This window comes from Colossoma macropomum, unplaced genomic scaffold (genome assembly GCF_904425465.1).
Source record: "Colossoma macropomum unplaced genomic scaffold, Colossoma_macropomum, whole genome shotgun sequence".
NCBI lineage: Eukaryota > Metazoa > Chordata > Actinopteri > Characiformes > Serrasalmidae > Colossoma > Colossoma macropomum.
The window spans coordinates 18,099,623-18,162,732 of record NW_023494796.1 but is presented as its reverse complement, the minus strand read 5'-3'; the positions used below and the strand labels follow the sequence as shown (position 1 = coordinate 18,162,732).

General features: G+C 37.5%; 2 protein-coding genes across 3 annotated transcripts; both read left to right on the top strand.

Moving 5' to 3' along the window:
- Positions 1-17,455: 17,455 nt before the first annotated feature.
- Positions 17,456-29,828, top strand: LOC118816576 (annexin A5-like). 2 transcript variants are annotated; one of them, XM_036583026.1, is made up of 13 exons: positions 17,456-17,519; positions 17,769-17,810; positions 22,421-22,505; positions 23,373-23,467; positions 24,251-24,364; positions 24,672-24,762; positions 24,887-24,966; positions 25,535-25,585; positions 25,823-25,916; positions 27,542-27,637; positions 27,748-27,806; positions 29,143-29,265; positions 29,424-29,828. In XM_036583026.1, exons 2-13 carry the CDS (start codon positions 17,808-17,810, stop codon positions 29,484-29,486), a joined length of 954 nt encoding a protein of 317 aa, XP_036438919.1. In that variant the 5' UTR covers positions 17,456-17,519; positions 17,769-17,807; the 3' UTR covers positions 29,487-29,828. The 2 variants fall into 2 exon arrangements, with proteins under 2 accessions (XP_036438919.1, XP_036438917.1); XM_036583024.1 differs by having other exon boundaries at positions 29,140-29,265.
- Positions 29,829-32,452: 2,624 nt separating this feature from the next.
- Positions 32,453-49,591, top strand: LOC118816577 (annexin A5-like). The gene is made up of 13 exons (XM_036583027.1): positions 32,453-32,576; positions 32,804-32,845; positions 39,871-39,955; positions 40,904-40,998; positions 42,741-42,854; positions 43,973-44,063; positions 44,194-44,273; positions 44,852-44,902; positions 45,663-45,756; positions 46,371-46,466; positions 46,591-46,649; positions 48,779-48,901; positions 49,106-49,591. The coding sequence occupies exons 2-13, from the start codon at positions 32,843-32,845 to the stop codon at positions 49,166-49,168; spliced, it is 954 nt and encodes a 317-aa protein (XP_036438920.1). The 5' UTR covers positions 32,453-32,576; positions 32,804-32,842; the 3' UTR covers positions 49,169-49,591.
- The last annotated feature ends 13,519 nt before the right edge of the window (positions 49,592-63,110 follow it).

The following is a 63,110-nucleotide window of genomic DNA, read 5'->3' as shown; positions in this document are numbered from 1 at the left end:
TCTCTCAGTGTTTGAGTTTTTAGTGTTTGACAGTTTCTCGTTGCAGATTAAACGTACAAGGAAACCAGCTGGAGTGATTATAAATGCAAATGAGTCTGTCCACTCGTCTCTAAATTCTTCGTTAGCTGCCTTTTTGTTAGCTGCTAGCTAGGTGAGACCGTTGTCTGCGTTGCTATGTGACCAGCAGTCTGCACGCTGATCTCCAGGGTTAATTAGTAGTTATACATTAACTCTGGCTTTTAAGACCATTTATTGTTAAAACATTCTTGGCATTACTAAAATAAAAAAATATTATTTTACTGCAAAGGAGGGTCATTTTCTATTTTTATTCTGCTGTAGAGCCACAAGAGGGCAGTAAAAGAACAGCATGTGGCTGAGCCCTGCATGTAGGGCACTGTAAGGCAAAATAGCCCTTAGAAGACATGAAATAATTACATTTTGCACCTTGATCCCTGGTTTCAGAGTCTGAGGACCATTTTACAATAAACTACTTTACATTTTCACATCCCACATTTAAGTTATAAGGAATGTTTCTGCCTGTTTTTTAAATGCATGGTGAAATGGTTAGTCTAAGGCTCATTTTCTGTTATAAAAAAGTATTTGGGTGACACTTTGTGTATTTGTGTCTCAATAAACATCTACAAAAAAGTCAATAAATCTTTGTCCTTATCATCGCTATGATAATTGTCATTACCACCACCACTGCCAACATCATCACCCATTTCTTCATTAATATCAATGGGTCTCATTCACCAAAGCATTCTTAAAAAGAAATCTCTTTTTAAAACCCATTTATGCAGTTATCACTAGGATTCTGACATTCACCACTGTTTTCTTATTTGTGATTTGTTCTTAGGTAAGAATAGAATGTACTCACTCTCAAGAGCACAAAAGTGCAAACAATTCTTCTAAGAACACGTCATGAATCTGACATAGACTTTTTCTTAGAATCTTTCTCAAGAACACATTTAAGAAAAAAAAACTAGGAAGATACTGGTGAAGGAGCCCTGCGATGGACTGGCGACCTGTCCAGGGTGTATCCTGCCTTCCGCCCAATGACAGCTGGGATAGGCTCCAGCACCCCACCGCGACCCAGAAGGATAAGCGGTTTAGATGATGGATGGATGGATATTGGTGAAGGAGGCCAAGTCTACCCAGTCTACTACTTCTAATAGTTCTTCTCTGTTTACGTGCAGCAGAACGTCTAACTCCATCTAAGATAACTCTGCAGTTATAATCTAAGGTACTCATTAAATCCATCTTTTTTAGAATTTTTTTTAACAGGCCAGTCTGTGAATGACATCAGAAAGATTGTCATTTTGTAGTTATCTGATTTGATTTGAGTAAGAGTTTGAAGTACCCCTAAAGTCATTAAAACACAACAAATTTATATTTATGGCATTTAGCAGACACTCTAATTCAGAGTTTCTTAGTTTGATCATTTTACACAGGTAGGCAAAAGTAGTGTTAGGAGTCTTGCCCAAGGACTCTTATTGGTATAGTGTAGGGTGCTTAAGGGTCATTCTACAGAAACATCCATTTTTGTGTCCATAGCGTTTACAGATATATTACACTTGAAAAACTTGTTAGGGTTACATTTTTTTTACATTTTCAAATAAAACAATAAGTTATTTTAACAATTACATCTTATTGATCTATCAATTTAGCAATATTGTTTTTTTAAATCAATTATCTAAAATTCCAAGCACCACAGAAGTGCTTGTTCCCACAGTCATGTGTGAAGGGTGAGTGCCATATTTTAAAGAAAAAAACACACTTTTTGCAGTTTAAACTACAATAATCTATACATGACTATGGGATATATAAATCAAATGACATAAAGAAAACAAATGCCAAATAAATATTACAAAATATATAATGAAAGTTAGTTGTGTCACTGGTGTTACTGCATAACAAAAAATCTCTTATTTTGAAATAAAAATCACACTGATGACATCACTTCACTTCCTTTTACCTATTTTCTGAGGATCTGTAAAAAAAAAAGCACATGGTAAGTCCACTGTGTCTTATCAGTTATCAGAAATTTTCTCATTTAGCTCATAATTTCATATGAAGCTGACATCACTGGTATGACCTACTTTGTAATTGTGACAAAATAGAATACAAATGGATTAAATTACATATTTTAATGGATATTCCATGATTGACAACATGTGGTTTGATGCTCTGTAGCAGCCATTTTGTAAAATGCATTTTTCATCACAAATGTCACTGGTGTTACTGTCCTTATGTGTAACAGCAATGAGGATGGTAACACCAGTGACACCTATGGATAGATAGAAAAGTGAACGTTTCTGTAGAATGACCCTTAACCAGGCAGGGGATTGAACCCTAGTCTACAAGGCAGAGGTGTTACCCACTACACTATACCAATCTTCTGTGTCAAGTACAATGAATAAATTGTTATATTTTATGCATTACTGTGATGCCCACATTAAAAAAAAGACTAAAAATGGCATAGCAGAGTCCCGAAAGCTCAACACTCATTAATGCAAAGATCTATGAACATGCAGAACTATGCAAATTGTAAACACCCCCTTGCTGCAATATGGTTGAACTGCAGCCAGGGCCATTCCTGTAAATATTTGCTTACATAAGAACACCCCCTCTTTATCACTAGCTAAAACATAAACACCTCCTTTTTCTAATTGGGTAAAACAAGAATGCACCTATTTCTCATTGGCAAAAACAAAAACACCTCAGTTATTCTATTGGCTAAAACAAGAGCACCTCTCTTTATTATTGACTAAAACAAGAACATCTCCTTGTTATCATTGGCTGGAACAAGAACACCCCCTCTTTCTCATTGGCTTAAACAAGAATGCTCCTTGTACTTATTGGGTAAAACAAGAATGCCTCCTCTTTCTCATTGGCTAAAACAAGAATGTCAACTTGTTCTTATTGGCTAAAACAAAAACGCCTCCTTGTTGTCATTGGTTCTGGTTTCTAGTGGTTTATTTTCTGTCCCAGTATGCAATTTTGTGTTGTAAAGGTCACAATAAAGGCTTTTCCTCTATAATTGAGTTTAAAGTTAGTTAACCAGTATCATGCAATACATTTGTCCCTAATATTCATTTATCCCATGTCCATATTTACACAGTATTGTGTGTAGTGGGCTGTTTTTACCAAAGCACAATTGTACCAGACTTTAGAGTAATTCTGTAAACTCGGACATCATTTTATTCTGCTCAAAGCTGTACATCTGCTAATATTCTGCACTGTCTGTATCTTGTACATAGAAATTGTCTCACAGTTATTCTCAAGTTTATCTATGTTTTGTGTAGTTATTTATATTTTCTATATTTATGGGATGACTATTGCACACTTTTATTCCCCTACTCTGTTTACCCCTGAGTCTATTCATGAGTGAGTGAACAAACCCTAAATACAATGAAATAGTGTGTGTGTGTTACACCATGTAGGGGAAGTAAGGGAAAGTAGGGAAAAGCTTGAGCCCCCCTTAAAATATTATTGAGCCCCCCTAATTAATGTACATTATTAGTTCAAATTGTCAGCAGTACTTCTTTGCCATTCAACTGTGCTTCAAATTACTGTGCTCCACAATATACTGTAATAGCAGGGTGCAAACTGAGGGAAGCACTGCTGCTGCTCTAATCCATATATTTAGGAACCACTGCTTATCTAAGAGAAAGGAGTGTTGCTTGACTTTAGTACTTTTATTTGTGTATTATCTGTGATGTGTGTAGTGGACAGATATAGTATTGAAGTTGTTAAAAACTGTTAATAATAAACAGATATTTTGGGCAATTAAAAACATTAATTAAAAACATAAATTGACCTGAGCATCCCTTCAAGTCATAATTACAAGTGTTAGCTTGAGTTTCCAATCTACTGCTGATCTTTAACACATTAGTATGGTAGAGGAAGCTATGTTCTCAGAGGTAGATAGTAGATGGGACAATGTTAGAAAGATATAAAATAAGCATGTGAAGGCAGCATAAGGCCCAAAACAGGGAAATACAGATGCCAGGTTTCAATACAGTGCATTATGAATACACACACTGTATGGACAAAAGTATTGGTACACCTACACATTACACCTACCAGAGCTTTTATGACATCCCATTTTAAATCCATGGGCATTAATATGGAGTTGGTCCCCTTTTGAAGCTGTAACAGCTTCCACTCCTCTGGGAAGCTTTCTTCAAGATTTTGGAGTGTGTCTGTGAGAATTTTCACCCATTCATCCAGAAGAGCATTTGTGAGGTCAGACACTGATGTTGGACGAGAGGGCCTGACTTGCAGTCTCCGTTCTAGTTCATTCCAGAGGTGTTTGTTGGGGTTGAGGTCAGTGCTCTGTGCGGGTCAGTCAAGTTCATCCACACCAAACTCACCCATCTATGCCTTTATGGACCTTGTTTTGTGCACTGGGGCTCAGTCATGATGGAACAGAAGAGGGTGTTCCCCAAACTGTTCCCACAAAGTTGGAAGTATACAGTTGTCCAAAATGTCTTGGTCTGCTGAAGCATTAAGATTTTCCTTCACTGGAACTAAGGGGCCTGAAAAACAGCCCCATAGCATTATCCCTCCTCCACCAAACTTTACAGTTGGCACAATGCAGTCAGGCAAGAAACGTTCTCCTGGCATTCGCCCAACCCAGAAACACACAAACTCAATGATTAAGAGGTGTGTCCCAATTCTTTTGTCTACATATATATATATATATGGACTATAAATTTCACAACGTGGCCATACATTGCACTCATGGTTGTGAAACGTATTGCCTAAAATAATAATAATATTAATAATAGTTTTTATAGTACATGTCTACTCAGAACTGCATATGTACAGATATTCAGAAATCTCTTTAGCCCCCCCGCCATGGCTCTTCATTGTTCCTTATTCTCCTGATCCTTATTCTTTATTTTGCCCTTAGTTAAACATTCTTTAATGGTACGTTAAGTCTTCAGTGTTTTACATGTCACACACATGTGCACTCAACAAGACACATGTATGTGTAACATTCCTGGCCAAAATAAAATGATTCTGAGTCTAAGTGTACGTTCTTCAACCTGGACAGAACAATTGAATAGCCATTTTTAAATTGTCGGTATCTGTAATGTTATGCACTCAATAACTCACCTGCCCAAAATGAAACAGTCGTGACGAGGCAAATCACAGTGCATACTGTGATAAAATTACACACAAAAATCAGAATGCCATATTTCAAATGTCAGTGTTACAGTGTGTTCGGTAACATGATAATATTAGTATACTATCAACATAAACACTCAACAGTCATTAACAGATCCATTTAGGGCCAGCGTTTAGGCCCAGTTCGACAAGTAGCCCTGAAGCATCACGGGACCGTGTGACCGACGATAATCCAGCTTCACGCGGGAAATATCCGAGTGCAAATGACAAGACGGTTTCACATGGAAAGCACCTTAGGTTTGATGATGACCACAAATCTGTAGGTAAGAAAAATAAGTGGTGTCTATTCACAGGTATTAAACCAGTATTAGCAGTTGTGTGTAATGGTCTTCTTAAACTTTTGTAGATTTGCACGCCAGCGACCGACCGGTGTATGGTGAAGGTGTACAGAGGGCTGTTGATCCTGATCTGGACATCGCTGGATGGTCTGGTGAGTTGTTGGACATTTGGAACGAGAACAGCTTTTCAGAAAACGTGGACGAAACAGTGGTTACCGGACCAAATAACACTGGACTAAGCACAATATTGGAAGTACTGAGAGATATTGATGGGGAGGGCTTAAGGCCAAATCAGGAACACGAACGCGGGGTAAGCAGTTCTTACCTTTCTAATGAAATCTTAGAGCTTAGAAATTTGGTGGTACAACAGTCTCAGGAGAACACAAAATACATTATAGAACAACTGACTGTGTAGAACTACTCATCAAAGAGTTTAGACGAAACGTACAAACAGCATTACATAGACTCATACTCATTCATCCCAATGCGTTTAGCCAAAACGGTGTCAGCATTAAATCTGTCATGTTCAGAGAAAGGGTATTTTCCATCACAAATTTACTCTGAAACAAAATGAAAACTATGTGGTCCCATACCCAGACAAGAGTTTTTACGGCTATGACACAATGAATGACAAAGACAGGTTGTTCGATGAGTGGTACAGCACAGTCTCTGGGGGGCGTGTTTGACCTCAAAAAGGAGTTGTATGTTTCCAGTAGAAACGATGTTGTTTTACTACGAGAAGCTGGACCCGTTTAATTACACAACATTAGCCTCGTGTTGCATGGCAGTGTACAAAACACATTTTCTTCCTAGAGATACACTAGCACTGACACATAACAACGCGTACATTAACCAACACAAGACATTCTCAAATGTTTCCATTGAATGGCTTGAGTTTGTTAAGAGTACAAGAGGCGCCGACGTTCATCATGCCCTAACTCATGGGGAAATGAAGTTTGGTGCGTATATGTGGATGGGTATTATGAAAAGGGCAGTGTACGAGAAGCCTTAGAATTGCATGCATCATGGTCATGAATGTCGTTACAACCCAAACCAGGCCCATCCTATGTCAAAGGTGTTGTATGGCAAATTGCGAAAACAGTTTGACGCCAAGGTAGAGACACTTGTTCATGCATACGGTCTGGAGGTTATAGTAATGTGGGAATGCCAGTGGGCCGATGCTAAGAGAAATGATTTGGATGTTGTGGCATTTATGTCTACGTACACAGCGCCTGAAAGGTTAAAACCTTTAGACGCGCTCTTTGGGGGTAGAACTAATGCTTACAAACTGTACTACGAAGCAAAAGACTGTGAGGACCGTAGGACACCCTCAAATAATTTTCAAAAATTTCAGACCCATTGAGGAATACTATGGACTTGTCAAGGCTACCGTGCATTCACCTAGAAAACGTCTACACCCTGTTTTACCATATCGTTGTAATGGTAAATTAATGTTCCCACTCTGCCGTACATGTGCAGAGCTAGAAAATCAACAATCAGAGTGTGGGCATTGTTCTGGGAGTATGTCAAGACATTTTTACAGTACAAACAGAAAGCAAGCGGTTATGCAGTCACAGAAGAAGAGAAGGCAGAATACATCAGGGATTATTTTGAAAAGGAAAAGATTCAGCTGAATCCTGACAAGATGTGTCTTAACTCAGCACGCAGGTCTATTAACAAATTGTTGTTAAACAGTTTGTGGAGTCGTTTTTCAATGAGGGAAAACTTGCCAGTGTCTGAGTTGTTGACAGACCCCGAACAGTTTTCACAATCTTTGGGGATGGATATGATGTTAAATACTTTTCATTTGTGTCGGACACTACGGCGCTGATCCAGTGGTGTTATTCTGATGGTGACTAAGGTCTAACTCATGACATTAATGTGTTTCTCGGTGCTTTTACAACAGCTCACACGCGTTTAGAACTGTACAATCTGATGGATAGATTAGGCGACAGACTGTTGTATAGCGACACTGACAGTGTTATTTTTGTTTCCCGTGAAGGTGACTGGGAACCTCCTCTTGGCCCCTACTTGATTTGGTGATTTGAAAGATGAGATTGGTGGTGGCGATTACATTGCAGAGTTCTGCTCGGGTGGGCCTAAAACATCTGGTTATCATGCAGCAACCGGTAAAACGTGCATGAAAGCAAAAGGCATCACCCTGAATTCTGACAACTCAAAACTTATCAGACTCGACACACTGATTGATCTTGTAGATCATTACGTGGTAAATCGCGATAGTAGTTGACACATACTGGCTCGTGCAGACGGGATCGTGAGAAATAAAAAGAACCTCACACTGAAAAACAAGTCAGTGGTGAAACGCTTTAAAGTTGTATACAACAAGCGGGTCTTGTTGTCTGACTTTTCAACACTTCCTTATGGGTACTAAAGATGTCCATGACTATCGCCGGGTGCTAGAGGTTGACAGGTTTGATTTTAGATTACAACATCCCTTTTCATGTGTAATAAGTGGTCCATCAAATTCTGGAAAAACATATTTTGTAAAACAGTTGATTGAACGCACTGATGAGTTGATTTCAAAGAAAATTGAAAAAATAATGTACGTTTATGATGGCTGGCAGCCGCTTTATGATGAAATGCTAAAATTAAGAAACATTCATTTTGTTTAAGGGATACCAACAACACTAAATGATGACACACTTCTACCGCTTAACAGAAATAATTTGTTGATTATTGATTTATGAAAGATACTAGCAATAATGCTGAGGTAGAAAAGGTATTTACACAGTACGTACACCGTCGAAACTTAAGTGCCATTTACCTAATACAAAATTTGTTTTTTCAAGGAAAATCTAGTAGGACCATTAGTTTGAACACAAATGACCTCATATTATTTAAAAATCCTAGAGACAACAATCAGGTCGGTGTGTTAGGTAGACAGATGTGCTCCGGTAATACAAAGTTTTTCATGGAGTGTTTTCAAAATGCTGTAAGAGATCCATTTGGGTACCTCATGATTGATTATAACGCAAAGACTCCTGAAGAATTTCGTCTCAGAACGGATCTGCTTTCAAACAGACCTGTTGTTTACATGCAGAAAAAACACAGATAGGTCAATATGTCAGACCGACTATATAGAAACCTGTCACTTCTTAAACTTCTATTTAAAGCTAAGCCTGCGCAGAAACGTGTTATTTTACAAACGGCGTCTAATGATCTCATCTTAACTCTGTGTGAAATAGCTTTCAATGTGCTTAATGGGACTATACCTCTCACAATGACGCAATATCGCATGTTAAAGAAGAAGAAGTCTGAAATAATTTTTTTTTGCTGATAAAAAGGTTGGTGCATCACAAAACAAGAAAGCTATTAATCAGAAAGGAGGGGATTTTCTTCTTCCATTGTTGAGTGTTGCGCTACCATTTATAACAAGTTTGATAACTGCCAAATAAATTGAAAGATATGGAGTATACTGAAAAAATGTTTTTGGTACCACAACACCAGTTGGATAAGTTAAAGAGTGATAATCCGCGGGAGTCTATCAGACAAGTTGTAAAAAATGACTTGGACGTGACTATATGAAATATTTTGAGCAGGAATGATCTTGATGCCCATGAGAAGGCCAAGCTGTACGCCATTGTTTTGCAAAGATATTTAACCATTGCTAAACAGGGTGATATGGAGACCAACGCTTTAACACTGTCATTACCACCGACAGATAATGTTAATGATGAGGAAACATATCAGACCGACGACAAAAATGATTTAATCAATGATGTTCTCAGAAATGTACCCTCTCAAAGCAAGAAGAATGTTGAGTATGTTTTAGATAAAATGTCTAAGTCAAAAGACGTCACATATTCTGGACTTGACATATTCTGGTGAAAAGTATAACAGCACCGCACAGGGTTAGCGACAATTGTAGACCTCTGGGGTGGGCTGAGTTTCTAGAGGCCTTTGCTGTTTTAAATATACCATTTTCTACCATACCAAACAAGCATGTCAGACAAAAAATTATTTTGTTAAAAAAATAAAAAGTCTGATGATTATGCTACTCCTGTGAAAGACGTTTCACAAACACCCGCTGGCAGTACTGAAACCTCCATGTTTATCTCACCCACTATAGACAGAAGTAAATGGTTAGACTCCTAATGTTGGCTTTGTTTATTTTGTTATATATATTTATGTACATACATGTATATTGTTGTTGTTATTGTTATCGTTTTTTCCAAAACTGTCAAAAAACTTATGCAGATGGCAAGCCAGTGTTCTCCGGGAAGATCGGATGTATGTGTATTAATAATGACCATTGTTGGTAATTTCCTTAGGACATTTGTTGGTAATTGGTCACATGCTAACACACCAAGAAAATGTGTGTTAACAGCCACTTTGACCATGACGGCAGTGAGCTCTAAAGTGTTCATTAGTAGAAATCCACTGAAGCTTGTCGGTTAGACTCTTCAATAGTACTGTCAAAAACAGCGTACACAATCACATTTATGGTGTATGGAAGGGGTTGTCTGAAACATGCCTCCAGTCTTATATTACCCAATTTTACCAAAGACACATGTTGACTGCATTCTTCATCAGGCGTAAGATTAAATGCATACAGTGTATACCCCTGTAGGAAATCCGACCTGTCAATAGGTAATGCCTGGTTTTTCAGATGCCTTCCAGATGCAAGAGCTAACTGATAAAATTCACGTACGGCAGAACCAGAATGGAAATCGGGTTGATGCGGTTTATCTGGATATTGTTGTCCCTCCACATACACTGTTAGAAACTCCAAGTCATAATGTTTGAATGCAAAAGGACTTTTTATTGTATGCACCTGTGAATGCATCATTGTCAACCATCGCTATTATCATAGACTTCGGTAACGTTCCCAAGAACAAATTTTCTTGGTTAGAAACGTGTTCCAGCAGGTATTGAAAAATTTTTTAGACACACTCTATCAATTGGGTATTTAGCTGTTGTTGACAGTAATGCCTGGGCATGGCCTAGCCTTACAGCTGGTGATACTGATACTTTTTTGACAAATAAAGATGCTGAGAGGATGTTTATTTTGTAAGCTAACGCGTCATTCCGCATTAGGCAGAATTTGTCCTTACTACGTGTCATCCGAATTTTTATATCAACACCATTAAGCATCAATTTCTCCTGAAAAAATATGTCACTATGAATTGGACTCAACAGTTCAACCACATTACTAGCATTTGTAAATGTAGCCGTCTTTGCCAAGCCGCTGTTGTTCCTAACGGGGTTTGTTTCATCCATATGCCCTGCAGTGTCCAGATAAAAGAGTCCTGAGGAGAAAACACGAGACACTCTATGATACAGCAGTACGGATAGGTACTCGAACTCTGTGATGTCAACCTGTCGCCTAGGGACACGTCGACCTGCGAAAACATTGTGGCTCCTGGGTAGTTTATCAAACCCACAGCAGCGCCGTCATCTATATCGCTTCCATCAGGTTTCGTGACTTTAAGACGAAGGTCCAAGAGTGTGTTATTCAGATCAGTATAATCTTCACCATTTCCGGCTATGAAAAACTCCAGAGGAGCCGTGTCGGATATCGCTGAAAGTGGTGGAATTTCAACATGAGTGTTTTTCTCGATAGCCATTTGTGTTAAGGGTACTGTAAACAAGTCCGATTCTGATTTAATACATTCTTCAGACATGCGATGAAGTAGTGCCATGATTAGAAAATTGTATTTATAGTCTTTCTGTAGAATGGTCAGGTAGTCTGTTTCCCCTTTCTCTTCCTTTTTGAGACTGTGTTTTTTCACCTGGCGTTTGGTTTTCTTAGCAGGTCGACCACGCCTCTTACCAGGGGGTCGTTTCACAGATTTTCGAGCCTTCACCAACATGCCTGATCCATCCTGGTTTTTTCTCATTGCGTGTGTCAGACCGTTGCTGACGATATAATGTACAATGTTTTTAGCAGCTGTTTTTAGATGGGGTTTGGTTATACTAATCCCCCTCTTGAAAAATGGTATTGCCATTCTGAATAAATTTCTAAAAATCCCACCAAAACCAGCTCCATACATTGCAGGGTATAGCCAGGCATGATGCCGCCTGCTTGCTTTTGATAATAAGCTACATAGCATTCAGGATCCGTGGTGTGCATGTTGAAAAAATCCATTTAAAACCTGATTGGATGTTTTACAGGTCTAAAATGTAGTTCTGCAACCACTTTGCCGTAGGAAAAATTAACATGCTGGTTCTGATCAGTTTTCACTTTTATAGCAATGTCGGTGATGTGTGTCTTGATGTGTGACGGTTTTTACCGCCTAAAGAACCAGAGTTAGATGGCGTATAATACACATTCTTCATAAGATCTGACATGTTGATAGATGGCATTACTGGAAATAATGACACCAAATTTGTTTGATTCACAGTTTTTATTCATATTTCACAAAGCATCAATGAAATCTAGAATTTTCACACACATCTACATTTCTCTCAACCAAATATTCAACAAATGTTTCAATCACTTTACAAACATTAATTGGTTTCTATGTTGAAAGTTTTATCACACAAACGTCTAATATGTACATACACAGGCAAAGTACGTGACTGATTTTTGCTGTATCATTACTCTTAGGCATAATTGAGACACGATCTTACCGATAGTCACATAGGTTGACTTGTTAGAATCTATACATAACTGTGTCAAGTCACGCCATTCATCTGACACTGATTTAACAATATCCATTTGATTCTTGAAATTTTGTAAACGTTTAGCATCAACATCATGCACACTGTAAAAGAGTTTGAAATCAACCGCACAATCATCAATACAACAAATTGTTCGATTCGTAGTTCACACATGTGTTTCAACACATGGTCTGCCAGACCCTGGACTCCACAAACGTTCCCCATTTGTCTTAAACAGCACTGCAGGCGTTTGAACCAGCTTTCCAACAATCAACAGTATCGAGAAGGGGAATGCTGCAGACCGGAGCTATACTAGACCGGAGCCCTAAAGGGGAGGTAACTGGGGGCGGGAGTCTGTCAATCATTTTTAGCATCAACCAATTAAATAACTACTCTTGGCCGTCAATCACATTTTGCCTTGGCCAACCGCAGATTAGAACGAGCTGTCCGTCATTTTTTGCATTAGCCAATCTAACGGTCTGTCTGCAGACCTGCACTCTCAGCCCGACCAGCACCGCCAGCCTGCTAACGGCATCAGTGCTGCTCTGACACCACAGAGTTTCTGTTGGTTTTATGAGAGAAAAACAGCGAACTGCTGGGCAACAAGAGCTACACTGAATGTATATGAACGTTCTCATAGTGATAATAAGGTAATTAAATATGGAAACTTTCAAAATAAAACCGCGACGATAAAACATAATGTCGGGTTCATTCGCAGAAAAACAAACACACTACTGAAACTGATGAAAGCCAGGCTGAAGACGATCAGAACCGTTAGGAGTAAAACCTGATGGTTGTGCTTCCTAATGGGAATTGGCTTGATGGTTGCCGTTAGAGAACTTTAGGAAACGAACAACTGTATATGGAATCAGTCCCAGAACAGCTGATTAAATTATTTGAATCCCTTACACTGTGATATCAACCCAGAACACCATTAGCGACTACTGAAAACCACCAGGAACCGACAGACACGTTTAATGGGTTCTATGACTTTTTTCAACTGGTAGGTAAATTAAATGAAGTTCTCTGGCCGTGTTCTGGACGATAAATGGATTAAGTGATGAAATCGCTAAGCAGAAGCAGCCAAACGTGTAATCTGGATGTTGTGAGAAGGGGAATGCTGCAGACCCGAGACCTAAAATCATCATAAGCACAAAACACTGAAGGCAAACAGTTCCATTAGGAACCAAGTGGCTATGAAATCACTTTTTGTGAACAAGCAAAGTTTAGGTGGAATCAGTGTTTGGATAAACTCAGAAAAAGACACGCCAGTCAGAACTGCATATGAGCACATATTTCTATATTGTGCTCATGTATTTACCCATAAAGTCAGGAGGAACATGTTCTATCAGTTCACTGATGCTTTTATGTGCGATGGTCAGTCAGTGTTTGCATGAACTCCGTCCTGCTTTACCTGCCAAAGAGACCTAAGCATGTACATATAGCATATAAGTGAAACAATACTTATAATAACGTATTGATCTGAAATAAGAAATTAGGTGATATTTAAGGCAACTTCAAAGCTTTAAACTATCTTCCCACTTCCGCGTGCCTGAACAGTATGGAACGCCTTTTTGCACTTTCCTTCAAACCATTGGCTGATGCATAAAATGAGAGACAGGTAATTCCCACTTGTGATTGGCCAATGCAAGTTTTGATTGACAGTCCATCTCTGTTATATGATTGGCCGATGCAAGAAATGATTGCCAGTGTCTCCGCCCATTCGTTACGCCCACTCGTTCTCCGGGCTGCGGAGGCAACGAGAGGCATGAGGCCAAGGAGCGAGCGGTAACGAGGTGGCGGAGCAGCGACCTCTCATTCCCTCTCGGCTCGGGTGCTTTTAAAAAGAGCTGAGGGAACAGAGCGACAGTGAGGGACGAGCAGCCGCAACAGAGACTGACTGGAGAGCTGGAAAGCTGGAGTAAGAAAGACTGAGCTAGGTGAAAGTCACTGAAAAGTGGCCAACGTAGCATAGCTTTTGTTGTTTGGTTTTTCTTTATTTGGTGTGTGAATAAATGTGGCTGCTGCAAACCTGAACCCTGCCTCCAGCGTACTCCTTGAGCCCGGGGTAGCACATGCCGTGCTACACCCCTCTATGAAGGTATATGATTCCCTAAATGTAACTGAAGCCCAGCAGTGAGGTTGCTGAACTTTACCCTCCTCTGCTATCACTGCAGACTGGCAGGGTCGCCAACAGAGCAGTGCTAGTAGCCTGTTAATGAAGTAATGCTCTTTTTTTTATTTGAGGGTTGTCCCATTTCATAGGGAAAGATTTCAACCACATAAGCTGACACTCGAAAACAAGCGGTAGGGGTAAAAATAAGAAATGGGATTGGGCCTAAATTGCCAGACGTTTGAGGACATCTGACTATCCCATCTTTATGGGCTTGTTATGTGCATTAATATAGAGTTGGTCTCCCTTTGCTGCTGTCTTTCCTCTAAATTGTGAAACACGGCTGAAGAGCTTCAATTCCATTCAGCCGCAAGCCAGGCAATGTCAACGAAGTTGGGGAGTTTCCAAAGGTGTTCCACGGAAAGCTCGGCAAAACATTTCTTTATTGCAGACCCCTGTTTAAATAATGCACAGTAAATAATATGCAGAAACAACTTCAAGCAGCAGTGACACAAGCGTCCACAAACCTGTCTGTTATGTCAAGACAAATGCAGAGGTTTCCAGAAAAAATGCATTATCAACACACTCTTTTGTGTAGAAGCTGACGGAAGCTCAGGCATTCCAACACCCTTATCTTGACATGGCACATCATCAGGTTCTCTTCACATTTTTTCACAAAAAACTCTTGATTGTCAATGTTTAATGTCAGTTTAAATTCAGGGCCAGTTCACTAGCATTGTGTTGTGTCATAAGCAGCATAACTGATGCTTTCCAGCCCTTCCAGTGTGGGCTAACATGTTTCTGACATCAAATATATTCTGCTAAGAGATTCCATGTTAACTTTGGTTGTAGAATTATTGAATTAGAAGAACAAAGTAACTGCACAGCCTCCAATTTGATTTATATGTAAAAAAAATAACTCACCGACATATTTTTCAGTGTTTAATTCTCCCAGATTATTCTTTCTCAACACCGCAAAGTCATCCTGTTGGGAGGGGTTCCTGCACAAACCAGAAAATGCCCCTGGCTGCACTCTTTCTAAACCCCACAACCCCTCCACCGCCCTGCATGCCATCACTATATATGTAACAGACTGAACAGATAAAATACGAAGACAGAGCAGAAACATAAATAAACTCCCACTGTAACTTTAACCATCAGAAAAGATCCTCTCTTTCTATCACTTCAGCACTGGTCACTTTTCTCACATTTGAGTCTTTAATCTCTAAACTTGCCTCAGTGCAGCATCAGTGAGAGAGAATTGCTGGTGGTTTAGCCTTTTCGCTAAGCTAATGTTGGCCTCTGGTGCTATAAGGAGATAGATTAAAAATACCTTAGGCTAACAGCTCCAAACACAAATACACAGGTTTATTCACTGAGATTTGATTCTTTATGGTCAACTTGCATCAGTGAGACAGACTCATATTGAGTCAGTGAGATTAACCTGTGCTGTGGTGAAACTATTGCATGATGAGCTTCTGCAGTACCATGCTATCTGTATCTAGAACAGTGTCAGGCATCAGTGAGAGGCAACGTGAGGCCATCAACCAGACCCCAAGCGTCAACAAGAGCCACGCTATCAACTCCCTGGCACGGTCTCGCCTTATGTCTTTTGGCATGACCACTGGACCACTCCTCATTACCGACACCGGTGGCATTGCCATGGGACATGAGGGCTGAGGCAAAGGGGAGATATGTTATATATAACGATGATAAAAGTATGGTATATGGTACAACACCCTGCATGTAACACTTTTCACCATGAACAGACTTACCAAAAAAATCAGTTTCATGCCAAACTGACATTGTACTTTTACCAATGTCATGTAATCGTTTTTGTGAGGTAGCTTTTAGAGGCATTTAACTCTTCAGACGTCTGGTTCCTATAACCACCACTGTGAGTAATTCTGCAAATTTTTGGTGTATTTCAACCAAACCTCTCTGAATGACTTTGATTGCATTTTAAAGATATAATTATGCAGAAATTTGAAAAGAATGTTGGAACTACTCTCTAAGTAAAGACTGTAATGACTTAATTATTTATTTCAACTGATTTATATTATTAAACATAGTAAGGCTACATGCTTATACATATTTAACTGATGTGGCTGCATTTGCACAGGATTCAGAAATTTGGGGAATGCCTCTCTCTACAAATAATTCTGTTTCCGAATTAAGAAACTTCTGCTCACACAGTCCTCCTTACTCTTTCTTCATCTCAAAAAGCTGGCTCATTTGTATCTGAACACAGACATAATGACTCTAAACCTGCCATGCAATCCAACATATGTGCTCCACATTGCAGTGATTTGTACTTTCATAAAAGCTGTCCATGCACAGAGCACCCCACCTGGAATGCTTGTTATCTGCTGAGTTTTCAGTCATAATCTAACCGAAACAGGTGTGACTCTCCTGTAAGGCTTCCAAAGACTAGCTTGACAAGTTGGATCACCTTGGGTAGATTGGCGTTAGAACTGTGTCGATTGGTATCTCAATGAATAGAACTGGGCAGACCTGACCATCTACACATGCTCAAGCACATTTGTGGATTGTGTTAAAAAACTGGTGCTTCCAGTTACTAATCATTTGGACCAATGGTAAAAAAATGCAGTTGTCTAACTATTACAATGAACCTCTGACACCACAACTCGATGCAATTATACTAAATATAGTCCTTAATGAGGAGATGAAATGATTCATATGCAAATCAAATCAACTTCAAAACAAATTATGAAAGTTTGAGCACTTTTGGTTCAAATTCAAGTTGTGTAGCTAGTTTAGATTGACTTAAATCAAGACTTCTGTTATTGACAAATATGCATATTCCCCAAAAAAGTTCAAATTTGTTGTATGTATATATAATAAATTAGAAATTTTCACATAAATTCTAACTGCTGAAGTTTGTACTTTAGCTAAGAATACAGGCAGTTGAGTGATTAGCCAGCACCACTGCAAAGTCTAACTACCCTTTCAATACCTGAATATCATTTTTTCCAGAAAGAGTCAAATGCATATAGGGGAGTTCATTTTAATTGTCGGCAAGAACGATAAAGAGTTATTATTAGGTAGCACAATAAAAAACATTTTGACTGAGTCTTGCAAATTTTTACTTTTTCTCCAAAACTACATCAGGTATGAACATCAGCAGTTGTAAGTGTGTACTGATTGTAGATGTGTAGGTGTGTACCAGGGTGTGGCTCTGGGTAACACAAATGCTTTTAAACGTGTTTTCCTCATCTGCTGTCTTCATTCCTCCTGTATTCCTCATTCCTCCTCTCTCAGAGACTGCAGCAGTTGCTGTGCTTTTGGTAAGTCACTTTCAACACTTTCACTTCTATTCAGTAAGATTTCGATCAACTTTCACAACACAACATTCTGCAGGTAAGAGCTTAATTTACCTGAGGATGGAACGTTGGGCTGCTCTTTCAAACTGGTTTAATAATTACACTTATAATAACACTATATAATTCCGAAGATGCTTTAACTCAGCATCATTTACATCATATTAAACATCCTAAAACATGTCTTCTATCTTTCTATATTTCCGTCTGTCACAGCTTTAGCTTCGTTGAAGAGTTCACCAGTCTGAAGTTACAATGGTAAGTGAGCTGCGGGAGTCTTTAAAAAATAGTGCTGTGGCAAAGTAGCTATATAACTTATTAATTTAATTTAGGCAGTCTGCTGTAGGTGCTAACCTTTATATCCAGGCTAATGAGTGTTGACAGCTACAGTTCATCACATAATGACATTAAAAAGCATAAACAAGCTTTAATAAATGTGTTAGCTTACAGTGTTTGCATAATTTCTACAGCCAACTTGCACTACTAGTGTTGCATAATGCAACTTGTTGCGCTCAATCACCAAAGAGGTGGGATTATGATTTTAGCCTGAAAGGTATTAGGGTGTCTAATCATCCATCACTGATCATAATTACACTGATGTAATGAGTTCTAATTTAATCCAAAGTGCTTTTTCCAGTGTTGGTGCTCTGCAGTTTCTGTGAAAAGTCAGCTAGACAGATGCTTGTGATTTGCAGACGAGTTTGTTATAGAGCAGAGAGGTTTCTCTTTCCCCTGAACATGAAACGTAAAGAAGCGTATTTTTTTTTCATTGCCAGAGCATGCAGATGACTCATGGGTGTGGGCTGGGTTTCTCAAAGGTCATGTCTTTCTCTCTCTCTCTCTCTCACTCTCTTTCAAGTATCACTTCCATCTCTTTGACTACACAGACAAACTCAATCATAATTGTCTCCAACTTGTCCCTGAGTTGACATGGTAACATGGGTGGGGTCTTGTTTGCAGAGCTGGAAGTGGAGCAGTAGATTGTGGAAGCAAAATGTAGTTCAAACACTGTGCTCTGTAAACATCAGCATCCCTTGGCTAATATAAAAGTGTAGTTTGATATGAGAATGTGAGAAGGCAGTTCCCTTAAAGTTGCTTGTTTGAGACTGGTTTCGCTAAAAGTAAGTGGGAATGTGAAGGGCAAAAGGGTCTAAGATCATTTGTCATGTTACAGATTCAATCTAAAGGAACACATGCATACCCATATCACTATATATATATATATATATATATATATATATATACAATCTCCTCCACAATTATTGATTGCCAGTCATTGCCAGTCATTAATTCCCACTGTCCATGGGGGATGATGGGATGAGCACTTCCTATCTGGAAAAAGCCAGCATGTCTCACAATAAACACAGTCCATCTTTGGCGAGTAACACATCCATTTCTGAGGAACTGTGCAACCCATCTAAGATGGTTTAAAGTAAAAATTACTTTAAAAAGCATCTGCCATTTTTCTTCCTGGGAAAAGGTCCCTCTGGTTTACATGAGCCTTGGGAAAGTATGGTCCTCTTCACACTGGGATCAGTAAAATCAACAGAGAAGTTGGCTCTGTCTGTTGGATACTCCTAGATTTCGTTCAGGGCCTGGAGTAGTGATACCGGCAGCTGGTTAGTCGCTGTCAGCAGGGTTAGTTGGCATGATTAAGGTGCTAATGCTAGCTGCTGCAGATGCAGCCTCGCGTGTCCCTGTGCTAACAGTGTCACCAGCATCCTCGCCCACCTTGCTGACACTCACAGCATGTATATTGGACATAAAAGATGAAATTTAAATTCATCTTTCCTGTGATGGCTCTGCCTTTTCTGAGCACCACGTTTGATTTTTTGCCTGCTTAAGCAAGATACGCAATCCATCCAATAGGCTTAACATTTTTGTCTCATCCAGGAAGGTGACTGGACGCAATTTTTTGCTTTTTTTTTTGTTGTTAGTTTTTTTTAACACAGTTTTTTCAGATTGGTGACCAGTGTCAGTGCTGCTCTTTGGATTTTTAACAATTTTTTTATTTTTTTTTATTTACTGCCCTCTCTTGACAGAATGGATGTTTGGATTGCATAACAGGAATCCAGCTCTGACTCACTTCCATTACACAATACTGCAGACAATGCACAGTTCTTCACACACAACATTCAACTCTCCAAAACACAGTAACCTCATTAGAATTCTTCATTTGTATGCCATAAGTGTTAGATAGATTTTTGAATTTATTTTTGGTTTTATCGTCCACCTAATGTAATTCAACTGCCATCATAAATTGCTCTAGGTAACGGTCAAGTCTGTTAAAGTTATGTAAAATTAATAATTTGTTCATTTTTATATTTATATTTATTTTTCTAGATCAGTGCATATATTGGACCCTTAGGAATGTACTGATTTGGGAATTCTGAAGCAGATTTCCAATGTTTATCATGTACATAAGGTTGTATGAAAAACAGTTTAGTGTACAATTACTGGCCCTGCGATAGACTGGCGACCTGTCCAGGGTGTATCCTGTCTTCCGCCCAATGACAGCTGGGATAGGCTCCAGCACCCCACCGTGACCCAGAAGGATAAGCGGTTTAGATGATGTGTGTGTGTGTGTGTGTATGTGTGTGTATAATTACTGTTCATTTGCTGAATGTAACATATTGGAAATGTGGTCTGTACAAAATTTTTGCCACATTTTACACTTAAATTTTGTTAACTTATAGTAACAGTTCCATGTTGGGAGTGGCAAAAAACAAAAAATCCAACCACATCCACAAAGCATGCTCGAAATAAGCCCCAGAGATTCCTGAAATTCCTTTCATCAGGACACAAAATTGGCATATCAATATGACCAGGGCTGTTTGAATTTTTGCATATGACTGTATCTACTGATGTCGATACATTAAAATTCATTAAATGTAGACATCAGCGTTACAGAAAAAGGTAACATTCTTTTGTAGTGAGTAACAAATGCAGTAAAATGAATATCATTTTGAAATATCAGTCAAATCTAAACATCTGGCCAGTGCTGATCATTATTTTACTGATTATCTGAAGACAGCATAAAGATTCCAATATCATTCTGCATCATCCCTAGATATTGTATAATTATTAAGCTTGAGTCTTCTGAGTTCAGCCTTTGGCCAGAAACCAGACACTTGTTTGTTAGGCTTTTACTACGTCTCATCGCACCCATGCTTAAGCACACAGCCAGTGGAACCCCCTTAAGGACGCACCCAAACACATCGGCTGACTATTATTGAAGCATTGAAGAGGTTTTGAATAGAACAAGGACCTAAACCCAGATTGTGTTAGTTTACAGTCACCATTAGCTTTGATTGCTTTAGGTTTGGTCCATATGTTTATAGAAACCAATGCAGTTGTGTGCAAACGTTTGGGCACTCCTGGTCAAACAACGTGTTAATTTTCACTAACTGCTTATTTGCTGAATTAAACATACTTAAATAAAAAAAACTTTTGTGACCTGTGCAGAAATATAGGCGCATTTAATAATATATATTTCATTTTCTTCCAATATGTTAAGCTCAACAAATAAACAGAAATCGGGCTGTAAAATTTAAGTGTATTCCAAGTAGAAGATGTTAACCTATTTACACATAACTTCAAACTTTTGCAAAAGACTGCATGTTAGAAAGTGAAGTCACTAAATATCTTGGATCTATTTAAGCAGAGAGTTTCCAGTGTTTGGTTTGGTTTGGTTTTAATGAGCGTCTGCTGTGGAAAAGGAATCTTTATGCTCTTGTTGTCACTCAAGGGGCTAAACCAGGCCATGCTTACATGTGAACACCTGAGCCAATTATGATCGTCTCCCTCTGGAATCACTGTGAGTTATTTAGGAATCACTTTCACTTTTTTAACATACAGACATAAAGCAATTGGCTTGCTTATGGAAATATATCAGATAGTAAGATATTAACACTGTTGTTGATTATGAACAGCATGCATAGTAAAAAAAGCAGCAATTGCAGCAAGTGGATCATTCGCTTACATCCTCAGACGATACATCCTTCACACGTTTTGACTGAGTTCTCTTTCAGTTCTCTTTAAACACACAAGGAATTATCAGATTCTTAAGCTCGAGGAAGGGGTCCGAAGCGTAAGCCACGTTGCAAAATCTTCTTCTGCATGTTGCATGCAATTACACATTTCCACCAGAGAGGTCTCCAAATCCCCAGATCTTACACAGTACACCGGCTTAACTGTTCTTGTTTCAGCATCTTATCAGATTCACTCAATCTTCAGACTTAAGTCAGACTCTGAATGTTAATGGATGAGCTTGTTAGCAAGTTGCTGAAGTGGTTGTTAAACAAGGCTGCATTCTTATGTAAGGTCATGTTTACTATGCTTTTGGGCCTTTTATTTCATATACATGAAATTTGTGACCATTTGTGACTGCAAATATGCCGCATTATTTAGATCCTACCTTTTTGTCCTCCTTCAAGCTGGGCTATGCCAAAATATTCTGCTTTATAATGTCTCTGAGTGTATGTGGGTTTATTTTACACTGGGAGGATGCTGATGTATTTTGAATTGTATTGCGACTGCATGTTAGAAGCCGAATCTTAGAATTGTGATGCATCTTACAGTCTATTATTTTTATCCACCCCCACCTGTTACAAACAACAGTGTTTTACCTGTGACAGTTTAGAGCCATACTGGTAAAGCTGGGTAACCTTAAAATTACCCAGTTAAAAAGTTTATTAATAAACCCTTGTTCTAACACAGTTCAGCAGTATTGAATCAGATGTGTTAAAGCCAGGGAATGTGGCTACATGAGATCTATGAGATAAGATATTTTAGATTTATCATTTTAAAATTCCGGAATGAAGGCAAATGGAAGAGGAAACAACCTGCTTTTTTTTTCCTTATCTTAGGCCGGAAGAGGAACTGTGAAGGCCCAGAGTGGGTTCAATGCCAATAATGATGCCGAGGCTCTTCACAAGGCAATGAAAGGACTGGGTTAGTCACAGCATGCATTTAATTTTGGAAATGTTTAATGGATTTGCTACTCAATGAACCAATCAAAACCTGAATGAGAAATCAGGTCAGTGAAGTTTAGTCACAGAAAAAAAAAATATTGTTCCACTTTCTAAGCTGCTGTTGTTATGAAAAATGTTATGAAATTGAAGGTTTTCTGTTGATTACATCATTGTGTTTCAACAGATTAAAACATGTTTACATCAACCCATATGTTTTTATTTTAAAATAAATAATCCAACAATTGGATATTTCTGAGTGATAGATATGAGCTGCACAACCTATTTTATAGCACTGATTATTGCTTCTAATCAGCAATATGCATAAGTGGCACCAAAAATTATTTAGACATTTGTGCCACACCTAAAAATGTGCATTGTGTCAGAAAACCAAGGAAATCACGTGGCATTTATTTTAAACAGGCCACTCCAATGTTTCGGATCGTTACGCTTTTGTAGACTTCTGCAGGTTTGCATCCACATTGCCTTTGTACATTTTTCTAAATTCATGATCACATCAGTGAACACAAGATTACTGACACCACTGTAACAGCCCCAGACTCTATGCGTTGCAGTAACCTTAATGCAGTCTGGTTGGAATTCTTCTCCACATAAAGAATCTGCCATCAGTTTAATGTTGTGCTAAAAGTATCTTTATAAAATAACCTAAAGGACATAATGCTAAAGTGTCCAAATACTTTTGGGGGCAACTGTATATCATGTTTGGTTAGTACGTGATGCTTGCATGGACATTTAACCTGTCATTTGCTGGATCTTTTATATTTGCCTAACTTCAAAATGTAAAAAGTGACACAGCAGCCATTAACCCTTATTTTTACTGTCTGTTCAGGCACCAATGAGGCAGCCATTCTGCAGCTGCTGACTGCCCGCAGCAATGCTCAGCGCCAGCAGATCAAGGCTGCCTACAAGACGCTGCATGGCAAGGTAACATCAGTGTTAAGATATATGTTTAGGACTTGGATCTCCATTGGAATAACACTACCTTCCAACTCTACCATGCAGTTATACTACACATCAGGAATCTTTTTGAAATCCATGCTTACGCAAATGGACAATACACAATACAAATTACAAATAAGAAACCAATAGCCACAAAGAGTATCATAGAATATAGCGCCAGTGTGGAAACTAAATGTGTTGGGTATTTATAAAAATAAATATCTATCATGTGAGAATTCTTTTAAGTAACAAATTAACAGATACTGTTGGATGTTGAACATACAGTAATACCAATATGTGCAAAATGAAACACAACAAAGTGCCAAATGCTTAGCACAACCATCTAAGTGGTCAGCTTATTGTTGAGTGGAGAGGAAAAAAGAAGAACTGAAATAATGTAAATGGATAGCTGGGAAATTAGTAGATGAACAATAGATTGGATCATAGCAACAATACTGTAAACTACATAGGTTACATTTAGCTAAAGTTTGGATGTATTTTAAAAAGAATTTCTTTCAGTGTAATATGTGACGCTTGTCTGTGTAATCTGTAACACAGTGTAATGTGTGACTTCAGTGTAATCTGTAACTCTTTTTGGTGTAACTTGTGACGCTTTTCAGTGTAATCTGTGACGCCTTTCAGTGTAATCTGTGACGTCTTCCACTCAAACTTCGTTGTTACATTTATTTCTGTACTCAAAGAGGCTATCAGCTTATACTATATGAGGTAAGAGCATCTCTCTCTCTCTCTCTCTCTCTGTGTCTGTAGGACTTGGTGAGTGAACTGAAGTCTGAGTTGGAAGGGAAGTTTGAGACTCTAATTGTGGCGCTGATGGCTACACCGGTTATGTTTGACGTGACTTCACTGAGGAATGCCATTAAGGTACACACGCACACACTGTGGGAATCAAACAGATGCAAAATCATGTTACACTTTCACTTTCAGTGTTTTAACCATATTGAATTATTGTGACAACATTCTCTCTGAACCTGACAACCACCAACCAGAAAAAATTAAGATTTTTTTCAAAAAAGTAGTTCATTTTCTAGTTTCCTTTTTAAAATGCTCAATAACTGCTCATAAAAACTAAATTCTGTATTGTACTAAATCACAAAAAGTCCTTGTGCTAATGGAATTATCTTTGACTGAAATGTCTGCTTGTATGTCCCACTGCTTGTTTTTCTTTTAGGGGGCGGGCACTGATGAGAAGGTATTGATTGAGATCCTGGCATCGAGAAATCAAAATGAGATTCGAGAAATTATCAAGACCTACAAACAGGGTAAGAGCATTTTTGTAATGTTGATGGCCATTTGTATAATTGATTTGAGAATGATGAAGTTGGTGATTGAGGGTGGATATAACACATTATTTACTGATGATGATAATTATGGTGTATATTATAGAGTACGACCGTAGCCTGGAGGATGATGTGACTGGTGACATTGGTGGACACTTGAAAGAAATGCTGGTCATTTTGCTACAGGTAATATTATGTCAGATACCTTGGATAATTGTTGCATTTACTCAGTTACCTGAGTGATGTGTACGTCTAAACTAACTGGCCACCTTTATTAGAAACACTTATGTCGTAGCTCCAGCTTGCTAGTATACCGTTGCTGAGGCTGTAGCTCAATTTTTGTTGGCCATCTTTTAGCTACCCATCAGTGGTTATCTTCTGAAAACAGAATCACTTTTGGCTGCACATCATTTTTGGGTAGTGGACCACTCTCAACCCAGCAGTGCCTGTAAAAACTGCTGAGAATGGTCCACAACCCAAATAAAGGTCAACAGTGCTCAGAAGCTGAAAAATAATGAATGGATATGACCACAGGTGGGCTACAGTCTGCAATTATATGCCCATATAATGGAGATAGAGCTTATAAAGTGGCCAGTGAGTGGAGGTACAAGGTAAATGTTTCATATTAAGTAGATGGTGATTTAGTGCATATTTACTGGTCTAAATGATTATATAATGTCAGGGCATGTTAACTGCTTTTGTGTATTTGAGTGTGTATTAATATTTGTTATAACGAGAAATGTTTTGGTTTTAGGCCAACAGACAGCCGGGCATACAAGAGAGCACTATCCAGAGTGATGCTCAGGTAAATATGTGCTCTTGAGATACCTTTGTATATGTGTATACAAGAAAATAAGACCAAAATGGATACAGAAAAAAATATATATACAAATACAGTAAAAAATATACCATATGTAGTCACTGAGGCTTCTGTGTAATTTTATGTTAAATATATTTTCTGCTTTCTGATTTAAAAAAATCAGAACTGGTCATGAAATATATTGTCTCTTGTTTAGGCTTTATGTGTTTGTGTTGTGCACAGGCACTCTTTAATGCAGGAGAAAAGAAGTTTGGTACTGATGAGGATCAGTTCATCACTATTTTGGGGAACCGCAGTGCTGAACACCTTAGGAGAGGTAATTTACTTAGTAAAGGAAAACCTTATGCAGCATTCTAATAATTAACCACAGAGAAATCACATTTCTCAAATGGAAAAAATCAGATCGGTACGATACTGACTGATTACTGATTAAACTAATCGGACAGACGTGTCTGATACACATTCGATGCCGTCTCTGAGTTGCATTTGCTCTTCACCTGAAGCACAGTATTCCAAAATGTGATAAACATCAAAACACTTTCTGTTTTATTAGGAGAACATTGAACCTCGTACTGGTAATAATTATAAACAATCACATTACAGAGAAACGTCTTTGTTTAGGGAAAATAAATTCGCAAAGTGAAATCCACCACGGTTATTTCTCTAAGCTGCAATGCATCACATCTCATACTTATGCATTATCATCAATTTCATGTAGGCTAAAAAGTTATAGGTAAATGAAATGAAAGTGGTTAAATATGAAATGAATAATAAGGGTGCCTCATTTAACACATCCTCAATTTAAATGTCAGCTAACAAGCTGCAAGACTCGTGCTGGCTAATAACAAACGTCTGCAATTTAGAGATATTTTAAGTTTGATAGAGTTGCTAGCAGCACAGCAACATGGAATATTTGCAAAGTTAATGTTCCGAGGGCTAAACTCAGACTTTCTTTAAAGGTTTATATTTTACAACTTAATTGTTGCACTGAAAAGTTCACACTGACATTATGATTACTCTTTATTTTGCCGTTGCATTGTTATGAATATTCTTCTAGATAGTTACTGTTTATGTTTTGTAATACCTCATGCTTGCTTTTCATTCTGATGAATTTTATGTTTTCATTCTCATTATGTAGTGCAACACAACTGTAGATGCTCGTGGATGTTGTTAAATGATGAGGCTTTACTGTTTGAAACATGATTTAAGCTCATATTCAAAAAACATGCACAAGTCAGATCCAAACAATCAAAAAAGACATGAGGGAAAACATAAGAGCCAGGCAACCAAGATCAAAAGGGCAAAGGCAAAATCGGAGCCAAAAGTCCAAAAACTCATCCAGATACACAAAAAGGAAAACAAATATAGACCACTCAGTAGTTCAAGGAAGTGAAGCAATACCTCACAAGCTAAAAGCCCCAGGCTTATATACTAACTGACTAGACTCATGTGACAAGCAAAACAGGTGTAACATGTTAGTATTCAGGTGAAGGAGATCATTGAACGGTTGTTATTGGCTGATGAACAGTCATGTGATCTCCAAGAGAGTTCTGGGAAGTGTAGTTCCAGAGGACTGGGTGCCACATTACTCTTTTGCTTTAGTTGCAGCCTTTTGAGGTATACAGAATTTAAAGAAGTGAGGTATGCAGAATTTAAATCCATTTTTTAAAAAAAGCATGGATATCGGATTGGAATCCTAATTCGGCCGGTACCCAGAACTGACGTATCAGAATTGGTATTAGAAGAGAAAAACTGGGCTCAGTGCATCTCTAGGGAGAAGCATGCTTATTGTTTCTATACCCATTATCAAAACAGCACATGAGCTAGACTTTCAAACAGCAGGCCTACTACAACAGCAAATCGCAGACTAGTGACGGACACATCGAGTAAGCTGGTATGCCTATCAGTTAATATCTATCTATCTATCTATTGTATTTGCAGTATTTGACGCATATATGAAACTGTCTGGACATCAGATCGAGGAAAGCATACAGAGAGAAACTTCTGGAGGTCTGAGAGAAGTACTGCTGGCTGTAGGTAAGGCACACATTCACACACATTCACCCACAACTAGTGAACAGTTCAATTTGGTATTCAGAAATCTCTTTCTCTCTCTCTCTCTCTCTCTCTCTCTCTCTCACTTTCAGTAAAGTGTGCCAGGAGTGTTCCTGCCTATTTAGCTGAGTGTCTGTACAAATCCATGAAGGTAAACTGTTGTTGAAGGTGCTTAATTGATGACAGTCTTTCCTAAGTCTTCTTTATAGCATTTACAAACACATTAAAGTGGCAGGAAAGGGTTCCATTTCTTTTATTGATGTGTAGCCTTATTTTACCTTTAATGGAACAGTGTACAGTAGTCTAGCCTCCTACTTTTAATAGCATGATGCTTTAGGCTTTTAAGCTTTTTAAAACGGTTTGACCATCTTTGGTTCAGTTTTGTCTCTGTAAAATTGCAACTGTGAGATATGCAACATTGTGTGTCAAAGGTTACTGTTTCATGAGGTAATGTTGAACTATGCAGCCACGTCCTCTGTATAGCAGTGGCAATTCTACTAATACATGCATGTAGTAGCACATTCAAAATTAATAAAATAGGACCCACAATGGAACCCTGGAGAACTCTTAAGGTGATATTATATCTGCTAGAGCAGGGGTGCCCAAACCTTTAGTCTTGGGGAGCCATGTTTGTGAGGGACTCAGGGTCGAAAAACAAGCAAATAAAAGGGTAGATTTAAAAATGTTTTTAAAACATTAATTATATTAAAACATTAATTTACCTTCTAGTAATTATTTAAAATGACTCTTCAGAAATGTCAAGTTAAAATGAAAAGTTGTCATTTTCAAAGATTTTTTTATTTGTATACATTTTTAAAATGAAGTTATATAAACCATCCTATGCTATAGATTGGATGTGAACCAAATCATAGCAGTGCCAAAGAGGGCTTTGACGATCCCACAGAAACCACTTTTATTAGCTGCCTGAAATGCCTTGTTGGAATTCCAGCCTTTTTTCTTTGTTACAAGATGGCATAATCTCATAACACAATCCTTACTTAAAGCCAGCGAGTGTTTGTCAAGTTTTGTAGAAATGTCGAGAAGACACTGACCTGACTTTCAGGATAGCTGTTTACAGCTGCTCAGGAGAGAAGGGTCTGTGTGCACACTGCAAGACAGGGGCGGTACATGTAGGGTTGGAACTGCTCTGGTGGTTGACCAATCAGAACAGAGTATGCGAGTGACCAATCAGAGCACGCTGGGCTCATCGGGAGGTGGGGCTTAAAGCCACAGGAGCTTAGAGAGAGTTTCAGAGAGGGTGAATAGAGTTGTACAGTGTGAGAAAAATGATGTGTTTTAGGGACACTGAAGCATGTAAAGACCCAAAATAAAATAATAAACATTGAAAATGAGCATGTTAGGTCCCCTTTAAGACACGCAATAAAAAGTACTGATGATAATGTTAAGGTATTGATTTTGTTGATGTGTTTCTTGTAACAGAAGTGTGTACAGTGTGTTACTGATGCAAATTTCTGTTTCTGAAGCAGGGTGCAGGCACTGATGATGCGACCCTGATAAGGATTATGGTCTCCCGCAGTGAAATTGACCTGCTGGATATACGTGCAGAGTTCAGAAAGGCATTTGCAACTTCTCTGCACAAAATGATTAAGGTACTTATGTGCAAAAATATGTAATTTAATATTGCTGAATTATGACAATAATTAATTATGATAATAATTCAGCAATTTGGAGTTCTCCACATACACTGCTTGAAGTGGTCTGTTGGCTTAAAAAGCATTCTTTCTTTCTCTCTGTCTTTTTCACACAGAATGACACCCATGGTGACTATTGCAAAACGCTGCTTCTGTTGTGTGCTGGTGATGATGCCTAAATCCAAAAAACAACTTGCATTGCAGAGCATTTTGATTTAAAAAATGTAATGCATTTGACAAATATAATGAAATTCTAAATATCTATTTTTTGAACATGCAACTAATACCAAAGCTGCAGCTAATAGCAATAGTGATGGCATAATGTTTTAATAATCAATATCAGTGAAGGCTATTTTGATCGTGGAAGTTTTCTGTGCTTAACAGTACTTGTGTTACAGTCTGCAGTTTGTGAAACGGGACTGGTAATGAAAGAAAAGCTTAAGAAGCCAGTTGGTGTAAAAGACAGATGTTGCTAAATTAACCAAGCGCTCACTTAAGATTATTTCTCATGCTGCTTTCATTAAATAAAAAAAATCTAAATAAAAAATGTTGTGTTTGTATTACTCTATTTTGGCAAATGTTCACTGGCTACTTGTCTAGAAATGCATACATCAGGCATGTCAAATTGAGGACCTTCCAGGCAAAAGTGCGGTGGAGATTAGTGTTTACATTCATCTGACACTCTGAATTCAGTTCATGAAGGCTTTGCTAATTAGCTGATAAACTAAATTAGGTGTGTACTGAAGTCTGCAGTGTTTTGGCTTATGAGAACTGGAGCCTGACACATGTGGCCTACATTATAGGACCACAGTTACAAACTGAAGTCCATCTGTTGATATAGCTTGTGTTAGCTGTTCCTGCATTTAGGAGCCACTTCTAAATGGACATTTCTGGGTGGTGGACTGCTGTTCTAGCGCTGACAGTGATGTAAAAACTCCAGCAATGTACTATAAAATTGCACTTGTAACATAATGAATTCCTCTGACAAGTGGACCTCATAATACAAGGTAGGTGTTTCGAATAAAGTACATAGTTGACTTTTCTATATGATACATTCATCACCTTTTGGAATTTATAAAAAAATAAAAAAGAGAAAAAAGCAGCTAGTAAAAAGAGTGTTTATAATTTGCTGAAGGTGAAGTATTTCTGAAGATGACATTAGCCCTTATTTTTATTTCCTTTCGTTCCATCACATCACTTTGGGCAACACTGGGGGACTTCAGGACCATGATTGAGAACAGCTGTCAGATATAGTACCTGTACTCAGGGCCGTAGCTAGGAGCCCATTTTGCACTTAAAGTGGATCTATTATGCTTTTCTGTTTTTTTTCCCTTGCCTTTCATGTGTTATATAGTTTCTGTGCATGTAACCGGTCAGCAAAGTCATAGAGCCCAAAGTACACGCCAGTCTCTCCCACAGAAATCACTTTTCTCAGCTGAATTCCAGCCCTTTTCCTTTGTTACAAGAAGATGCAATCCCATAACACAATCTTTATTGCCCACCTACCGGTCTCCTGATGAAAAAGTGCCTTATTAAGCTCAAAATACGACAACAAAGTCCCTGTACGCTTGCACAACTAAAGACTTATACAACTGAAGAATGGAAAAAATCCTCTTTCAAAACTGGATCAGTTTTGTCTTTAGTCCCCAATTGATTATTAAGTGCTGTTAAAAGAAAAGATTATGTAACCAAGTGCTATACATGCTCCTGTCCCAGCTTTTTTGGAAAGTGGTGCAGGCATCAAATTTAGAATGAGGGAAAGGAACAAAAACAATGTAGTTCATAAGGTAAAACTGCTTTCTGTTTTTATTAGCATTTCACATACCTCTTTTAGAACTCATTTGGTATTATTATTATTATTGTTATTATTATTTCCTAATATAGACTGAGTACATTAAGGAAAACACTTATTCACAGTGTAGCTTAAATACAGCCAAAACCAGGGGCACTATGTGGCTTCCCGGGCTACAGATAGCCCAGAATGTATTTGAACCAGCCTTGACCCTTATAACATTAACATGCCACACGTTTCAAACCAGCTTGATTTCACATCACTCTCAGAGTCCATGGTTTCATTCAAGAGCACATTCACCCATTCCTCAAACTCAGGAGCTATACTGAAAGCAGCTGCAGACCATAACGTTAAGAGAGTGCATGAGATTTCTATTACAAAACAGCAAATCCACAACAAAAAAACAAGCTGGGTTGGTTTAATACTAAATTATTATTTCTTATTTGGTTTAAATAAGAGTTTTATTGAATGACTGTAGCATTGTGAAGGTTTAGTAAGACTTCACAAAACACAAAGACACACTGCAGACACATTGTTTCTCTGTTAGCAGGACAATGGAGGGGAATGTAGAAGAGATGGTTGCAGTGGAGTGGATATTACTGGGGGAACTTTCACTTCTTTTCTTATGATTTTTCCCCAACTGCCAATGATCAGTGTTGATTTCCTGCAAGTTTTATTGATATGTAGATCCTCACAGTAGTAAAAACTGTACGTTACAGGGAAATTTAAAAAAAATACACAACCCAAAACAATCCTACAGTGAACTGGGCTGAGCTCCGGATCTTTACATGCCCAGCTAACACCCTGGTGTATATGTGTTATGTCACTCTGTGCTGGGCTGTAGTTTGTGTGGGTTTACTGTCTGCCGTTTAGGAAAGTTGTGGTTAGAAATGACCTGCTTGTGTTCAGTTAAGTGCGTTCTATAAAGGGCGCTATGTTTACTGTGTCTCTTTATTTGTGAATACCACAGTATTATACTAACATTCTTACAATTTTATTCTGTGTTTCCTGGGTCTTTAATGTCTTATTGTCCAGAAAATGTTAAAATGTATTATATGTAAATATTATAAAGTCGAAATTTCCCATAAATTCTTACTGCTGCAGTTTGCATTTTAGCTAAGAATACAGACAGTTGAGTGATTAGCCAGCACCAATGCAAAGTCCAACTTAACTATCTCTTCCATACCTGAAAATGATTTGTTTGTCCATAAAGGGTCGAATACTTATAGAATATTTATAATTTTAATGATCAGCAAGAACGTAAAAGACTTAACTATCAGGTAGAACGCCATCATAAAGTATCACTTTTCTCCAAAACTACATTACCCATGAACACCAGCGGTCGTAGGCGTTACCAGGGTGCGGCTCTGGCTAACTCAAGTGCGGTTAAAAGTGTTTTCCTCCTCTGTTGCGTTCATTCCTCCTGTTTTCCTCATTTCTCTGCTCTCAAAGACTGCAGCAGCTGCTGTGCTTTTTGGTAAGTTAACCTACTTTAAAGACTTTATCTTCCTTTCAGTAAGGTTTCTATTAACTTTCACAGCACATTCTGCTGGTAAGAGCTTAATTTACCTGAGGATGAAACGTTAGGCTGCTCTTTCACATCGGTTTAATACTTAGGAAGATGTTTTAATTTAGCGCCATTTACGTCGTGTTAAACATCCTAAAACATGTCCTCTGCCTTTCTGTATTTCTGTCCATCCACAGCTTTAGCTTCGTTGAAGAGTTCACCAGTCTGAAGTTACAATGGTAAGTGAGCTGCGGGAGTCTTTAAAAAATAGTGCTGTAGCAAAGTAGCTATATAACTTATTAATTTAATTCAGGCAGTCTGCTGTAGGTGCTAACCTTTATATCCAGGCTAATGAGTGTTGGCAGCTACAGTTCATCACATAATGACATTTAAAAGCACAAAGAAGCAGCTTCAAATGTGTGTTTGCTTACAGTGTTTGCATCATTTCTACAGTCTACAGTGTTTGCCAACTTGCACTACTAGTGTTACATAATGCAACTTGTTGCCCTCAATCACCAAAGAGGTGGGATCATGATTTTAGACTAAGGTATTAGGGAGTCTAATCATTTAGTGAGTTCTGATTTAACCTGAAGTTTCTGTGAAAAGGTGGCTGGACAGGTGCTTGAGATGTTCAAGGCAAGTTTAGCAAGTTTAGTGCAGGACGGAGAGGAGGTTTCTCTTTTCCCTGAACATGAATCAGGATGTAGAGGATGGTTTTTTTCTTTTTTCCTTTTTTCATTTTGTTGCCAGAGCGTGCAGATGACTCATAGATGTGGGCAGGTTCTTCAAAGGGTCTCTCTCTCTCTCTCTCTCTCTCTCTCTCTCTCTCTCACACAGCTATAAGTATCGCTTCTCTCTCACACAGCTATAAGTATCACTTCCATCTGTTTGACTACACAGTCAAACTCTGTCATAGCTGCCGCCCCCCCCCGAGTTGCCGCAGTTACAGGGGTGGGGTCTTGTTTGCAGAGCTGGACGTGGAGTAATAGATTGTCTAAACACAGTTTAATTCAAACACTGATAAACACTCATCCATCTCATTCAGTTAGATTACACAAGAGCACAACTACGCTCTGTAAACAACAGCACCACTTGGCCCGCTTGGCTACTGAAAAGTGTACATTGATACAGGACAGCCAGAAGGCAGCTGGCTCTGAATTGCTTGTCTGAGACTGTTTTTGTTTGTTTTATTTTATACATCATATGATTTTGCATTTCCCCTGAAGTAGAAGTAAGTGTTAGAGGGTAGCGTTAGGAGAGTGAAAATGAGAAAGAGGTGATGTGGTAGATTTCCATAGTGAAAATGTGTGTGTATGTTTGAGCTTAAGCTGGGTGGATTAGAGTGTGGACAGTATACAGCAGTGTGTGTGGTCACTAGAAGTAGTGTTAGTAGTGTGAAATCTGGGTATGTGGGGGACAACGAGATTTTAGTCTAAAGAGACATGCATGTACATGTATATCTGCTATTGAATCAAAACCTCATAAGTCAGAAAAGACACTTCACAGGAGAATATGACTATGTGTATATATTATGTATAATGTGTGTGTATCTCAGAATTATAATATGGGCAGATATTTGCTTGAACACTTTCATTTTTCAGTGTACTGAATTGGTAACATTCTACAGATGTGTTGATATTTCTTTGTAATGCTAATTACAGGTACATGTAGTCTAAATTTCTACATTTTATAAATGTTTAAATGTAAATATGTACATGAAAAATATTGGATATCGGCTTGCTTATACAATTCTGTGCACAAGTTTGGACACCCCTGGTTAAACATGTAAACGTAAGTTAACATATCCTTCAAAGAGAACTCGCGTCTGCAGATTTTAATGCACAATTACTGTTTTTTCGTTTGAAAACATGAAATGGCCTTTACAAAAGTTATGGCATTTCCCCCATATGTTAAATTTAAGTAAATAGAAATTGTGCACTATAATTTGCAGAATAATATTTGTTAATTGTTACACTCTATAGAGAAAGTGTTACTTTATTTTCACTTAGAATATCAACACAACATGTAATTTATATGCTGATATACAGTGTTTTATACTGTTTCATATAGTCCACATAGGCATTGAACAATACATTCAAAAGAGTGGAGCAAATAAAAAAAAGTACTAATTTTAATACTGACTGTTTTGCCTAAACTGTAATAACAATTACAGTCCCTCCTCTAATGGACAAAACGTTGTGCGAACATTTCTTGATGAATGGACCAAAAGAAATGGCCCAAATTTACTTGGAATAAAATCATAACATAACATACAGCAAAGTTAATGTTTATTTTTATTCTTCTATAAAGTTACCCTTTCAGAAAGACATGGTTTTGTCCGGCAGCGACGATGTGCTGGTGTGTGTCCTCCTCTTTTTTTCAATGTCTTGCATCACCACATTTCTTTCAGATTGTATCTGCAACGCATGATTTCAAATCTCATTAGGCCTTCAGGTTTTGCTCCCACAGCGGAACCGTTGTTTGGACTGAGATTTAGGACTGCACTCTTGCAGATAACTCAAACAGGAATCGAGCTTGTGACTCATTCCCCATACATAATACTGCAGCCAAGACATCCATTTAGACTCGGACAATACACAATACCTTACGCGCAAAATTCAACCCTCCAAAACGTAGTAATCTCATTAGAATCCTTAATTTATACAGAGTGAGTTAGATTCAATCTTGCGTTTGGTATTCAAGCAAACACTTAACTAAATTCATGAAAATGTGTGTCTCCTTAATGAAACTTTCACATAAGTGTTAGGTTTGTACGCTATATTGGTGGCCAAACCATTATTTCCCGGTAAAAAGGACAATGTTATTGTTAGTGTAATTAGTGTGTACCTAATGTTATTCATCAGCCTTCATAAAGCGTACTAGGTAGTGGTCATGTCTGATGCTCACTAGCGTTGTAGTATTATCTTTAGCATTACAAAAAATGTTACTTTCATTTGTAGTAGGTAACAAATGCAGTAAAATAAATAAAATGCAGATGTTTTCCAGCAGTAGTCCAACATCAGAGTACAATAAATACATTGAATATTGATTTAAATACCATCATTCCTATAAGCAGTATTAAATATTAACTCTTAATTAAGTATTAAGAGTTTTCTAAGGCTGAGGTTAGTATTATACAAAGTTCCTCGACTTTAAATTCTCCTTAGTCCATGATGGAGTTCAGCCTTTGGCCAGAAACCAGACACTTGTGTTTGTTTTAGGCCCTTACTACATCTCACCACACCCATGCTTAAGCAGACAGCCAATGGAACCCTCTTAAGGACCCACCCATTTAAACACACTGGCTGACTATTATTGAATTATTGATGAGTTTTTGAACAGAATGGTGACTTAAACCCATATTTTGTTTGTTTGCAGTAATCAGTCCTCTACAGACAACACGCTTCTGCATGTTTTAATACATAATTGCGATTTACGAGTAACATATTGTTGAGGGGGGCGTGGCAAAGTTATGGTGCATTATATTTTTTTTCCAATATGCTAAATCAGCAAATAATTAGAAATTGTACTTAAAATGTACAGAAAAATACCATGAAAACTGTTATGTAGTGTTTTTTTGGCATATGACTGTATGTGACATACCAAAGTCATTAAATATCTTGGATCTATTTAAGCAGTGAGATTCCAGTGTGTGGAACACCCTCGGTTTTGTAATGTACACACACAAGGCAGTTTGTTTGTATACAGATGGTATCAGAAAGCAAGATTTGAACCCTATTGGTGATTATGCATAACATGCCAGCTAATTCACCAGTATGATCTACACTGATTTTCTCCATCTTCAGGTACATAAACACTTGAATTGGAATCACAGTTCAAAAGACTGGGGTCAGTGTTTCCAATAAAATGCTAAATGTATAAATAAATGTATAGAAGGACTGTATTATGATGCTGCTCCTTTACAACTTCAAAGATTTCAGCTAATTATTATGAAGCTATGAAAAATAGAGTTGTAGAATAGAATAGACCTGTAAATGATTCCATAATGGTTGAGAAAGGGCGCAGTTCACATGACATGAGGTGCAACATGAGCTATGTTTGTGTAGTTCAGCGCTGCACACTCATATAAAACTTCACAAAATGTCACAAAATTACAAGATAATACTAAGCTTGTTTTTCTTCCAAACCATACATGCTATCTTTGAATACCCAAATTAGTAAAAACAATATTGTGATGAGTCCACATCCTGTGCTCCCCCCCATTTCATATTAGACAGTAGGGGCAGCAGATTTTAAGCACCCACACCCTTGGAATGAGGAGCTCTGAACTCAGTGTAAAGTTGCTTTTCATTGTGACAACAGTGAGGATGACCCTGACCAATCAGACAACATCTACGCAAAAAGTAATGGAAATGCTGTTTCAGTTCCAGGGCTTGCTAAGGATAATGGTTTTGAATTGGGCCTGGACGTTTTAAGGTGATTTATAGGAGCTTGTTGTATATTATTTAAGACTTGAGTTTAAGAATTAACTGTCATCACTAACATCACATGACTGTTTACGGTTGATGCCTAACTCTCATGTGAGACAACGTTTATCATAAATTACTGCAGCCTGTTTAAATAAAATCATCTGATAAAAGTTATCAAAGCTTATTTGCTGCTCAAAATCATTTTATATTTTATCAATTTTTATATCAGTCAAACCAAAGTTTGCTAAGGGCAAAGAGTACTTTTGGGAATTTGGACAAACTGGCTTACATACTCCTTTTTGGGTAAATTTAATAATGGCGTACAGTTGCATTGTTGTGGTCTGTTTGGCTTTGAAGATTTTTCCCATTCTTGAGATCTCGCTCTCTCTCTTGCTTGCTCTCACTTTCTCTCGCTCTTTTTCTGTTACTCTTTCCCCTACTTGCACGTGACTCAGGCGTCAGCCCTTACATAAACTTCAGTGACATTTGGAGTAAAGTGGAATCAGTTTGAGGAATATAATATGAGGAATCTTCAGGTATTTAATTTCCATTCATAACGGAAGTGAACAAATGAAGTTGTAGATTTAGATAGATAATAGATAATCTGCCTGCATAATGAAGGGGAAAGATAAAATAAGGAAAAAGACAGGAGTTCCCAAAAATGGGAGTTCTAGTTAACATGCAAGACCTGATAGACCACCAACACTGTGACTGTCCGATAAACAGCATTTTATCAGATTCAGATGTGAAAAAAATCACAGTAGTTACTGTTCATCCTTCCACTGTGAGAAGACAAATCAACACTTTGGGTTTGAAAGGATGTGTAGCTGTCAAGAATCTCTTACTGAGAAAAGAAAATAGACAAAAAAAGGAGAACATTTGCCCTAGAACACAGAAACTAGACATCTGAGATTACTTGGATCTTAAGTAACTTCTAACCAACTTCTAAGACTGAACATTGGAGTTGTGGAAAAGTACCCCTGTAGATTAAAAAAAAACCTGAAAGCAGGTCTGAATGGATGGATGAATGAATGGATAGATGGATGCTTATGAGAAACCAACACTACAGGTTGGTAGATGAGCACCTAAATGGTGATTAACATGTATAGATTAAGCAATTTAAGGCAGTTTTCACTGAAATGTTAAATATGTAAAAGACAACATTATTTACATGTAAATGAGTAAATTTTTCTGACCAGTATTAAATGACCCTCTGTCTGCTTCTCTGAACCTGGACTTGTGTAATGTAGGTTGTCAGTGCATTATTATTATATTTGTTGAGCAAACAGAAAATGGCCAATAGAGAAGTTTCCTGGCAGAAAAGAGGGATATTATTGCCGTGTATTGCATGAGATCTAATTTCAGGCTTGTTTGCCTTTTAACGCCCACTTCGTTTTCCTCTCTCTCTCTGTCTCTGTCTCGCTCTCTCTCTGTCTCGTTCTCTGTCTCTCTCAACTCTGCAGGCTTTTTAGCTCAGTCAAAATTTCCATGTGGAAAACTACTGGTTAAGGCTGACATGGATTAGTTCTTAAAGGGACAGGCAGCACATACAACTAAGCAGCATGAGTTTCCATATTCTCAAAGGCTTTTGCGCAGCTAAGTTGGAAAATGTGACACATGAGAAATAACCTAAAGGCCCAGGATGCATTACAGTGAGGTTATGGCTGCATTCTGGGTTAAACAGTCATTCACCATAGTAGTGGTTTAAACATTTTTATTCAGTACTGGTGGAGACCGTAACTGCACATTTTCAAGCTTCCAGTTCTAAGGAGGGCCTGGCCGCTGAACTGTCACCAAAACCAATCTTAAGTTGATAGTGTCAGTGATTATAGACGTAGGTGATTTGGCGAAAACATATTACTATACGCAATATGTCACAAAGTTTATTTTGTCCTATATCTAATAAGTTGAAAAAGGACAAGGTAGTGCCACATTTTAAAAATACTATCAAAAACTATGAATTCAGTTATTTGTAATCAGCATTGCGAATGCTATGCTCCATTAAATGCAATTAAACAGGACTGATTAGGGTCTATTTGTAACCAAACATGCAGTTTTAAGTACTGACGTTATTCATGATATGCTCAGAAAAGCTTATTGTGACATAATTGATCACAATAACAACACATTTTGGTATTTTGTCCAGCCCCACCTGATTATGACTTCATGTAATTATCCTAATGCTGAAACTTATTTATCCTGCAACTCATTAGGGGTGGGAATCTCTAGGTACCTCATGTTTTGTTTTGATTCACGGTTCCAAGATGCAGTTACAAACTGTTCTGTATGTTGTCTGTTTATCATTAAAGACACAGTTTGAAAGGTTGTTTTTTTTTATTTTTTTTTTTAAATTGAGCAGCATCAGGGCTCATTTTTGCCTAAATGTTAAATACGGATACAGACGGGACCTCTTGTCTGTACTCTGCGTTCATTTTGTCAGTATTAGTAGGCTTAAGCTTACTATGGTTTTGGGCCTTTTGTTTAATCTACACAAAATTTGTGATTAATTTGTAGCCAAACATGTGTACATTAGTTAGATTTTACCATGTCCTTCTTCAAGCGGGACAATGCCAAAGTACCTTACTTCATAATGTTTCAGGGTGAATGTGAGTTTATTTTATGGTTGGGGATTGCTGAGCCGATAGTGATGTTTTGTGAATCGACTCAACAACAATATTTATAACACACCTGATTTTTATCAGCAGCTTTTTGTGATTTGAATCAGACATGTTAAAGGCAGGAAATCTCTATGATTGAGAACTACCGTGATAAAAATACAGAAATAAATAAGTGGAACAGGAAATAACCTGCTTCATTTTTTTTCCTTATGCCAGGCCGGAAGAGGAACCGTGAAGGCCCAGAGTGGATTCAACGCCAATAATGACGCCGAGACTCTTTTCAAGGCCATGAAAGGACTGGGTTAGTCACAGCATGCATTTAATTATGGAAATGTTAAAGGATTTGATACTCAATGAACCAATCAAAACTTGAATGAGAAATCAGGTCAGTGGAGTTTAGTCACAGAAAAAAAAAATATTCTTCCACTTTCTAAGCTGCTGCTCACTGGGATGAAAATAATGTGAAATTGAAGGTTGTCTGTTAGATTACATGATTGTGTTTCAACAGATTAAAATGCAGATTAATGCGTTTCCATTAACCCATATGTTTTTATAAATTACTTGGCAATTGGATGTTTCTGTTAAATTAATGTAGTGCTAATTCATTGACTAGCTGACATTCAAGATATTGATTGTATGTGGTGGAAAGAGTGATAGATATGAGTTGCCCAAACCATTTTATAGCAGTGCTTATTGCTTCTTAGCAGCGATATGCATAAGTGGCCCCAAAAAGTATTTGGACATTTGTTCCATACTTAAAAAATGGCGTTTATTTTTTTAAAAAGGCGTTTATTTTAAGCAGACCACTCCAAAACCTTTTAAAAGGCAGATAATGTGTTTCAGATTGTTATCATTTGAGCAGTTTCTTTTCATTCCTCTGCAGGGTTGCGCTTAGAATGCCTTTGTTCATTTCTGAGTTCATGATCCCATCAACCATCTTTGACATTTCCCCATCTTCTCCAAGCTTTCTCCAGACAAAGAGTCTGTCATCGGTTTCATGTTGTGCTAAAGGTGTTTTTCTCTGAAACAAGTATCATTTTATTATACATTTTAAGAAATAACCTAAAGAATGAATGTTCACCAATGGATAAAGTGTCCAGACACTTTGGGGCCACTACTACTATATGTTGTATAGTTAGCTCTGTAAGCATGGACGTTTAGCATGTAGTTTCCGGGCTCTTTGATTTGCCTAATTCGGTATAAAGAGTGAAGCAGCAGTGGTTAACCCTTATTTTCACTGTCTGTTCAGGCACTGATGAGGCAACCATTTTGAAGCTACTGACTGCCCGCAGCAACGCTCAGCGCCAGCAGATCAAGGCTGCCTACAAGACCCTGCATGGCAAGGTAACATCAGTGTTAAGCCAGTTGTTTAAGACTTGGATCTCCACTGGTCACAGCTCTTCAGAGCTTAGCATTTGTGTTTTCCCAGCTGTGTTGAGTCTGATTTAACACACGAACAGCTTTACAGCTTTAAATCAGGTGTGAAACACTAGGAAAACACTCTGCGTTCCAGGCCCTGTTTCCCAAAATCAATCTTAGCATTAAGATCATTTTAATTGGTAGAGAGAGCGTTCAGTGTGATGCTCGCAGTGTGATGCTTGCTCTCCAATCACCTTTGTTCTAAGGTGATTTCAGGAAATCCAGCCAATACTGAAAAACACACAGAGCTGGTTTCTTGGGCATGGATTAAACCTAGTCTTGGACTAAATTGTAATGTCAGTGGTTTTCACCATTAAAATCCTGTTTGGTCTGCGCTTCTTATTTTGCTTGTGGTAATTGGCCATTAAAACGAACTAGTTCATTCTGTTGCTGATAAGTCAGATTCAGAACTCAGAACAGAATCACTTCATTGGCCAGTAGGGTTTAGCAGTATAACTAGGATAGCAGAGCGGTGCTATCGCTCGCAGAGTTAGCAGACTAGCAGCTCCACACAGCACAGGTTCAATTCCGGCTAAATGATCTTAGAAGATCTTGTGATATTTACAAGAATATAGATCATGCAAGGATTCTTTAAGTAACAGATTAGTTGGTACTGCTGCATGTTAAACATGCAATACTACCAATATATGCAAAATGGGACATGGCAAACCGTCAAGGCGTTCACAAGTTTGTCTAGGTGATCATGAGTTCAATCCCTGATGACCCACAGCTATCCATGGCCAGGAGTCTAAGAGAGCATAGTTGATCTCACGCTCTCTGGGTGGGTAGGATCACCCCTCTTATATGTAATATAGCAAAGTACAGTCAACAACAAATAAAATGTTTTCAGCTGCTATTTAAAGCCAGTAATGGTAGAGTGAAGGAGGAGGAGGAGGAAGCTAACTTGAGCACTACACAGCTAATTTGAACAGTGAACATTATTTACCCTGCAGCAAACATTCCCTGCAAACACAAAATCATGTGAGCTTTCAGTGTCTTATTGCTGCGGAGAATCGGGATGTGTTTGAACTGAAGCTAAACTGTGGAAGTGCTCTTGCAAGTTCTCAAGTCAACATGAAAGGGAATGTCAAGAGAAAAGGTCCATTGTGTTGTTATGGACAAAATACCACAGTTTGTTTTTCCCTGGTAAACAAAATGATATTTCTCTTCCTATGTTTATTATCTTCTTCTTATCTTCTTATGCATTCCTCGAGTTCTTTACATTGATGCACAGATTTTTAATATTTAACAAAAGGACCAACCTCAGAGAAACACAAAACCTGATACGATAATGCACATATGCACACAAATGATTAAACCATAGAAGAAGAAAGAACTGAACTACATGTTTGGTAAATGAGTAGAAAAGGTGAGAGAAATTGAATACTGGTCCCATTACTGGACCATATATTGGATTGTAGCAACAATACCATAGCACACATAGGTTAAACTTAGGTAATGTTTTGAGTGAGTATTTTATTTTTAGGTAATATATAAAGTTTAAATGCAAAGTGGACTATATTTGAGCTGATGGTGTGTAAGTGAATAGATCCTCATTGTCTCACTGATACTTCCTCATTCTATTCCTGGACTTTATATTTCTCTCACTCTCTCTCTCTCTCTCTCTCTCTCTCTCTCTCTCTCTCTCTCTCTCTCTCTGTCTGTAGGACCTGGTGAGTGATCTGAAGTCAGAGCTCGGAGGAAAGTTTGAGACTCTAATTGTGGCACTGATGGCTACACCTGTAATGTTTGACGTGACTTCACTGAGGGATGCCATTAAGGTACACTTGCACACACTGTGGTCAAACAAAAATATGCGAAACCATATTTTGGCTCCTTTAATTTATGGGGACCAACCAGTTACACTTTTTTCACTTTGTACTGTGACAACATCCTGTCTAAACCTGACAAACAGTGCCTGCTATTTTACCTTGACAGTGACTGCAGTCATCTGATCATTAACAAAATTAAGAATATTCTGCTCTTGGAATCTGAATGGCTGAACCACATTCAAAGCTATTTTTAAAATACTTGATATAAGCACACCTATGATGAAGTTTAAACTGAATATCTTTTCTTATCTAGAACTAAGGTAACCAGCTAGCCAAAAAGCTAAATGATAGCCAACAGGCTAACAACTCCTCTGTTTATATCTCAAGCTTTGAATTAAGACTGCACTTCGTAATTGTCAACCTCTCTGGTGGAAATATGATACTGCACGAAATATGCAGAAGAACATTTTGGAACGTGGGTTGTGCTGCAGTCCACTTCTCTGAGCAGATTAATCTGAAGATTGTCCATTATTTTGTAAGCCTCTGCTCAGAAAGATATCTATTTAGGCAATGATATCCAAGTATATTTTACATTGGTTGCATTTACAAAATAAGAATAATAGCTAGCCTGGTTTATCAAAGAACAGAGGACAAACTCTGAAGCACCATGGCAAAGTAATTGGCTGTTAGTGAATTAGCCAGCTAACGTTAACTAGAATTTCATAAGTACAAGTTTCCCAAGCAGAGGATGAATGGAAGCTAATAAGGCACTCTTAATGGAGAATTAGCAGTGTATTTACCTGATATGCCACAGCAATATCAGTCAAGCAAAACTCTTAGGTCATTGGGAACTAGTTAGCTGGTCCTGCTGAAGGTAAAGACTAAACATGGAGAAGCAGCATTTTGAGATTAACCCCCAGCGTGGGGAGAGTGACACACAATCCTGTTGGATTCGGACAAATGCATCCAGCTCTGACAGCGCTGTGCTTTTTTGTGGTTGGATGAACGTGTGTGCATGCTAAAAAAATCTTCTGTGGGACCTGTCCCACTGTGTTTTTAGTCAATCTGTGGACATTTGGTGCCCATTAAATACACACATGCACACAAACTGCTTGTTTTTCTTTTAGGGGGCGGGCACTGATGAGAAGGTTTTAATTGAGATCCTGGCATCGAGAAATCAAAACGAGATTCAAGAAATTATCAAGACCTACAAACAGGGTAAGAGCATTTTTGTAATGTTGATGGCCATTTGTATAATTGATTTGAGAATGATGTAGTTGGTGATTGAGGGTGGATGTAATGCATTATTTACTGCTGCTGCTGATAATTATGATGGTTTATATTGTAGAGTATGATCGTAACCTGGAAGATGATGTGACTGGTGATACCAGTGGACACTTTAAGAGGATGCTGGTCGTTTTGCTACAGGTAATGTTATGTCAGTCATCTTCGATGATTGTTGTATTTACCCGGTTACCTGAGTGATGTGTTCGTCAAAACTCCCTAACCATGTTTATTAGAAACACTTATGTTGTGGCTCCACCTTATTAGTGTAACGGTAGAGGCTGTAGCTTAATTTTTGTTGGCCATCTTTTAGCTAACCACAGGACCTCATCTACTGGACATCATTTTTGGGTAGTGGACCACTCTCAACCCAGCAGTGACTGTAAAAACTGCTGAGAATGGTCTACAACCCGAAATAATGGTCAACAGTGGTCTTTTGGTCAGAAGCCAACCAATGGTGAATGGACTAGAGAGAGGCTGACAAATTGGTTGAAACGGGCTACAGTCTGCGATTATAAGCCAATATAATGTAAGATAGGTGGGGCTTGTAAAGTGGCCAGTGAGTGGAAGAGCAAGGTAAATGTTTAAAATAAAATAATGAGTGTGATTTAGCGCATATGTACCATGTCTAAATGATTATATAATGTCAGGGCATGATAACTGTTTTTATCGATTTGGGTGTGTAATAATGTTGGTTTTAACAAGAATTGTTTTGGTTTTAGGCCAGCAGACAGCAGGGTGTACAAGAGGGCACCATCCAGAGTGATGCTCAGGTATAAATGTGCTCCTGAGATATGTGTATATATAAGCAAGTCAAAGAAAAATAAGACAAAAGGCAAGATTTTCCAAAAATGGGAGTGCTAGCAAACATGCTAGACCTAGTAGACCACCGAAACTAATCTTTGAGAGAGAAAAGAAAATCAAGCTCTACTCTTGAACTGAAAAAATGCAGTGATGTTTTTGTTCATTCTTCTACTCTGAGAATGCACCTCAATGCTATGGGCCTAAAAGGATGTGTAGCTGTCAAGAAGCTGTTACTGAGAAAAGAAAACAGACAAATAAGAAAAAGAAATAAGAATTTGCAAATCAAACAAAGAAGCTGTGGACTGATCACCTCAGAGCCCAGACCTGTTTGGGATTACTTGGTTTGTGAGAGGCAGAAAATGCAACCAATTTCTAAGACTTCTAAAACTTTGGAGGTGTGGAAAAATATCCCTGCAGATTTCTTTGAAAAACCTGAAAAGAATGGTGGCTGTAACAAAGGGTAGACTTAATACATAGAGGACAGTTTTAATATTATACAGAGTAATTGAGGCTTCAGTGTACAGTTCTGTAAAATATGTTTTCTGAAAAAAAAAGATACTTAATGGCAATTTTGCACTGGAAATTAAAGGAAGTGTGGTCTTTGTCTTTTGTATTGCACAGTATGTGTGCCTTTGAGTCTGTTATCTACTGTACTTGAGTGCATCTCATTCACTAATTATGAAATATGTTATCTCTTGTTTATGCTTTGTGTGTATGTGTTTTGCACAGGCTCTCTTTGATGCAGGAGAAAAGAAGTTTGGCACTGATGAGGATCAGTTCATCACTATTTTGGGGAACCGCAGTGCTGAACACCTTAGGAGAGGTAATTTACTTAGTGCTGACAATCCATTATCACAATATTTTTCAAACATATTGTGGTATCGGACTATAAATAGATTATATATAGTTAGGTTAATGTATTGTTGGTATTTAAGTGCTCAAAATATGCATGTACAAATCATGCCCTGATGATCATGAATAACTGGTGAATATCTATAAATACTTCCTCAGCATTTCTCTCCTTTGACTAAACAGACCACTACAAATTTTGGCTAAAGCCTATGTAAGCTCAACCTTTACCAGCCACAAGGCTGATACAGGAAACCCTATGTAGTATTATAAACATTAACCACAGAATAATCACATTTCCCAAATGGAATTGTACTGTTTGTTTAGAGAAAGTAGCCTTTATGTATTTTTAAATATTCTTTCAAAACAATCTGAAGCATCCAATAAATAACATACTGTACAATTAGCTGGTTACCAAGTTTAAGAAGCACAGAATACAATTGAAAAATCAAAGAACCCACTCATTAATAACAGCAGTGCTGTTATTTTATAAAACAGAATGTTATCATGAAAAAATTGAACATTATCTAATCAAATCATTTTGCTATCTATCTATCTATCTATCTATCTATATTATTTCTTATGCAGTGTTTGATGCTTATATGAAACTGTCTGGATATCAGATCGAGGAGAGCATACAGAGAGAAACTTCTGGAGGTCTGAGAGAAGTACTGCTGGCAGTGGGTAAGACACACATTCACATACATTCACACACGTTAAATATCCTGAAATATACCTCTCTCACTCTTTCTGCCTCTCTGTCTTTTTTCCCACCCTCTTTTACATTCTTTTTCTCATTCACTCCCAGTGAAGTGTGCCAGGAGTGTTCCTGCCTATTTTGCTGAGTGTCTGTACAAATCCATGAAGGTAAGAGTATCCAATACTGATTGACAACAGCATAATTAGGTTTCTCTGCATCATTTTGGGCAATTCCATGTTGCATGCACGCTATCCATGTTTTTAAGTTCATATGGGGCACTTCTGAATACTTATATATGGTTTAGGATTATTTAGGATTACTTATATATGATTTAGGATTATTTGTTAAGTGCTTTAAGCTAGTGTTGTAGTACTGAAGTCTTGAGACCATAAACTAGCAGCCTTGGTCTAGTCTCGGGTTCGACTACATTTGTATTCATTCTTGCCCCAGTCTTGGGGTAAGGTTAACTCAGAAATTGTCAGCTAGCCATGTCCATTGCTTCTCTCTGAGGTAACTGAAAGCTGAGTTATTACTGAATATCAATAAAACCAGAATAAACAGCCCTTTTTCTGCGCACTAAACCTCCTGCTCCACGCTGGTCTTCGCGCTACTGTGTGCAGACACAGTTGCTAGGATACAGACAGAAGCAGCTGGAGCTGGTAGCCAAATGAAACTGAAAGTAAAATTATTTATACAGTTTGGCTGATCACTCGGCTGCATTAGAGACAGGTTATGCTTGCACGATATATATATATATATATACATACACACACACAGAAAAAACATAACTAGCTAACAATTTGCCAGAAGTCATATATATATATATATATATATATATATATATATATATATATATAATATATATATATATATATATATATATATATATATATATATATACACTACAATGTTTTATTATTGCAAATAATCAACAATGTTTGTCATATTTAAAGCTACATTTGGTTACATGTATATGTATATGTACATATATATTGTAATGAACTGAACTGTGAACTGTGGGGCTGCAGCCCACAGGCTGAAAACCACTGTTGTACATGTTGAAATTAAATCAGTTGGTTGAGGATCTAATTGATCCTTTCCAGGCTGGCTTAACTGAGCATTATTTGATTGTTGATGTTCATGGTTCCAAATTTCAGACTTCCCCTGAGAGCAGATAATTTGTTCATTTGACTTTAGGTGGTGATTCTGAATACATTTTAAATGGATATTCTCTGTTATTTTCTCCTTTTAAGACAATACTTAACTGCTTCCAGTTACAATGCAAAGTTTGACTAAGACTACAGTATAATTATAATTAATAATGTTTTAGGCTACTATCTGTTATATTTTATAAAATATATTATAAACTATGCGATAATGATTGTACAATTCACTGCAATCTACATTTATTTATTTCTGTATTTATTTATTTATGTATTTATGTATGTATGTATGTATGTATGTATGTATTCAAAAAAAAAAATCTTAAACCGTCTTGTCTCTCTCTCGACCACTCCTGGTCTCGGTCTTGACTTGGACTCGACTACAAAAAGTCTTGGTCTCGGAGTTGGATGTAGCAGACTACAACACTAGTCTTTTAAAATGGTTTGCCCTAGTGACCAAGTTTGGTTCAGTTTTGTCTCCGTGAAATTGATGATTGATCAGTGTGTCAAAGGTACCTGTTTCATAAGGTGATGTTGAACTATACAGCAATGTCTTCTGTATAGCAGTGGCAATTCTACTACTACAGGCATGTAGTAGCACATTCAAAATGAGTAAAATAGGATGCAAAATGGAGCCCTGGGGAACTCCTAAGGTGCTATCATAGCTGCTAGAGCAGGGGTGCCTAAATACATTTTTAAAATGTATTCTATCACATTAAACTATATTTTGTTGCTAAAATTTTACTTCAAGTAATTGGTTAAAATGATACTTTAGAAATGCAGGTAGGCCAAATACATGCGGCCATGTCATCAAGTATCAACTTAGGCCATTGTTGGGGCAGCCCGGTGCTAGAGAACTCTCCAAATAACATAAAACCTTTCTTTTTTAGTAGAAGCGATCTGAACCAGTTTGGTAGTAGTGCCAAAGTGCGTTATATATGTAATCTGTCAGTTAACTGCTCTGAGCAACAGCACCAAATGCTGCACTGAGATCTAGAAGTGAGAATTAAGATGCACAATAAATTTGATGAGATTGTTAGGATATTAATATTGTTGATGTGTTTATTCTAATACAGTGTGTTATATTGTTGTATACGCTGTGTAGCTGATGTGAATCTCTGCTGTTTAAACAGGGTGCAGGCACTGATGATGCGACCCTGATAAGGATCATGGTCTCCCGCAGTGAAATTGACCTGCTGGATATTCGTGCAGAGTTCAGGAAGTCATTTGCAACTTCTCTACACAAAATGATTAAGGTATTTATACCATTTGTAAAAAGTCATGCATTCTATATTGACACAGACTCAGGTTAAAATCTCTTAAGAACACTTCATATCTGAAATGAACATTACCAGAGATAAATCAACAGCTTACAAGGTGTAGTATTGTATGATGAACTTGAAATGCAGTGTATCCCTTAATGTGCATTGATTAAAAAAAAATCTGTCTCTCTCACACAGAATGACACCTCTGGGGACTATCGCAATACCCTGTATCTGTTGTGTGGTGGTGATGATGCCTAGCTTCGAAGAAAAAAAAACCTGCATTGCTGAGCATTTCCAGTAAAAAAAAAAGCATTTATTAGGTAACATACTTGTTTGCAGGGCAATTTTTTATGAATTTGACAGACTTCATAAAATTCTGAATGTTTATTCTTTGTACATTTGACTAATAGCAACAAAAGCAACTAATAGCACTAATTTTAATTATCAATATCAATGAAGGCTGTTTTGATCATGGAAGTTTTATATGCATGTCGTTACTTGTGTTACAATTTGTAGTTTGTGAAATGTGAAAGTTGGTGACTAGTAATGAAAGAAAAGCTTAAGAAGCTAGTTGGTGTAACAGAGAGATGGTGCTAAAAAACAGATGCTCATTTAAGATGACAACATTGTTTCAGAGTTATTTCTGATACCGCTTTCATTAAATAAAAAAAAAATTCAAAAATATAAAATGCTGAAGTGTTACTTTGTTTTGATTTAATGCCTGCACACCTTTTGGAAATGCCTACATTATAGGACCACAGTTACAAATGAAGTCCATCTGTTGATACAGCTTGTGTTAGCTGTCCCTTAATTTAAGAGCCACTTCTAAATGGACATTTCTGAGTTTTGGACCACTGTTCTAGCTCTGACAGTGATGTAAAAACTCCAGCAATGTCCTATAAAATTGCACTCGTAACATAGTGAATTCCTCTGGTAAGTGGTGCTCATGATGTGGCTCAGGACATGAAGTACAAGATAGATGTTTTGAATAAAGTAGATTTTTATGCATGATAAATTCATCACCTTTTGAGTTATAAAAAATAAAAGGGAAAGAAGCACCTGTTAAGTAAACAAAAATGAATTTGTAGAAGGTGAAGTACCCCTGAATTTGACGCTGACCCTTCTTTACACTATTCCACTGCACTGGACAGGACCATGATTGATCACTGTTCTCAGATATAATGCCTGTAATGACACATATTTCCACATGGGGGTAGAAATGCTACAGTTATACGGCACTGAAGTTTCAATTGTGGTGTAATGTAAAAGTCTAGGCTGTGTACATGGCCTATGAGTGGGAAATTATTCTGAGAATCCAGCTGGGGTCTCAGTTTCAGTAATGCAGGACCAGTCATTGACTGAGAGATGCAGCGCTTCTCTTATGCCAGATGTCACTTTATTGTTAAATTCAGGGACCTTCTTATATTTATATTATTTTTTTATGATTCTATTTTCCTACAACTAGTGTTTATTTTTACGATTCGTGTTTAGTGTTTATTTAGTGTCTATTTAATTCACACATGTCCTGTTTACTGTCTATTTAATGTTATTGCTACACCATGGGGTCTGAGAGTAACGCAATTTCAATACTCTGTCCTATACATAATGTAGCATTGACAATAAAAGCTAACTTGACTAACCTTTTTTTTTTTTTTTAAATAAAAAGGTGCAAGTTTATACAAGTATACTACTGTGAACTTTTTTCTTATGTGTTATGTGTCTTCAGTGTTTATGGCCAGGATATGAAGCCAAGACCTGAAACCTGATGTTCAGTATTATTATTATTAGGGGTCCAAGCACCTTTAGGTGCATGAAACCCTATTGCTTTTGCTAGGATTTTTCTTCTTCTTTATTCTTTTTCTTCCCTAAAATGGTTTGTGGAGAAGACACCGTAAGTCATCCAAAGACCAAACTTAGAGGGTAGGTGTAGATTCCCCCCACTACTCAGTCAACCGAAATGACCCCAGTTGGCCTGATGGTGGCGCTATAGAGCAACATTTTACGTTTTTGCCCATATCTCCTGAACCATGGGGCCTACAGTCAAAATTTTTGCTTCTTCATAATCCTTGCTTAATTCTGCATGGACGATCCACTGCATGTCTTTAGCTGCGCCCCCAAATTTTCTGTCATAATTCATAAAATATGTGACATCTACATTTTTCTACTAGTCTGAGGTTTTGCAAGATATCAACACAATATTGGTCTCAAAATGTTCAGGGGAGTCTGGAGGTCAAAAATTATGAAAAAGAAATTGAATATTTGTAAAGATTGTGGCTGCCACATGCCAATTAAGCCTCTCTGGGTTTGGCTTAATTCACATAAATGGCTACAGATCAAGACTGCTTTGGCCAATTCACATCAAACTTATCAGTCCTGTACCCCACATGATTCTCAGTATCCCAAGTTTGATACTGATTACTCAATAGGGGGCGCTAATACAACCAAAAATCTGTTTCTCAGCAACCGCTTGGCCAATTGAGTTGAAACTCTGCATGCTGTATCCTTGGCCTAATATTTACATGGTCTATTAAGGACAACTGAATCATTGGACAAATATGGCAATCATCACAAAATTAAATCATGTTCACATAGGCAATCTCTAATAGCCTATAAAGTTTGAGCTCAATTGGCCATGGGGTGGCGCTATAGAGCATAAACAAGAATAAGTCCTATAAATTTTATCAAAGATCAAAATAAATCAATTCACATCATTGCTCACACTGGGAATGACATTTTATCAAATACAAGTCTTAAAATTCTGTAAAGTTTTTCTTTGATCAATGTTTGAAAATTGAGCTTTTCAAACTAGTCTGTGGATTTTAAGACTTTTGTTTCAATTTTGGTCTTAAAACAATCTGTGGAGTCCGCAGGTAAATAACTATAAAAAAAACCTTGACTTTATTGCAAAGAACATCCATAAGACACCAATGAATCTGTTCGGCCTGGCCTTTTCTGACTTAGGGGGCTATAGATTCTTTAGTTTTTAGGTGATTGTGATAAATCTTGGTAAACTTGTACAATACCATTTTCTGAGGAAACATGCAAAGTTCTATTTGAATTGATTGTCCTAAGCCCCTACAATACTTAATCTAGTGTGTAATTATTAAAATGTCATTATATTCTTCTATGAATGAAATAAAGAAAAGACATTGGTTTCAAATTACACATCTCATTAGCATCTAAAACATTGCAGTTATATGTGTGTTCCAAAATTGCACAGGAAATGTGGAAATTTGACTTAAACCCAGGTTGGCCACACAATTAATAACGGTAATATATTTTCTGCCCAGCAGAGGGAGCATCAGCATTAAATGCAAATTATGACTTCAAACATACTTATGGTCGTAGTCTTTGCAACATCTATCTTGCAGCAAAGGAACTTTCTGAATTTTATGTGTTCCACTGAGCCAAGCAATTTTGCGTATACAAGTCTTTTAAAAAACTCTATTGTTTTTCTGTAAATCATCAGAGTTTGAAAACTGATGTTTTCATACTGCTTGCTGAAATGTTTTTGCAACATCTCAAACTTGGTCTCTAAGCAACCGTTAAAGTCTCAAAATTATTTTAAAAATCTTGCCTTTTAAGCACAATATTATTGCAAGTTATGGATCAGTCAGTGCGGTCCAGCCTATTCGGAAACAAGGGACCACAAGTCTGTCACTTATGCTCTGATTGTGACCAAAATTGATATATACTTTGACAATAATCAGCTGAGGAAATGTATGACATCTGGCTTGAATTGGCTTAAGTTGGCTCTTACAATGCTCAATGTACTGCCAGCAATCTAAAATGTAATTTTTCCTGTCTAAGAATAAAATAAAGACATGACTATTGTTTCAAATTATGCATCTTAATGAGAATGAACACTTTACAAATACATTTATGTTGCTTAACTGTACAGGAAATCATATATTTCAACAAATTTTAATTAGCGCAAGAGGTGTTTTATATTTCTCTGGCCACCAGAGGGAGCCAAATCAGCAACTGCAAATGTCAATGCTGAACTAATTCATAAAAAATATGCTCTGACTGTGACCAAAAATGATACATACTTTCACAGTAATCAGCTGAGGAAATGTATGACATTAGGCTTGAATTGGCTTAAGTTGGCTCTTACAATGCTCAATGTACTGCCAACAATCTAAAATGTAATTATTTCTGTCTAAGATTAAAATAAAGACATGACAGTTGTTTCAAATTATGCATCTTAATGAGAATTAGCACTTTGTAAATATGTGTAGGTTGCTTAACTATATAGGAAATCATATAATTTGACTTCAACAAATTTTCAATTAGCGCAAAAGGTTTTTTATATTTCTCTGGCCGCCAGAGGGAGTCAAATCAGTAACTGCACATGTCAATGCTGAACTAATTAACAAAAATATACAATTAGTGGAAAGCTTTACTGTATGTCTTTAGGTCAAGACCATTTCTGTATTTTATGCTTTCCACAGTGCCTGAAAATGTGCAAATACAAGTCTTTTAAAAAACTCTATTGTTTTTCTGTTTTTCTTGCATCGTCTCAAACTTGGTTTCAAAACAACCATTGAAGTCTCAAGATCAATAATTGTTTAAAAAATCTTGCCTATTAAGCACAATGTTATTGCAAGTTATGGAATAATCACTTCGGTTCAGCCTATTCGGAAACAAGGGACCACAAATCTCTCACTTATGCTCTGATTGTGACCAAAATCGATTTGTATATTGATAATAATAAGTTGAGGAAACAAATGACATTTGGCTTGATTCTGCTTATGTTAGCTCTTATAATGTTCAATTTACTGCCAAAAATCTAAAATGTAATTATTCCTGTCTAAGAACAAAAACAATAAAAACATGACAATTGTTTCAAATTATGCATCTTAATGAGAATTGTCACTTTGCAAATATGTGTAGGTTGTACTGTACAGGAAATCCTGTTATTTGATTTCAGCAAATTTTGTTCATAGCAACAGTTTTTCTCTGGTCACCAGAGGGAGCCAAATCAGTAACTGCACACGTCATTGTTGACATATACATGGGAAGCTTTACTGTATGTCTTTAAGCGAAGAGCATTTCTGAATGTTATATTTTCCACTAAGCCTAACAATTTTGCAAATACAAGTCTTAAAAAACTTTCAGTAATATCACAGTTGAAAAAAGATGGAGAATAGACATTTCTTACTAATTCTTGAGTTTAAATCAAATTTAATTTTTCTTAAAACAATCATATTGAAAATATCATGACTTAAGCACAGTGTGGCTGAAGATTTGAATAAATTGGTGTGAATTGGCTTATTCTGCCATAAAAGGCTAAAAATACACCAATAATTGTCTGAATATAACCAAATTTGACACAAATATACAAAATGACAAACATGACAGTGTGTTATGATTTCATTTGAAATTATACTACTCAATAGTCACAGTAATTGCAAGGTGGGAACTAATTCCCAAAATGGTGCTTAGTTCCTTATTGCTCTGTACCAAATAAATTCTCTCAAAAAAAAAACAGGTCTGCTGTGGGCCTCTTGTAGCTCACCATGAAAACATCTGCCTTTGAAGATTAAGGTTGTGGGTTTGATTCTCTGTCACAGATGTTGGATGGAGCTGTAGCAGTTGTTGTGAACACACACTTAATCTTAATGAAGGGGCTTTCTTAAAAATCCAACGATTTGCTGTCTTCTATGTCCAGAGACATGAAATTTATTTATGCTGCTACTTTGTCCTAAAATGGTGCGTGGTTCCTTGTTGCTTCCTTTCAATAAATTGTTACAAAAAATTTATTATTTTTTTTATTATTATTATTATTTATTATTATTATCATTAATCAGGAACATATTCACTAGAAACGGAAACTGTTAGATGGACCAAAAAGATTAATGCGGCAGCTGGTTTGCAGTCAGTATTGAGGAACAGTGGTTTGGGAATCTGTTGTCTTCTGCTTTTATTGTTCCAGGTACGTCCCATTGGACGGAGGCTCTGAAGCAGAACCAGGAAATTCTTATTACTGAGTCCATTTGGGATGTCAGCACATCTCTCAACTAAAAGCTTTAACCCATGGCTGGGGATAGAAAAGTCTAGGTGGATGTCGGCTGGGTGTAAAGTGACCCATGAAGGGTGTCAAGATGATCCTAAGTTATATATGAATTGAGATGTAAGGCCTGGGGGCTACATGCTGGCTTACTATGCCATCTAGCATTCACAGAAATAAGGCCTTTTGGGGGCCCTAAGCATTTTTCTCATTATGCTAGCTGTGCTATAAAATTAGGGGCTGACTAATAACAATGACTTCCACAAGCTATCTAAATCATATATATATATATATATACATATATATGTGTGTGTGTGTGTGTGTGTGTGTATATATATATATATATATATATATATGTGTGTGTGTGTGTATATATATATATTCGTAACTGTCTAATTTGTGTATTGCTGATGATTGGATGCTCGTTTGGGGTTCTAATAAGTTACAGTTTCAATCACATATTAGCTCAGTGTTTTCGATCTCACAACACAGCGTTTCTTGCTTACTTAGCTAACTTTAAGCTTTAAGCAAACTTTAAGCAAAAAAAAAATACATAGTATTGTTAGCTTTTAGCTTTTTCTCCTCATCTTCTTTCTTTTGCATTTTTTGGCTCTAAATGCTTACGTTCTTTTTGAGATGTGATTACTAAATGCTTTTTTCCATTTATTCAAGCATCTTAGACAATATAATGATCCAACTTGTTAGGGGCCCCCCTGGTGGCCGCAGAATGCTAAGCATCTGCTTATGTCACTCATTAGGTAGAGCCAACAGTGCACATGAGCATACACAGTGGGCATTCAGGATACATAAAATATTCATCAAATGACCATTTCCAGTTAAAAAAAGTGAGGTAAAGCTGAGTTTGTCCCTTAATGTTACTTGGAGCGTAATATGAGGATGAATGTAGTAAAGCAATGTTTTAATTTCGATTTTAAAATTGCAAATACTTATTTTATCATTTATTTTACTGTTTGGTCATGCTCTTTGTCTATAAAAGTTGATAAATGGACAAAATTGAGGCTTCAAGATGTCTGCTACCACTTTTGTGTTTTCTTTTGTCAAACTTTTGCCTGTTCTGTACATTTTGTCTGTTTCTTTGGAAAGTGGGAGCGTGTGCAGCCACGTTTGCATTCATTTTGTGTTTGTGTGACATGTTTGGCCTAGTTTGCTACTATGTGCAAGTACACATAGATGTGTAGACCTTAGCCAGTGGAGAGAACAAAGGGGCAGATGTTTGACCAATAGGTGTGGCCAGAGGGCATGAGCTTGACCAATGGGAGTGAACGAATTAAGGGGTGGGAAGGTCACGCCACCTCAAGCTACATGTCAGAATAATGCAGATGAAACCCCCGAACCTCCAGAACAATACACATCCCTCCTAAGCGTGTGGGGGGAGAGAGAGTAACTCGTCATGTTTAATTACGTCTGTAAAGATGAAAGACCACCTCAAAACGGTCAACATGCCTTGTCATGTATGAACATGTACACATTGTGCGTGTCTTCATTCTGTCAGTGCATTGATTCAATTTTGAGGTTAGCTGTTGTGAGTCTGCATTCATTTATACACATCTAACTGCCTCTGTGCTCTGTGTTCATTTGTGCCCACCTCCCTTCTGGAAATCTCTATCTGCCTTTGATCTTTCATCTGGAAGCCCAGGTGCAACTTTAAGCATGTTGAAACATGAAGCTGTGAGGAGGTGGTTACAAGCACATACACAAAACATACAGTACTGTGCACTAGTCTAAGGCACCTGAGCAAACAGTTCGAGCCATTTATCTGGGTAGAAAATGCATTTTTGCTTTTAAAAATGACAAAATAAATAAATACAAACAAACATGAATGCTGTAAAAAGTAACAAGAAATGATTGTTTTCAAAAAAGTCACTGATCTCTTGTGAGCTGCTCTCAGAGCAAAACCTGGTATCAACTTCTCTATTAATGTAAGATCTCAGATTACTTTATTCTTTCTCATAACCCCCCTCAAGCAGAAAATGAGATTATCATTAATATAATAAAAGGAAATGAGATATCGCTGCTGTCAAAGCAAAACCATGTAACTTAACAGGAGAAGGAAAAAACATATTTTACTTTTAATGGAAGTCAATGGAACCAGACATTTTTACAATTCATTTTAGGCCATTTCTTTTGGTCCAATTCTCATGACATTTACACACAATGTAAAGGTTAACAGGCATTTTCAAATTATGTCAGAAACTGAAAAAAAGAGGTTTTGTTCCTACAGCAGTGATATATTTCATTAATATTCTGGAGACAAATCTCCTTCTGCACTTACAGATTTCTGAAAGATTTCTGAGATGTAGCAGAGAACTATAAAAAACATTATTTACTATTTAGGTAAGACAGGGATGGAGTCTCAGACTGACATAAAAAATCTTAACAAAGTCTAGGAGACGTGAATGAGATTCAGAAAGATCTTATTTGTAATTTTTGCTGATATTTTATTTGAGTGGTCCTTTTTAGATGAAATAAGCACTCAACAGACTTTCAATAATATATCAACAACAAATCAAGTAGTTTATCAAGGGACGTTTAATTAGCTGTGTGAATGTGTTTATAATCTGCTGAGTTCAGTTGTTTTTCGCATTATTTGGAATGTCAAAGTTCATATTTGTGGATCTGAACCTGAGAGGAACTGAACAGGTTTAATAAAGACCATCAACATTCCTTAACAAGCTGTTACAGACATGCTGCTGAAACCATTCTGTGACTGGATCTTAACTGGATTAGTCTTTGGATTGGGGTTAAGATAAGGGTTAGGATTAGGGTCAGGGTGAGAGTTAGGATTAGGTTTTGGATTGAAGTTCTAAGGTTAGGGTTAGGATTAGGGCCTGGGTGAGGGTTAGGATTAGATTTTGGATAAAGGTTAAGGTTAGGGTTAGGTTTAGGGCCAGCATGAGGGTTAGAATTAGGTTTTGGATTGAGGTTATAAGGTTAGGGCTAGTATTAGGTTTTGGGTTGAAGTTATAAGGTTAGAGTTAGGAGTAGGGCCAGGGTTGAAGTTCTGTTTTGCGTAATGGAGGTACCATATGAAGTCTACTTCATGTAACATATCAACAACACATCTACAACACATCTACAAGATATTTTCCTCAGTGTATTCAGATGCTTCATTGCTGCTACTTCACAGATGTGTTACTAATACTCTGTTAAGAGTTTATTAATCATCCACAAAGGACCACTCAGAAAGTGTTACCTATTTTTTTTCTTCAGTATTCAAAGAACACAGGTTCAGTTCCAAATTTCTCCTCAACACCCCCAGCATCACATAATTTTGATCAGCACAGCTGATTGAATTTAATGAACTACCATAATATCTATACTGGGAGAAGTTTGGAAATGGTTAAACAAACACAGTGACATACAGAAAATGAATATTTACTACAGTAATGTTATTTCTAGTTATTGTCATAGTGATTTTATAAGCAAATAAATGCTTACTGCCCAATTAAACAGACTTTTTTCAGCTGCCTAAAACATTTGCACAGTATTGTACATTACACCAACAACTGTAAACATCCTGAAGCCTGAAGTATCTGTGTGATGCCTTCCACAAGTGCCCTCCAGATTTATTGTAAACAAAAAAGGACAGTAGGAAATGTATGTTTCTTTATTTGAGTTTTCTTTGAATCATTATAGCTCACAGAGAGTTTAGATTTATTTCATGTTTCCAGTGTATGATCAAGCAACAAGAAATTTAGGGCAAACAACAAACTTTTTGCCCAGTGTTTCCATAGTTTCTTTCCAGTGGTCATAATATGAAGCAGGCATTGCAATGTCTAAATCTTTTACTAAAAATAGTAGTAAAAATTAAAAATAGCCTTACACCATACCTAGAATATATGATAAAACGTCTCAGACATACAATACGTTACATTTCTGTGAGAAGCATTAAACACTTCAGGCGTCTGGTTCAGTCACCACTAAAAACAAATCAGGCTGAATAAGTTTCTCTACAATGATGCATGAAGTAAACTGTCATATGTAAAATTGCAGTATATAAATAGTGACTGTATTATAATTTGGGAGTTTGTTTCCTGTAGATGATGTTGTCAACAAAACATGTCATTTGACCAGTGGTGCCGAAATATCTGCCGAATACTGTAGATCAGTCAAAGACCACCCATAAAGGAAAGAACACACCAGCATGACACGAGAGGGTTTTCACAAGACGGAAACCACCGGAAAAGCTCAAGAACAGAAGGTCCTGGTTACAGTTGATTGAAGTACACTAAAAGTCTAGGTGGGTGGGGGTGTGAAGGATGAAGCCAAACAGGTATGAAAAGAATCAGGAGCGGAGCAGCAGCTACCACACACGCACTCAGAGATCTACTCAGAATGAATACTTTCCTTATCTTGTCGTCACACTGTGATCATGTATAGTAGAAGCTTATCGGGGTGTGTGGGCACATGTGTTTAGTGTGTTTCTAACAAAACAGTCATCTGACCGCTGTGCCTCTTGTGTGTGTGTGTGTGTTTGTGTGTATGCACACACATGCATAGTGTGGGTGGGGTGTTAACAGTCTTTACTGTTCAATCTTTTTCTCTTCCTTTCACCAGAGATGGGTTGTAGGAGGTTACATTTGAATGAGCGAATACTGCTGATTTTTATTTTCCAAATTACTACATAGTTTAATCAGTCAGATGTAAACAAAGTCATTCAGGGTGAAATGGGTTACTACAGAGGAACTTTCTCATTCACGGTTCTTTACAGTGTTTGTTATTGGAAACAGGGGTCACAATTTCAAGAGCCGTTTTATTTGGTATCCAAAATGAAGTGAACCTCACCTATATGTTTTTGAGTTTTATACCTAAATATTGATTTATATTCAGGCATTAGGCAGCATATTTGTAACCATTTCCTGCAATAGTTTATAGAGGCCTGGTTACTATCACCACTGTTTACTTTTTAAGTATTGTGTTAAGTATGCATTTGTTCCTCTCGTTCCAAGACTAATTTTCTTCCCCATTCATTTTTTCATTTTTGTGTTTACTTTTTTGGTTCATTTTCTGTTTACTTTTACTTATTCTCTTACTTTTTACATCCTTCTGCTGTATTTGGTATGGTGTATTTTGGGATGCAGTGTACCATGAGGTTGCCTCTGGCTGCATTTTGGAATATTTGGCCAGAGAAGTGTGTCATCCTGGCATCTTTGGCATACTGAGGACATTCATGTTGGTCACACACTGCACACTAGTAGCCTATTTCAAACACAGCCATTATTTTACTAAAAACAACAGCACTGTTGCCTGAGTGCAGGTTTAGGCCACAGAGGGGCTTCAAAAGGACCACAGAAAAATGTCTGAAGCCGTATCTCAAATTTTGAAATTTCTTGGTGTATAAAATCTGCTGTGGTCATGTCTAAAAAAAGGTGTAACTCTCTGAAAATGGTAATATGTGCCACCCAGCACCCACTTATTGAGTCGTTTGTAATGTCATAGAATGGCACCATGCCATGTCAGCAATAGCTGTGGGAAAAGCAAGCTAAATAGACCTGGTTCTGGTAAAAAAAAAAGGTCCCCTGTTTTTAAGTAAAGTTAATGACAAGAGACAGGAGTACAAGGAGGGGACTGAGTAGAAGTGGGGGGTGGGGCGTGGGGGGTGGGGGGGGTGGAGTGGCGAGTGGGCACAGCGGCAATTACTCTGCACAAATGGGGGCCTAAGAGTAAAAAAAAAATCAGAACTGCTGGTTTAGGCCACAGTACCTACTTCTCTTTGTCATACACTCACATACAATACTCACCATCCACTTTATTAGAAACACCTACCTTATACCTACAGTTTGTCAGCCGGCATAGCTGTCACTAGAGGTTTACGGATAGGGGCTAAGCCTGTACTAGGAGGGTCTGGGGCATGGTCCTTGAGGAGAAATTCCAAAATGTTCATCATGAACGTTTAGAGTGGGAACAGCCAGAAAATATCTCCAAAAAATGGCTATTTGGTCAAACTGATACAGAGTGGGCCTGTCTCTTTGTAGTTTGCATTAAGCACAGATTTATTATGACTTAAAAACTGTATCCATCCACTTACAACAGGCACAGATCAGGTACTGAACTCAAGCAAAGCTATATCCTCTCTATTAGATCAGTGGCAAGGTCCTAAATATATTATTCGAATGCACAGATTATAGTTAAGATCGGTCTCAGCTGGAGCCATAAGAAAGATTGTGATTTTTAATAAGCTAGGTGACAGAATTTCATGGTCATAGTGACAAATTAAGTTCAATGAAATTCAGTATTAATTTTAGCTGAAAGCTTAAACAACTCCCCTTCACTTTCTTCTTGATCACTAACCTCCATCAGATCTGCTCCTTCAGTCCTGTCAGTATCCTTCAGCTTCTTTCTCTCCCTCTCTTCCTGTGTTTAGTAATATATTAAGTTTTATTAAACTCAAATATACAAGAATCAAAAATATTATCTGACTGGCCTATGACAGCTGCCACCTCTTAATTTCCATGTACAGGTTGAAGATTTAAAGGAACTAAAATGTTATGTAAACATAATGATTAACATGTGAACATTAAGATTAACATATGACTTTTTCACTGACATTAACCTACTGTAAACAATAATATATGGCAAATAAAGGGGGATATTTCACAAAAAGCAGGATTTCTGAGCTTAGCCAGATCATTTAAGCGTAAGTGAAGTCTGTCCAATAGGAATAGAGCTGAGGGACATTCCTATTCGACAGTCCTCATCTTTGGGCTTAAGCTATCTGGCTAACTAAGAAATCCTGCTTTGTGAAATATCCCCCTTGGTGTCAGTGTTTTTCTGTTCCTCTCACTATTAAGTGAGATTAAACTAGTTCCTTTGTCAGCTAGCTAACATTAGTGTTAGCCTAACTCATCTTCTTTGCCTCTGTAGCTGAAGACCCCGGGCCTAGTGTTGAGATCTGTATTTGATAAATTAGCCTTTGCATATCACTGTTTATTTATTTTGTTATATACCATACATGTCACTGACAAGATGCCATACTGATTTCTGCTCTTCTGCAAACAGCTCAAGAACCCCAGTACGACCTTACATCCACATTAGATTTGCTGCTGCTTATATGCTAAAAACCATAATAGAGAAGCATATTGAGAAGACTGTATATTTAAGGAAACACACTGTTACTCTGAAAAATGTCTATTAATGTTATTACGTTATTAATGAAGCATCTTAATTAAGAACTTTCACTTGCTGTCTCCCCTGTTATTATAATATTTACATGCCTAGCACACCAGAGGTGGGTAGTAACTATAGTTCCCCCCACAAATATTGGCACCCCTGGTAAACATTAGCAAGACTGGCTGTAAAAGACATTCTTCATTGCTTATCTTTTTGATCATTCATTTCAAAAACTTGTAATTTCTAAACTTTATTTGAAGTGCTACAACTGAAAGAAGGAACCTAAATGTTGTTGTGAAATAAATATTTTTCTCAAATCTGTGTGCCACAGTTGTTGGTACCTCTTCATTTAATACTTTGTGCACCTTCCCTTTGCAAAGATAACAGCTCTGAGATTTTTCCTATAATGTTTAATGAGACTGGAGAACACATAGCAAGAGATCTGAGACTATTCCTCCATGCAGAACCTTTCCAGATCCTTCAGATTTCAAGGTCCCTATGAACCCTCCTCTTCAGCTCACCCTATAGGTTTTCTTCATGGAGATTAGGTCAGGGGACTAGGAATCCAAGGCAAAACCTTGATTCTGTGGTCAGTGAACCTTGAGGTGTGCTTTCCTGGCTGAAATGTATGTGTCCCACAATTGTTGGCACTCCTAAAAACATCTGCGTGAAATCTAACTGAAGTATATTCATATTTTTAAAACATATTTTATGTTTTAAAGTTCCCCTGAGCAATTTAGGACTTTTAAATGGTCAGCCATGACTCCCTGTTTCACTGGAGTATAAATATGAGGTGACAAACAAGTAGTAGTGGGCAGTATGGGCAACACTTTATATCATAGTACAATTAAGATTACTGAGGGTTTCAGTATGTATCATGGTACAGTGTATTTATATATGTATTTTTTTATTTTTTATTTTTTGTAGATTAAAAATGGTGGGATTCTGGATTTTATTTGATTTTAGCAAGAGCCCTATTTAAACTATTTGGTCAATATTGCTTTCTAACCCTAACAAGATAAAGGCAGCTTCTGTGAGTGCAGCAAAAATGAATGT

Bases quoted from the DNA above. Each gene is read 5' to 3' on its own strand.
- LOC118816576 (XM_036583024.1), top strand. The intron at 24,365-24,671 runs GTACACACGCAC...TTTTTCTTTTAG, and splicing joins CACTGAGGAATGCCATTAAG to GGGGCGGGCACTGATGAGAA. The intron at 24,967-25,534 runs GTAATATTATGT...TTTTGGTTTTAG, and splicing joins TGCTGGTCATTTTGCTACAG to GCCAACAGACAGCCGGGCAT.
- LOC118816577 (XM_036583027.1), top strand. The intron at 40,999-42,740 runs GTAACATCAGTG...CTCTGTCTGTAG, and splicing joins ACAAGACCCTGCATGGCAAG to GACCTGGTGAGTGATCTGAA. The intron at 42,855-43,972 runs GTACACTTGCAC...TTTTTCTTTTAG, and splicing joins CACTGAGGGATGCCATTAAG to GGGGCGGGCACTGATGAGAA.